Source organism: Epargyreus clarus, unplaced genomic scaffold (genome assembly GCF_041222505.1).
Source record: "Epargyreus clarus isolate Ecla_fem2 unplaced genomic scaffold, WU_Ecla_fem_2.2 ptg000007l, whole genome shotgun sequence".
NCBI classification, from domain to species: domain Eukaryota; kingdom Metazoa; phylum Arthropoda; class Insecta; order Lepidoptera; family Hesperiidae; genus Epargyreus; species Epargyreus clarus.
In genome coordinates, this window is record NW_027332215.1 from 7224096 (window position 1) to 7296184 (window position 72089).

The window sequence follows — 72089 nt, forward strand, 5'->3', positions numbered from 1 at the left end:
AAGTCACGAGATTATAGGTATTACGTTTGTGTGCCCGTTAAATGAAAGAAAGGAACGACTTGATGGAAGAAAGAAGAAGATGTAAAGAAAAGTAAAAATGATACAATTAATTATATCTATGTTTTAATAATTATTATAAAGTAAAGTTCATTGAAACCTGTTATAATTCAACATTCATTATCATCATAGTTTAGCATTATTCTTGAAGCACAATAACAACTTTAGATCAATATCTTCATTAATGTGTGCAGGATACTGTTGTGTCTGCACTACTGCCTACTCACCTCCTCGGAGATTTTTTATGCGCTCTTTTGCGCACATACTTAATCTTACGTTTTGATTCTTATTTTCTTGCAATACTGAGTTTGTATGGAATAAAAAAAATGTTGACTGGTATAAGGACCTGTACGGCACGGTTATATAATTGACAGTAAGGCATGAACAAAGTATATACAATTTGCAAATTAAAAACCTTAATATTTCTGGTATGCTTACTGTTAATTTTATACCTATGAAGTAGAGGTCTTGTCGTTGTAACGGGTTGCTTAAATCCAAACTATGTGATAGGTCAAAGCAGGGAAGTGGTAAATGGTCGTACAAAGTCCGTTCGGCGCTGACTCCGTAGCAGAATTGAATTTTCGTAGCATATTTTGGAATGATCTTTTTAAGCAACCGAGAGCAATGATACCACGAGAAAGTATGAAATTAAAGAAGCTAAGGGAGAGCGAGCCATACTCATATGTATTTTTGCATAGGTGCTTGTTATCGCTTATTTGCGGGCGGCTATGTCTGTCGTTTACAAAAACTTGTAAACAAAGTTGTAAAACTCGTACAAAGTTGTATATCGAAAATAAGTTGTCTGTATAACACAAGCTTTAGAGCCGCAATAAATTAACAGAAAAAATAGTTTCTTAGGAACTTTGAGAGTTCTCGCAAATAACAGAGTTTTTATATTTTTAAGGATTCGGTATCAGCCGATACCGAATCCGTGCAATGTGCGCACATACTCCTCCATATTTATTAAAGGCCCGATCATATCGCCCGAAAAAACGTCTGTAGTTTGCAGAGGCTCCGATTGTCAAACTGTTAATAACTTAACTCAGACATTCTGAAAGAGGCCTTGATGTATGTAAATATAAAAATATATTTGTCAAATAATAAGTAGGAGTATAAGAATTATATTATTATCAAGTAATGTAACTTGAATAAAAATTATTTAATTTGAATGTTAGTATTACCATATGTTGGAAGTAAAATAAATGATATATAAAAAAGCTAATTAAACTTTTTTTTAATAATTAATGTGAATAATTGTTATTATATAATTATAAAATTATTATTATTAACTTTCTTAAGAATGTTGCTATAATTTTTTTCACTTTTAAAAAACTAAAACTTTAAAACTTATCTATAATAAATATAAGTACCTAACTATTTATTGATTTAAAGTTTTAGTTAAAATAGGACCTATTTATTAAGATTTCAATTAAATTTTAGTTATAAGGTTTTAAATATATATATGTAAAATAAATTCTATACGACTACTACGCACTACAGTTAAATATAATTAATTATTATATTAATGTGAACAACGCCAACTAAAACCTTAAAATGTATCTTAAACAAATTTGCACACAAATGTTGTTATTTAAAGTTTTAGTTATTAAAATTTTTAGTCATTTGTTAAACAATAATAAAAAGTTTTTAAATGTTTATTTTGAACAAAAATGAAAAAAGTTCGTCTATACTTTTAAACGATGATAAAATAATGTTTTTTGTTTGGGAAAATTTGTAAAAAGTATTTTTATAGAATAATGCTTATATAAAATTTAATAAACACTACGATTAAACACTTGTATAAATCTAATACATCAGAAACAAGCTGTGTATAAACGTAAACATGTATAATTATTGTCTCAATTTAATAATTCAATTATTTGCATACACTTCTCAGTGGAATAATATATAGGTGTGTTTTGAAATTCAAGTTACGATATTTTGATTTCTCGTTTCATGCAAACTAGTTATTTTATGCAAAAGACATTGCCGATATCGTTGATTGAAATTATCAACAATAAAGTCACGTCGTCACATTAACAAAGAGTATAAAGACGTTATTAATTGCTTTAATGGCGAAAAAGAAAAGTAAGATTGTACGTTGGTAGGCGTGTGTCTATCAGAAAATTTTGCATAATATTTTTAAACGTGTTTAGTCTTCGAACGGGTACTCGGCTAGTACACACTATGTCATAAAATCTTCTTATTCTAATAGGCCCCTAATCTAAAATGGGACAGTAGCGGGTTGATGAAATAATGTCCTACACCAAGTGCATTTACTTAAATGTATTCTTTTACATAGGTATCTAAAGAAGATCGTATTGTAACTTTGCATGTTCAGTTACCAGGTTTATTTTAATGTAGGCGGAAAGATATCGGATATACCGAATAATTCCAAATGCAGCTATAATTATACTACAGAGATGGTTGCTCGCGATTTTCATCGAATATTGTAACAAAGAAAATCGTCCGTTGGTAATAAACGGAAAATATAATGGGAATGGGAATGATCATAACTGCATGATAGTTTTTGCCAAGTGGTGGCATTTTGCGGGCATTTTATAACATTTGCCTTTCCTTTTAAGGGAAAAACGTGAATATCTAGTTAATTCTATCACGATTGCTCGGTATCGCGATCGGTAAATATAAAACTAAATAAAAGGACCATGGATTATTTGACACTTATCGGGTACAATACATAGTATGTGTTATTAATACGTAGTATGTATTACACCTTGTACCTGATAACAATGTCAATAATAATTTATTGTTCTTATGATATTGTTCTCGTTTATAGTTTCTTTTGTCACGTATCTATGTTAAAAATAGGTCGCATAAATCAGATTTTCGAAATCTCCATCTTTAAGATCCTTTTTGGTTGCAAAGTTTTGAATTATTAGCTACGAAGACCAGTAAATATTTTATATTTTTTGACATCTATTATATTTTTAAATTTCTCATATAATACATTCTTTTATCTGAATGTCCGCCTACTTGGCTAATGTGAATCCACAAAGTATCTTAAGAATGGTCTGATCATAAAACACAAGGATGAAAAAGTTATATAAAACTCAACAAAATAATTATGAATATTGTATTCATTTTTAATCCTGTTATAAGTTATTGATTTCAGAAGGGCAGAAATTAGGCATATAATCTCCACTTATAACAACTTGTGATTCTTAAAATTTGAAAATCTTACATTCAACTTCATTTTTAATTTAATGATGTTTTGTTCTTCTGCTTTTCTGAAATAAGAATTTATTATTAGAATGAATGAATGAATAGAAAGAAATTTATCATAAAACATAATACAGAGTAAGTAAATTACTGTGTTTAGATATACTAAAATTTACGCTGAAAATGAGTTTTATATAACTTTATTCAAATGCATGAAGAGCGCTTCTTTGTTTTGTGTAGCAAGAAAACTTCAAAACAATCTGAGCTGCTCTGGACCAATGTGCTTGTGGCGAGAACTGTAAGTATCTAGTTTACATTATTCAGGGCCTCATGTACGAGATCGCTGTTGCAAAACATTGGCGTTAAGAGATAACCACGTAAGTATTATTATGTACAATTTTAAGTGTTGTACGAGTATTTGTAAATAAGGTCTAGTGTGCATTGGGAAAAGAAGGGATTTAAAATTTTAAACGTTTTACACAAATCTAAAAAAAAAATAAAGAATCAACAATAATTACGGAAAATTGTTTGGTGGCCAATATTATCTTAGTCGAGTTTTTAAAATATTTTTATGTAATTTATATTCATGCAATAACGGCGACTGACAAATAGTACAGGACTCTATGGCATCTCGTAATCTATTAAGAAAATTAATCTGAGAAATAAGACACAGTTTATTAAATGAGTATATTTTACGTACTCGTATATTTGTTCTGTTGCTGTTGTTAATTATAAGTATGTAATTTTTGAATCAATCTTAACTCTTTTTTTTTCAATTTCTAACGATATCCATCGCAAGGAAACACGAGAGGCTGCGCCACTCGCCACTTGAGAAGTGGAAATTTGACAACCATTAAATTGATATAAGTCTGCATTTGAGATTGAATTATCTACTGATGATAATATATTCCTGGGAATAGACATGTAAGTAAATCAAGGAGATATTGTGAACTATAATCATGTGATCTCCGATAAATATTTGTGTGGCAAAGGCTTCGTTTTTGGAACCGCAAGCTAAAATTGAATAGCTTTATTATTATGTATCTATTTGTAAACTATCACTTATAATATACATCTTTTATGTAAATATTGATGTTGAGTTGAAATCCGGTCAAGTACGAGTCGGACTGATCTACTGAGTGTTCGATGCCACACGATATATTTGTGCGGTGTATTTACTATAACATGTTTCATTTTCACGCTTGGTCCCTTTTTATTATTAGTTTTTTGCAATATTATCACATAGCTGAACTGTTTACGATATATAATAAAATAAATAAAAAACCCGACTGCAATAATATAAAAAATACACTTTAAAAGTAATTACCTTAAAGGCCTAAAATTTTATCCGGAAAGCAAATACAATATTTCATAGAGCTAGCTATAAAAATGCTAAAATAAAAGAATCCCCTTATTTACCTCTGTAAGAGTTGATTTCCCAAAAACGGCAACAAATTAACGGTTTCTCAAATGAACTTGCAAACTCTATTTTACTCCTTGAGGGGTTGGTTTTCCAAAAGCGATAAAATATGTTATTCTACCTATAAATGTATGACGAACAGACAAACAACGAAGGGGCTCGTTTTATTCCATTTGTTTATGGACACTAATCTTCTCCTACTCCTTGTAAATTATAAATATTGCTTCGCATATAGTCTGTAGGTTACAAAATATATAGATATCTATGTATTATTATTTCTGGTTACAATCGGATTTACCACACAATTATAATTTTATGTTAAAATTCTATTTATTGTTCTAGGTTAGATACGCATTGCTGGGACCATTCAGGAGAGTTTATCAAGAAAATATGGCTGCTTTATTTTTTTTTTTTAATTGGTGCGTATCTCCCCATAGAATTAAAAATTTAGAATCGTTATTTATTTATTTGCATGCTATTTTCACTAAATATTCCATTTACTTTTCTTATGTCTCCAGGTTAACTAAGAAATTGCTACGGTACTTTTGTGATTTTTATTAATACAGTGGTTATTATTTAAAAATACGACAAAATCGATGTAATAAAATTGACAATATTATTAAAACTTTGGAATTATAAAATATTTTTTTCCTCTTTAGGGCAAACGCTTGGTGCTACGACTGTGGGAGCCAATGTTGTCTAGATGCTGGAAACGAGTCACTGACGTGAAGACAAATCACAGGATGTTCAAGATATAGTCATAGGGCGTAGATCAGGAAACTGATGTTTTTTAAATTATTTTACGTTTTAAATTAGATTATTACATATCGGTAACAATACTAACAAAAACACTAGAGCACAAATATGGCAAAGATAGATAATTAAATTTGGTCTCAGAAATAGAAATGTGGTAATGAGAATCATTTAAATCAATTTACTCATTTACCATTATTTCATATGTATCATCAATAGATACAAGTTATTACAGCAAATTTTTTTGTTTGTCCTACAGGTAATCAGAGCACTCTTTTGGATTTTGCCTTAGATCGACGCCAATTTCCCTTAACATTTCCAATGTTGTCTTACCTCCTTCCAGCACTATTCGTAATGTTCGGAATCACTCAGAATTACCCAAAACGACAGCGGTAATTTCTTTACATTGCATACCCCTAACTCTATTATAATGTTGATATTGCTCTCACTTAAACTTCACATTAAACTATCAAACAAATTACTCCTTTTGCTCTTTCCTTTTTCAAAATTTATCATATGTACCACTGCGTGTGGGTTCCATGAACAAAAATTGCTATGTACCGTAACTGCATTCACACTTTTGTTTTGTCGCTTTAAGTCCTATGATATACATTTAGTATTAAACACATTGTAAATCAATCATTAGCATCCGCTAGAACATAATAATCATTGTACATACTCGTATATACATACAAACCTATACATTTCACATACGTACAATTCGTTATTATCGAATGCTTTAACAATAATTTCGCAGCCGAACATTATAAATACGTGCTACATTCACTTTACTCCCAGTTTATATATGCAATTTCAGTCAAACTTTTTGACTTCCAATTTTTAAGTCCCATTCCTTAAAAGGTAAAAGATTGTAAGTAATATTTTAAGTGCATGATGCATGTAGGTTTCTTTCCTGTAAAACCTATTTCAACGCTAGAGCTTCTTATAATCTATCTAGATGAACACTTACAATCAGATGGCTCGATAACACTCAATACATTTGACCGCTCAAAAATATCACAATTAAAGTGGTCATTAATTAGTTCTTACAATAAGTAAGTACTTTGAAGATACCATAAGAAATAGTTACAGCTTAAGGAATAGATAGGATAGAGACTAATAAATTAACAGATTCCCCTAAGGCTGATATATATACATCATGCTAGGCCTCAATTTTCATAGCTAGCATTACAAGTGCTCATTGCTTTAGTATAGGTAGGCAGCTTACGATCAGGCTGAAGCACCCCAGGTAGAGTTCCTTTACTTAGGACACATTTCTCCCACTGCTTTCATTAGTAAGTTTAGGTTAGGCCAGACTTCTTGCACTGCTTCCATTAGTCCATTTTTAGGATAGGTACGGACCAATTATTATCGGCTTCCCATCAGCTGATATGGTTCGGAGGTTACAGTTACAGTCAAAACTCTTTCTTGCTTCCATAGGTCAATATTTTAATCCTTTTTTCGAATATGTAGGCACTAATTAAAAACAGCTTACCCTGAGGCTGATGACGTTAGGTTAAATATGTACACTGCATCCATACGTTAATACTTCTTTTTTCGAATATGTAGGGACTAATTATTTATAATCAGCTTACCATCAAACTGAAGTTTTCTTGGTGATAGAGGTTATCTTTGCCTGGGGTGCAGAAGTATAGTGACACTGGACATATGTCTAGTGTTACTATACTTCTAGTTTCTTGACCCTTCTTAACAACCAATCATTGTAAGCTTAGCATTCATGTGAAGTATTGTCTTCTACTTGCCTGTGTGTTAACAGAAACTGCTTTCCATACGCCCTTATTTCTTGACCCTTCTTTAAAACAAGTAGATATCAGGTAACAGGTTACCATTAGCCTGAAGTAGTCTGGTTTCTTGCTTTCATTATAAATATTTACTGCTTCCGTGATTAGTTCGATTCCTCCATTTTCCACATGATAGGTAAAGCTAATAATACATGTAATTAAATAGTAGTCCCTTGCTTATTTTCAACTACATTAAAATGTTCCATTATGTTATAGGCCCTCATTTCGGTTCCCGTTTACAAGTTCGTCTTGACACCTAGGTATGTATAAAACGTTTATTAAAATTTCTGTTGCAATTTTCATTGATGTTATTACTGTTTATATACGTACGTATCTTAATCTTAACAATTTAAACCCATAAAAAGTGTGATTATTAATTGTAGCATCGTGGTCCAATTAATATGAACAAATGTTATATTCCAGTTAAACATTTGCATAGGCACTACTTAATAGTCATATTGTGTAAGTATGTAAATGGTAAAAAAAATTAATACAATACGGATTTTGGCAGTAATGTAAAAAAAAATATTTATCCTTAGCTGCATTTCTATTTCTGAGATCATACAATTTTTCTGTCTGTGTATTAATAAGAAGATATGTAGAAGATTTCTACAACTTCTACAACATGTCTTCTAAAATAGTTCTCGAAATAATATCTTTTCTTTTCTGATATGAGAGTAACGAAGACTATTTTGAAAAAATAATGTTTTGTGCATTATAAATATGTTTTGCATAGTGTAATATTTTTGATAAAATAGCAATATATACGTAGATATATGAATATTATTCTAGTACAATACATAATTCATATTTATTTACAATATGCAATGTATAGTTTTAAATATTATTGAATTTTTTTAATGATTAATAAGTATAATTGTAATCAAAATAAGACTGCCATATGAGTAAATAGTTAATTATATTTATTGTTACATAAGTTAGGTTTCTAGAAATGTTGTTGGTTATGATGTAGAATACGTAAATTTATTATTTTAACTGTATCTCTACATTGTGTGTAGGAAGTTGAATGTATCGAAGTTTATGCTCAGTAACATGTCTTAATATGTTTAATTAGAAAATATGAGTTTAGAGTTTCCTTAGCAGCATAGTTTAAAAGAATCCACTCTACGCTATGAACCACTTGAGGGCAGCTTGCTTCCACGAATTCCGCTGCTTTGGTACTACAGGAAGATGATGGTTCTGGAATCATTTTAGGCTCTGTTCTTTTGTACTATATTGCAAGAGTCATTATGTTTTCATTGAATTATTTGATTGCTTTGCCATTGAACCCTTGGTTATAGACATTCAACTATGTACCTCTTTGTGGCGGATTTCCCGCCAGCAGTAGAAAATAAGTTAGTATTATCAGCGAAAAATTGGTCGTTAAAGATATTTTTTTCGTCGTAAAATTTCTTTGGCTGGTTCATATTAGTCGATTTTCGTAATTAAGTGTGTCATCAAAAATTTGTGAATAATAAATACAATGCGTTCCAATTATTTACATCCCTAATCTTAAACTATCAGTATGGTTTCAGCAGTTATTCATCACATCAGCAACAAAAACTAAGAACAAAAATTATATCTATTAATTATATATATGACCGATATACTGAAACCGTACTGAAAGTGGAAAGATTACGACTTATGAACCTATGAGTATGTATATGTTTATGAAGTATTATGTGTGGTCGTAGATGAGTGAGCATGTGTTAGTGAGAGTACATATGTAGGCCAGAACAAAAAGGAATGCGTTGATGAGAAACTGTTGGTGTGTGAATCACAGAACAAGTGCGATCTGCAAGTTTGTACGAGTAAAATAAATGCATTTATGGACGTGTGGGTGAGTACGAGTGTGCATGCGTGGATGAGCATGTGTGTAATAGTGATCGTGGATGTGTGCGTGAGCACGAATACGCGTGCGTGGGTGAGCATGTGTGTAATAGTAATAGTGATGGTGGATGTGTGCGTAACCACAATTGCGCATGCGTGGATGAGCATGTGTGAAATAGTAATATTGATTGAGGATGCGTGGATGAGTACAAGTGCGCATGCTTAGATGAGCACGTTTGTAATAGTAATAGTGATTGTGGATGTGTGAGTGAGTACGAGTGCACATGCGTAGATGAGCATGTTTGTAATGGTAATTGCGGATGTGTGGGGTCGCACGAGTGCGTGTGCGTGAATGAGCATGTATACAATAGTAAAAGTCATTGTGGATGTGTGAGTGAGTACGACTGCGCATGCGTGGATGAGCATATGTGTAATAGTAATAGTGATTGTGGATGTGTGGGTGAGCACCAGTGCGCATGCGTGGAAGAGCTTGTGTGTAATTTTGATTGTGGTTGTGTGGATGAGCACGAGTGCGCGTGCGTAGATTAGCATGTGTGTAATAATAAAAGTGATTTGGATGTGAGCGTGACCACGAGTGCGCATGCGTTGATAAGCATGTGTGTAATTTTGATTGTGGTTGTGTGGATGAGCACGAGTGCGCGTGCGTAGATGAGCATGTGTGTAATAATAAAAGTGATTTGGATGTGAGCGTGACCACGAGTGCGCATGCGTTGATAAGCATGTGTGTAATTATGATTGTGGATGTGTGGGTGAGCACGAGTGCGCGTGCGTGGATGAGCATGTGTGTAATTATGATTGTAGTTATGTGGCTAAGCACGAGTGCGCATGCGTGGATTAGCATGGGTGTAATATTGATTGTGGATGTGTGAGTGAGTACGAGTGTGCATGCCTGGATGAACATATGTGTAATAGTAATACTGATTGTGGGTGTGTGGGTGAGCACCAGTGCGCATGCGTGGAAGAGCTTGTGTGTAATTTTGATTGTGGTTGTGTGGATGAGCACGAGTGCGCGTGCGTAGATGAGCATGTGTGTAATAATAAAAGTGATTTGGATGTGAGCGTGACCACGAGTGCGCATGCGTTGATAAGCATGTGTGTAATTATGATTGTGGATGTGTGGGTGAGCAAGAGTGCGCGTGCGTGGATGAGCATGTGTGTAATTATGATTGTAGTTGTGTGGCTAAGCACGAGTGCGCATGCGTGGATGAGCATGGGTGTAATATTGATTGTGGATGTGTGAGTGAGTACGAGTGTGCATGCCTGGATGAACATATGTGTAATAGTAATACTGATTGTGGGTGTGTGGGTGAGCACCAGTGCGCATGCGTGGATGAGCATGTGTGTAATTTTGATTGTGGTTGTGTGGGTAAGCACGAGTGCGCATGCGTGGATGCGCATGTGTGTAATAATAATAGTGATTGTGGATGTGTGAGTGACCACGAGTGCGCATGCGTGGATGCGCATGTGTGTAATAGTAATAGAGATTGTGGATGTGTGGGTGAGTACGAGTGCGCATGCGTGGATGCGCATGTGTGTAATAGTAATAGAGATTATGGATGTGTGGGTGTACACGAGTGCGCATGCGTGGATGAGCATGTGTGTAATAGTAATAGTGATTGTGGATGTATGAGTGTGCACGAGTGCGCATGCGTGGATGAGCATGTGTGTAATTGTTATAGTGATCGTGGATGTGTGGGTGTGCACGAGTGCGCATGCGTGGATGCGCATGTGTGTAATAGTAATAGTGATCGTGGATGTGTGGGTGAGTACGAGTGCGCATGCGTGGATGCGCATGTGTGTAATAGTAATAGTAATTGTGGATGTGTGGGTGAGTACGAGTGCGCATGCGTGGATGCGCATGTGTGTAATAGTAATAGTGATTGTGGATGTGGATGAGTACGAGTGCGCATGCGTGGATGCGCATGTATGTAATAGTAATAGTGATTGTGGATGTGTGGGTGAGTACGAGTGCGCATGCGTGAATGCACATTTGTGTAGTAGTAATAGTGATTGTGGATGTGTGGGTGAGTACGAGTGCGCATGCCTGGATGTGCAAGTGTGTAATAGTAATAGTGATTGTGGATGTGTTGGTGAGCACGAGTGCGCATGCGTAGATGAGCATGTGTGTTATAGTAATAGAGATTGTGGATGTGTGGGTGTGCACGAGTGCGCATGCGTGGATGAGCATGTGTGTAATAGTAATAGTGATTGTGGATGTGTGGGTGAGCACGAGTGCGCATGCGTGGATGAGCATGTGTGTTATAGTAATAGAGATTGTGGATGTGTGGGTGTGCACGAGTGCGCATGCGTGGATGCGCATGTGTGTAATAGTTATAGTGATCGTGGATGTGTGGGTGAGTACGAGTGCGCATGCGTGGATGCGCATGTGTGTAATAGTAATAGTGATTGTGGATGTGTGGGTGAGTACGAGTGCGCATGCGTGGATGCGCATGTGTGTAATAGTAATAGTGATTGTGGATGTGTAGGTGAGTACGAGTGCGCATGCGTGGATGCGCATGTGTGTAATAGTAATAGTGATTGTGGATGTGTGGGTGAGTACGAGTGCGCATGCCTGGATGTGCAAGTGTGTAATAGTAATAGTGATTGTGGATGTGTGGGTAAGTACGAGTGCGTTTGCCTGGATGAGCATGTACGTTGTTCAATAGGTGTACTTATTTAGATGTAATTTAATTGTATTTTAAAATGTTTGTTATATCTATGTTATATTTTGTTACAATAAACCTTAAAACCTCGGTATTTTTTTAATAAAAATCCTTAGCGTCACAAATAAACTCCTCGCGTAAATACTCGTAAAATAAAGTTAATTAACAGATAAGATTAGAAATCGCGTAAAAATAAATAATCACTTAAGACAAGATCATTAATAGAACTAGTTATAGTAGAACATTAGTTATGACGGTACTCTTATTCCATAACATCGAAGTAACAGTAGAAGTACCTATCTAGTAAAAGTGATTGATGCCAGATAAAATTGATATGCTATCTTAGGTCAGACATAGAACTCACAGTTGCCCTACTACCCCTGACTATAAGTAGCGGTGTATTCTATAAGAGTTTCTTCCTTATCTGATGGCACACTTCAGGTCAGAACAAGGTATCATTTCACACTTCTGTTATTAGGCAGAAGTTATAGCATAGGTGTGGTGGTGGGGCCTTAAGAGTGAAACCTCAGACTATGACAAGTGTGACCTGGACATTGGACATTGCTTGTCTGTATCTAAATCTATATACAAATGAAAATCGTAATATAGTGTTCACGAACATCATGTTCTAAAGTTTAATAAGCATTTGACTTAGAAATTTATGATTTTGCTAATTTTATGTACCTAATAAATATAACCTATACATATTTAAAACTTTAACGTATTACGAGTAAGTCCTATAATTATTATTTTAACTGACATCTGATTCTTCGATCCATCTGCGCATAGCGCAAGTGTGAATGCTAATGAGTACGTATACGCATGATGAATATATGTTTGTAATTGTATGCGTGTCATTGCAAACGATACGACATCGGCTACGTCATAATCCCAATCATGAAATTGTACCACATGCTGTGTCATTGGCCCTGTACATCTACGAGTATATGGTGTCGCAGCATCTTTGAAATATAGGCATTTGTAGAGACAAACACTCTAGTCATCGTCATCATCATCATCAACAATCCATTACTGTCCCACTGCTGGGCACGGGTCTCCTCTCATAATGAGAAGGATTAGGCCATAGTCCACCGCGCTGGCCAAGTGCGTATTGGTAGACTTCACATACCTTTGAGATTTTTTTTAAAATCTTTTAGGTATGCAGGTTTCTTCAAGATGTTTTCCTTCACCATTTAGCAAGTGATAATTAATTTCTAATACGCACATAACTTTGATAATTCAGAGGTGCCTGGGATTTGAACCTCGGACCTCTCGATCGAAAGGCCGAGTTTCTTAACCACTAGGCTATCACTGCTTCAACACTCTAGTAGACATAGATATACTTTATGCTTCACTTTTTCTTTTGTTCTCACATTCAATTTGTTACAATTTGTGTTAAGAGAGACAGCTTGAGTCCTCTGAGCGCGATGCCCCGGTCGGGCTCTGCCCTGGGGGGAGCACTTTGCGCTCCTCCCGCACACCTGTACCCCTAGTATGAGTTTTAAAATGTGCACTCACGAGATCGAGCCGAGAGCTCGGGTCGTTGGTCCGAATCCAATGCATTGGTAGTATAAGTTGTCGGAAATGCACAAACGAGCAATCGTAACTCGTTGACCAGGCGCTCGTTGACGATGAATATTTTGTCACCTTCATACGTACGCAAAAAAAGTGAGACAAATATAATCCGCCATTTTGACAATCTTGAGTTTTCATGAAACGTTTGAGGCCTTTTTTTCTTTTTACCGCGCTAAATATTGATCAACATCCTATAAACATAATGCCAAAGCAAATAATATGACATATATTTAAAGAAAATTTAAAAGATATATAAAGTACTTTATATAATTTACAAAAAAGAAATTAACGATGCTTTGCTATTAATATAAATATTTATTTTAAATTTATCACTACCATAAAGACAATAAACTTCTTTGTCGTTGGGATTGACAGTTTAACTGTCATGTATTGTTTATTTAAAAAAAATTAAAAACTTTTTAAGTGTCAGTGTTTATCATCTTTCAAAGTTTTTGTATACTTTTAAAATCAAAAACAGTAAAAAGTCTAAGAGAATATTATAACCACTACGTTTTAAAAAGATGCTACTCAATAAAAGTATAAAGTTGTACTTTGTTGAAGTTGAAGTTGTAGTTGTGTTGTGTAAGTTTAAATAATGCTGGAATTCATAAAATCGAGTACCGAGTAGAGAGGTGAGTACGATAATATTTTCTACGTATGTATATGTGAAACGTTTCTTTATACTTGCATTACATTAGCCCCACGTAATTATGCCTTTTGTTTTTAGACACGTCAGTTTAAATAAACCAGCTGCTGGCCCCGAATTTATAAGCCGGTGTGGAACATATTGGCGTTAAAATTGCATGTGCACTACTCACATTCAAAGATAACAAGTGGATTGTAAAAAGGTAAAAAATCAATCTATTTTTATTTATTTTATAAATATTTACATGTTGTTTACTTAATAAATAAATTTGAAACACAAATGATGTTGACTGAAACATTTCTTATTTTATTTAAACAGAGATGATAATATGTATTTGCATATCCTTCGATTCTGTTTATTGTTTCCTACAAATTTTTTTAACTGGTTTACGTTTTCCTTTTATAATGTTAATACATTTTAGTTGTATAAAAAAGAGTTATAAAATATGTTTTTAAAGTTTCAAAATTAAAATTTTAATTATACTGTATAGATTGACAGTTATATTAATACATAAGTCCCAATAGGGTATGCAAACAATATGTTACAATACATCAATCAGTTAGGAAGCAGTCAAATTCAGAGTAGTATATAAATTATTTGTTTTGTTGTTTATTTAATTATTCAAAATATTTCATCCTCATAAGTAGACTTTATAGTCTTCCTTGCCACAGTCATACACTAACAAACACTTATAATGTAATACTCCCTGGAATAAGCTTACTAATTATTTTATACTCTGTTTTAGTGGAACTTGTCATCCCCAACGGCATGCTGAAATTTTTGCCTTCAAAAGCTGCATCCAGAATTGCAACCCCACCAGTTGCAGTTCAAGGCATATCAGGCAGTTGTCTCCCACCTTTGGACTCACAAGGGAATTGTCACATTTGAAAAAGAGGATAGCATATAATGTATCTATACTAAATGTCTACGTCAAATATCATTCATAGAAATAATGTATTATAAATTATTATTAGCTACCTTGTAATACCGTCATTAATTATAAATGTTAACTTAAATATAATATTAATGGAATTAATACTTTAAATGAATACTTTAAAAGTAATATAATGTTAATATTATATTTTGCCAATTTAAATATCTTCCATTTGCACAAACTAAAACACGATCAAACTTAGAACATTATATAAGTATTGAAGTTAATGTAGATTTGTGAAATAGCAATAGAGATAGGTCAGCTTCTAACATTTCCCCAAATTGATTTATTATCTAATAGTTTATTTTATAAAAATTATAGAAAAGGATTTGGAACTTACTTGATAACATATTATTTTTTCTTTTAATAATTTACTTTTCTGTTAATAATAATACATTTTTTTTTATTTGTTACTTATATTATTTAAATAGTGTATTTTATAATGTTGATATTTTCTATAATGTTATTAATAATTTATTTTGTTACTCACTAATTTATTCATATTGCATCACTTTGTGATACAATCTTTTTTAAATTATCAATGTATTTATTTCATTAAATATTGCAGTAATGATTTGTTACAATATTTAAAATTTAATAGTATAAGTTTATTGTACTTGTAATTTTCACTTTTACTACAATTTTTTTATTTGCGATTATGTTTATTAATCTTTCCTATTTTTTAATGACATAATATTTACTCACATTTAATTGTTGATACTAATAATTGTATAATATACATTTGTTGTAAATTGTTAATTGTAAATTTGATTTTGAATTTATCATTTTATAATCTAGTATTTCATTATTAGCATTAATTCTTTTTGATGTATTAGTGTTTACTTTGTTGGTACAACTTTTAAATAACTAATAAAAATAAAATAAATTTGTATGTTTTTTATGTTAATTCTTTTGTTAATAATAATAAAGTTGTGAGTAAACAGTTACTGTTGCATATTAATGTAAAACAGTCTTCAGTCACCTCTAAACACATACTTTGATACTAACTATAAATTGTATTAATATATTGCATTGTACCTGCAACTTGTATTATAATAAGACATAGTTTTAATAAAAGATTAATTCAATCTATAGCCTAACAAGAAAATAAATTAATTAAAAAACAAGAACTTGCATTTTTTATTACAATTTATTAAATATTTTTATTACAAAATTTACAATAATATATATTTTATCTTTTTAAGGATAATTGTTTACTAATAGATATTGCAACAAAATATGACGATAATGTGTCAGTATTTTATGGAATGTACCATGGCAGTTTCATAATTTGGGGGAAAGGATTCGAAATTAAAGTAGAATATTATTCTTAATTATTATTTTATTTAAAGGTGTCTGAGTCTGAATTGAATTGAACTATAAGTCCTATACAAATACACATGGACTTAACACTAGAAATGCATTAATGATCTTCATATTTCGATGGAATTTGCCAAAAATTGTAAACTGATTCTTTCTATAGGTAGATGTAAAATGGTAGCTGTATTATTCAAGGGGGCACTCTGCCATGTAGTAGACATCCTGGACACAACAGGGAAGGCTCATCAGATGCCCATTATACCTACACTTCATAGCTGCATTATCTGAAAAATAAAATATAGATATAATACTTATTTAACATTGATTTTATGAATTTCAAACAAACAAACTTTCAAACAAATGTATCATCAAATTCCACTTCACTTAATTTGTTGTTGAATGCTAGTATTCTACTTAAATAATATATTTTGGTCTGTTTTTACTAATTACTTTAAATTCAAAGACAATGGTCACCAATTGTACCTTAGGTTATTTTCCAATGTTGTATTTGTTACTTTTAATTTGGTCAACAGTTTTGTATTCTATTGTAACGGCTTCAAGGAAATCAAATGTTAATTTTTAAATTATACTGAGTAGTTAGATAAATCAAGGAATTATAAATAGAAATATAAACTAGTAGCCTTTAAAACTTTTGTAACTTGAAGGCTTAGTCTTCTTTGATAGGCGAGTAATTAGGGACCCAAATAACACTCTGGTAGTATGGTAACATGGAACATATCCAAGTCATTGCACTTTGTAATAAATAAATTACCATTTAATATATAACACCCATGATAATGTACCTAACGTATTACTTATAATTTATCTTTACTTGCCTTAGTCACTAGCGTCATCCTTGGTAAGCTTTTGAGGTTGGTAGTTTCCACGGCACAAAAGTAGTAGTTTCCCTCTATAAGAAGCACAATAATCAAACTTCTTTGAATGCCTGGCTTGCTTGAATTTGGTTGTAATCCGGGTAATATGACATAAGTTTAGTACGATGCACTAAATCGTTCACTTTCACGACAGTGAGCGTATACACAGCCTCCTTTATAATTCTCGAAGCATAATATGATCTTACAACATAATTTTTCAACACAATTTATTAAATTTATTTAGTTTTTTTTCAATCAAAACACAACTCACGGTTTAAAAGCTACCGAGTTCAACACTTGCTCGTAAACGACGTCCGAGTCGAAAATGACGTCATTTTGCTTTGTAAGAAATGTCAAATGTGCAACTTGTACTACCATACCACTCTTTATCGACCGTTTACGAGTTCGCCTTACTCGGTCAAGCGAGTCCGAGCTCGTAAACGGTTGAAATATAAAACTCATACTGCCATATTTTAGTTCCAACAAATTCCGCTAGAGGCGCTGCTAGGAGATGTATGGGCGAGCTCGTTAACGAGCAGCGAGTCGCGGAAACGTTAAAAACTCATACTAAGGGTACTGGTGTTTACGACGGCATGCGACCACACATGCCGCCGTTCTTCCCGGGGTTGCTCTCCGGACGGTTCGAGCTCCCACTCTTGCCGCCGGCAACCCCGGAAGCCCCCTTTTAGTCGCCTCTTACGACAGGCAGGGGATACCGTAGCCCTATTCTAGACCCGGAACTACAGGGACAAAAGCCGATATACCTACGAATAATTAACAATGAATTAAAAAACCTAATTAAAAACGGTAGTCCTTCATTTAATAAACACAATAGTTAAGAGTCAAACCTCAGTCAACAATAATTAAGAGTCAAACCTCTGTCATAATGTACCGTCGTTGTCGAAAATGGAAAAATAATTTGAGATGTCGTGTTGTCGGTGCCGGTGGCATGCCGTGTCGTGACGTCTCAATGATGAAGCGTCTTAAACCTGCATAGATACATACTTAGTACATACTACACCTGTAAATGCGTCTGTTTACTAATGTGTTTGTGTAAGCGAGAGAGTGTGGACTGTGTGTGCATGTGTAATATCCGGCTGTAAATTTCACTTGTAACGTACTAGTGAGTGCAAATCCGGATTGGGTGTCGTTTATCCGTAACAATTCCAAAACCGGTTCATTCGATTCATTTCGACTTTATAATACGTGATAATAAATATTATCTTAAAACTGAGAGTCAATGATCAGATATTCAAATTAAATTCTCATTTTTTCAGTTGGGTCATATAGATCTCTTTTTAAACATCAACATTCTGCACGATGCACAATATCCATATCAATTTGTAAACGTAGATATTAGAACACGAGGGTCTTGATTCCCGATGACATACACACGTAACGGAGTTGGTCGCGTTATTTTCTGAACTGAGATCCCATTGCTCGATTTCGATGTTGATGGGGTTTAATCTAAATGTAATAATTTAATACACATTGGCAAGATTGCCTATGGAAATACGGCTTCAAGTTATTAAAATTAAAAATGTAATTATTAAAAAATATATATATAAAAACACTTGGTAATCGAGCAGTGGACTCACAGACTATTGTCTATGTGGAATGACTTTTTATACCTCACTGTTGATATTTCGATGTTTTTAAATTGTCCGTTTCTAGGAAGTTCCATTTTCGGTTCCGATAATAATCGGTTCCACTCACTAGCCTGTATGTTTAGGTATGTGAGTGCCAGAAGTACTTGCTTACTTGCTCGATTGTACTCGTGTGAGTGTGTAAGTACAAGTGAAGCAGGTGTAAGCACACGATAAATCTATGTGTGCTAGTATTTGTGAGCATGTTCGTACACAACTTCATTAGCTCGTGTGAGTACTAGGGATTAGGCATAACCAAATTTGCATAAGTGATAATGATAAAATGGTGAAATTTATTTTATGTTACATTTAACAGTTTCGTACTCTTGGTATTGCGTCGCATTGTCAGCCCTGAGGAATTGAAATCCAAAATTTTATGGAAGTTCTGCTCAGAAACTTAAGTACTTAATCCCTCCGCAGATCCCTTACTCTTACACATGATATTAGGATTTCGGAGTTGGTACTGAAAAGTTTGGAAAATCCAAAAGTGCACGACTCATAATGCTCATTTAATTATGAAATATAAAAAAAAAAAAAAAACTTAAGTCGTTCAAAAATAATTGCCGAAAAAACAGCTGTAGTAGGAAGAAGGTACTGCACAAGCGCCCCTGGTGGAATAAATGTACATAATATCTATAGATATACAGTCTTGTAGTTTTCGTTTTTTATTAATTGCAATTAAACGACACTGAATTAATTAATCATTCGCATTCAGTGACTTACAATCGTCGATTAGAATTAAAAAAAAATAACTCAAATGATGGATTTTTTCACAAGTTACAGTGTTTTCAGGTTTCACACATGACGGACAGGAAATTTTTTTGACCTATTTTGGTGTTTTTTTCCAATTCTATTGCAGTAAATCAATTTTTAAAAAGTATGGAATTAATCTCCATTAAATTATCTCGACAATAGTATGCAAAATATCTTGATTCCGTGAACTATCAAGGCTATAATAATAAAAATAGCCGCCAAAATGAAGCGAAAAAAATTTTTCGATCGTAAAGCACTCTCTGATGCTTCGCATCATGAGTCGTGCAAAAGCAACATAGGTACATGTTGATACTTTCCATGCACAATATATATATATCTATACTAGTAATCGTTTTTCAAGAACTTGGTTCCGTCGAAGCTGAATAATGTTAAGATGACACACGGCAATTTTAGATGGCTTATTTTATTTATCATTTTTTTGTATATATTTTGTAAATAAGTCCATTTTTAGTTTATGTCGTTAAATAAAAATATAAATAAAAAAGTGCTACCATAAGACTACTAAATTAATAGTACATTACGATACGCGTGGCCAAAGTAATAATAGGCTACTTATGCCACAAGTGTCGTATACTATTTTATAGCTCGTGTGACATAAACCCGCTTATACTTGGCAGGTTATATGAAAAAATATGATAATTATTTTGAAATTTATAAATGATTGAAACTAAAAATTATGAATTAAAAAACCAATAAAAATGTGACACCAAAACCATTGAAATTTGATGTGAAGAAGTGTTGATTTAGAAAATTTAGTAATTTGTATCTAGTAGATTTTTGTGTTAACAAGTTTTCAGTTGGCCTATTCTTTTATTCGTGACGAGCTTTTGCCTGCGGCTTCGCTCGCGTTACGATTTTCATCCCCTATTTTAGCCCCTTGGGGGTAGAATTGATCAAAATCCTTTCTTAGCGGATGCCTACGTCATAACATCTACCTGCATGCCAAATTTCAGCCCGACCCTTCCAGTCGTTTGGGCTGTGCGTTGATAGATCACTATGTCAGTCAGTCACCTTTGAGTTATATTTATTTAGATAAAGGCAAATCCTACACCACAATAAGTCAAAATCCATCAAGCCATTTAGGCTATATGCCATTGGTCTAGATGCCACTAATTATTTTAAGATTTGTATGTTACATACATGTTACATACAAATCTTAAAATAATTAGTGGCATCTCCACCTAAACGTATTAAAGAAACATCATAAGCAATCACATAATATATACTAGTGATACAGTACAAAATCGATTATCCGGACCTCAGTTATACAGATTATTTGTATTGCCAAACGTGAACAAGTCACTTTGTAATAACCACAGATTAGCTACGTTGTGTGTGATATGTGCATTTAAATTCCAGAAAGCAGCCAAATCGCAACTAGAAAGTTATAATACAAACCAAAAACCCGATTGCTTAAAAATATAGCCTATGTTATCCCTGCAATTTAGATGAATACAACAACAAATCATATGTCAATATTAGTGAAGTCGTTTAGGTTTGACAAACAATGAAAAATACATACGTACAAACATACGGTCAAAAACATTGCCTTCCTCAATCGGATCAAATAGCTTTTCTTCATAAATGCAATTATCCAAATTTTCGATAATCCGAATGCCGTACGACAACAAATAGTTCGCTTTATAAGTTTTTACGGGAGTAGTATTATGGCTAATTTTGTTAATGATTCCTAATTTAAATATGTCCTACTTTGGTGTGTAGCGAAAATACACAGTCAAAACAAACAATAAAATTCGATACAGCTCAACAGTTAGTCTTACATTGATGCTATTGCTTAGAATATACAAAATGGCAAAAATATTTATAAATACATGCAAAATAAAATATTATCATAATTATTGCTTTAAAGAAAATAATCCTTACTCACTTTTAATTTTCAAATGACATTTAAAAGTATGAAACGTTCATAGCGATTATTTTTTACAACTGTGAGGGTAGTGTACTGATATTAATACAGTGTAAAAATGGGCTACTTTGGACACGGAAAAACGTGGCTAAAATGCGGGTTTAGGTCACAGAGTGCTATAAAAGCTTTTATTCCTTTTTGGGTACCACCAGGTGGAACACCAGATGGATCGAAATATTAGCATTTGTAAGGAGGTATATTAAAGGGAATTTCTTTTGTATTCCGAAAATTCTATAATAGTTCTTTGGAAAGTATTTTTTTTAATTTATTTTAACAAGTTTTTTCATTTAAGGTATCTTCATACCCAGACATACATCAGTTATGTATTTATAATAAGAAAAGAAGATATTATAGTAATAATGTAAACATATTTTAACGAAAAAAGAAGACATGACAAAAAGAGCCACTGGCGTAAGCTAACAATTAAAATGACTTACTTTGTAAGTTTTGCTTAACAAATGCTCTCCCTCTGCATTTTTATAATGACACTACTCAAAATTATTATTGTTTTATTTGTTAATGCTCTATAAAATAAAATGAATAAAATAGAATAAATGTTTAAAAAAGTTATAGACACCTTCAGCTGTAATCTGCAAAGTACACAAAAAAAGTATATTTTTAGAAATTCATAGACCTGGCGGAGGCTCTTACCCTTATCTGATCGGAATAATATTTTACACACTTTCGCTCCATCCTATATACATTCTGGCCGTAGCATGTTGCCCATAAACAAGATTCCGCCGATTTTGATTGCTACTATCACTGATTTTATCTAATCCATTAAAACTATAACAATTATGTTATCAAATTAAATTGATTCCCAGGGACAAATTATATTAATTGAATCGGGTTTAGATATGCTAGAATTACTTGGTATTATAAGAAATCGAGGTTGTCTAGATATCCAGGTTTACAAATCTATTCGCTTAAGATATCGTTTGATTTGCTTATGGGCAAATCTGGCCGGTTGCGACACGACACTGCTTAGGATTCGGCTCGTGGCACGTTGTAAACACCGGTAAAATTTTATATACGAGTAAGAAGACTGAAACACGTTTTCTTTTTATCTCCAAATAGATCTTTATTTCCCAATCGGAAAAAAAATTAGGAACTCATGGGACAAAACGTGCTTGGGGACAACCAAAAACTTCTTTTGTGAGTTATTTTTAAAGAAGAGTTCGAAGCCCCGCTACGGCCCCATTGTTACGAGCTACGGCCCGTGACTTGCTAAATATAGGCGACAAATAAATGCTAGCTTTTTTTTATGATATCGGTAAAAACAGTTTGATGACCTTTAAAGATTTCGCCATCAAGGAAAAACAATTACAAAGTTGAAAATATCGTAAGGAAATAAATATCCTTTAAAAACATTTCTGGTGTCAATTTCACTATGACTACTACGCACGAAATTTACCAAATTTCGACTCCTTTGTTCTAGTAGTTTCGGAGAACAGTGACAGATGGACGAACAGTCACATGAGAGATGCTATAAGAGCTCCGTTTTTGCTTTTTCGTACGGAACCCTAAAAAGAGGTAGGTAATAAAAAGATTTATAAATTTTTAAATCAAACATTTTTTTAAGCTATTGCATAGCTTTTATCGCGGGCTTTGAGCGCGGCGACCGAATCGAGAAATTCCGTAACGAAAATTCCTAACACCTTAATTCGTCAACTTGAAAACAGATGGCAGTAATACACATTTTTTTATAATCCGTGCGGAAATCTTAAAATTGCGTGAAGTATATTTTATAGAGCTATGAAAACGCTCAGAAGGAATTCCAGAAATACGTTGGTGATGTGATAATACTAAAATTATTTAATAATAAAAAGTGCTCTGAGTGCCCATGTAAATTTTATCACGCGTTGGAACACCTACAATCAGTCTAAGATTGGAAATTATAGCCGTTGTTGTCAGTTCAATATCCACAATTTTTGAAGAACATGATTCGATATTATATATACAAAAAGAGGAAAATACGACGTAAAGAATTCAATCGAGTGCTCTGGTTGCTTCAGATAATTTTCGGAATCTTCGGTCAAACTATATCCAGTTTTAAAATTCGTTATTGTTTCAAAGTGTGTGCAGACAATTTAAAGTGCGTTTTGTAACTATTTCCCAAGAAAACAGTTTGTTTTATTTTGTACATATTTATTAATTACCTACTATTTATATTATAAATAAAACTAAGAAATAGTTTAAGAAATAGTTATAATTATGGAGTGTTTTATTATTTGTACAGTATTTTTTTTTGTAGTATTTGTTTATTTTTACGTTAATAAATGCCTAATGATTCGTTATTACGGTGCTCTATTTGTGCTGACAATAAATATTACAAAGGACAAAGAGGCTTAAGGATACATTGCAGCCGATTTCATATCCCACGAATTGATCCCATTAATACCACCTCTGTTTCAAATTTCTTAAGTAATTCAGATGGGGCTCGTAATAACGAACCATTATATCTGAGACTTTCAAATCTAAAACATAATGTACGGGTGGTCAAGCGAATCCCTAAAGGAGCGCGCTCGACCGTGGCCGTGTCACTTACCGAGCGTGTGGCCAAAGTAGTTGCAGAAAATAGCTTTAATGCTTGGGAAGACCTATTGCTATTTCCATACAAAATTTACATTTAAGCAATAGACAACAAAAGCAATCACTATGTAGTTTAATAAAATATAATACTATTCAAAATGTTCTTCCCATTCTTAACATCCCTACAAATAACCAAAACAATATTCCTATTCGAAACAATATTTTAAAATTAATAGAAAATAAAATCTCCGACGGAGATGTGAAAGGCGCTGCAAAAAATCTTTTTTCTAATGATACTATGGTCTACGCTCACCTGAAACGCTTGGGGCACTTCGCGAGAAGTATCCCACACAAGCATCCTCGCAGTTACCTTACCCTTCGTACAATCCGCAGCATGAATTTTTGAGAGTCAGCGAGGAAGCCACCAAGTTCGCTATCCGTTCATTTTCGAACGGATCTGCTGGTGGTTTAGACGGCCTTACTCCACAGCATTTGAAGGATTTAACTGATCCCTTTTTAGGCGAAGCAGGTGTAAATTTGGAAGGAGCTCACTGCTCTCATTAATTTAATGTTAGCAGGAAGAGTTCCTCCCGAAATTACACCTGTACTTTATGGAGCCAACCTCGTTGCTCTTAAAATAAAAAGGATGGAGGCATTAGGCCTATCGCTGTAGGTTGTACTCTACGAAGATTGGCTTCGAAGTTGTGTTGTCGTAATTATAACGAGCCATTGGCTAGTCTTTTTAAGCCTCGGCAGCTCGGCTTCGGAGTCAAGGGTGGCTGCGAAGCAGCAGTACACGCTGCTCGTAGTTTTTGAATAGAAATAAATATGAGCTTTTCTTAAAAATATATGTCAAAAATGCATTCAATTCCGTAGATAGGGGGGCCCTACTTACAGACCCCCTCAAAATTATTATTCGGCGATAATGTTATAGAATCGTGTGTGGGATGTCAGCAAGGCGACCCTCTTGGCCCATTAATTTTTAGTTTGGCTATACAACCAATAATCACAGAACTAAATTCTGAATTTAATGTATGGTACCTAGATGATGGTTCTTTGGGTGGAACTGAATCAACTGCATTGGAGGACCTAAAAATAATAATACAGCGTTTTAATCACATTGGTTTGAGTCTAAATTTTAACAAATGTGAAATCTTTTTTTCGCAACAAATATCTGTTGAACATTGTCATAATATTTATGATCAGTTCAATTCAATATGCCCTAATATATCCATTTAAGAAAAAGAATATTTAACACTATTAGGTGCTCCAATATTTGATGATGCATTTGTTCCCATTATAAATTCTAAATTACATCACTTTGAAAACATTTCGGAACGACTTTTTGATTTAAAACCTCACATGGCTCTGTACATTTTGCGCCTTTGCTTATTCGCTCCAAAATTCATGCATTTACTCCGTTGTTGTCCATTTTGGAAATTACCATCGGTCACTAATATTTTAGATACTTTATTACAAAACTGCTTATCCAAAATTTTAAATTTAAAATTTGATGATCGTTCCTGGATGCAGGCAACTCTTCCAGTTAGGTTTGGTGGCACAGGTGTCCGCACGACGGAAGGTTTAGCACTTCCGGCTTTCTTGGCCTCTTGTCATAGTACGCTCGCCCTCATCACTGAAATATTAAACACTAATTTAAATGATGTTCGGGTGGCGTACATGTCAGAGGCCGGGGGGGTCTGGAGTGATCGTGATGTGTACGTTATGTATCTCTGTACGCGGCATCTTGACGTTCAGTAATAAACTAGCATTCGTGTGAGCAGTGCAGTGTGTTTCATTCAAATATACCTCACTGGCGACGACGTAGTTGTACCCGCGTTTAAAAAATAAAAATTGCAATGGCTTTTCTAGGAAATTTAACGATATTTGATCATAAAACTGGCGAATGGTCAATATTCAAAGGCAGATTATCGCAATTTATCAAGATAAATAAAGTCGAAGAGGATAATAAATGCGGAATTCTTCTTACGCATCTAAGCGACGAGACGTACCGTTTACTGCGTAATCTCGCATATCCAGAAGAGTTGGACTCGCAAAGCTACACGAATCTTGTGAAATTACTCGACGGCCACTTCAGACAGAAACAGGCCTCCTTTGTGGACAAAGCAAATTTTCACGGGGCGATGAGAGGGTCAGGCGAAACTTTGGGCGAATGGGTGGCGCGATTAAGAGGTCTTGCAAGCTACTGCGACTTTGGTGCTGCTTTAGAAACCAATCTACGGGACCGTTTTGTCCTCGGCCTGGGCCCGGATCCCGAGCGCGACAAGTTATTCGAACAGAACCCGGCGACGCTTACATTGTCGAGGGCTATAGAATTGGCGGAGCAAGTGGCTTGTGTAAAGGAGGCGAAGGTGATGTTTTCTAATAATGAAGTTGGTGTGGTTAAGGAAGAGCCAATATTTCGTGCTGGATTCCAAGGTCAACCGAGCCGCGGTGGATTAGCAAGGCGGTTCGACAGCGGCGGGAGCAGCGTTGACATTGCGGGGCGCCGTGATCAGCTGGGTAACGGTGCCCGGTGCTCAGTATGTGGATTGAAGAACCATAATAGTGAAAAGTGCCGCTATAAGGAATATAGGTGTCAAAGATGTGGTGTAAAAGGGCATTTAAAGAAGGTGTGCGGTAATGTGGTAAAGCGTTCGTATATTAACCACATCGCCACGGATCCAGACGGCGAGGTGACAACGGACAAACCGTGCGAGGAATGTCAAAATTTTAATTTAAGGTATGTGTCGAATAGGCCTTTCGAAATAGAATTAATGTTAGGAAATAATAAAATTACTATGGAAATTGATTCTGGTTCTGGTAGTAACGTCATTTCAGATAGGTTATACAAAGATAAATTTTCTAACTTGCCTTTAAAGTATTGTAATTTAAAAATGTGTTTATATAACGGGCATAAAATCACCCCCTTAGGTTATTTCATCGTAGAAGCTACTTACAATAATATTAAGAAATTTTTAAAAATATTTGTTGTTAAAGATGGGGGACCGCCATTACTAGGGAGGGATTTCATGTCCGCCTTTGATTTAATTATTACAACTGGTAATTATTCTTTGTCTAATGTTACGGAAATCAATACCATATTAGAAAACTATCCCGATTTGTGGCGTGATGAATTGGGGTCTTTTAATAAATTTAAAATTACACTGCAATTAAAGCAAAATTCGGTTCCAAAGTTTTTTAAAGCACGAACTGTACCCTTTGCCCTAAAAGATAAGGTTGAAAAGGAGCTAGATAGGCTAGTAGGCTTAGGTATTTTAATTCCTGTTAATTACTCTGTATACGCTACCCCTATAGTGCCAGTATTGAAAGATAACGGTCAAGTGAAAATTGCAGGAGATTTTTCTGTCACCTTAAATAAAGACCTTCTGATTGAGAAATACCCCTTGCCTCGAATTGAAGAGGTCTTCGCCAAAATTGGAGGGGGCGAACGATATAGTAAAATAGATTTAAAAAATGCTTACAATCAATTTATTTTAGATGAACCCTCGCAGGATCTTACTACAATAAATACTCATAAGGGTTTGTTTAAATATACAAGATTAGTATATGGGTTGGCTAACGCCCCAGCAATATTTCAAAAATCTATGGAAACACTTCTCTCAGGGATAGAAGGGGTAAGCGTTTGGCTCGATGATATATGTATAACGGGACCAGATAAATTATCTCACATTAAAAGATTAGAGGAAGTTCTTAATCGATTAAACGAAGCTGGGTTACGTTTGTAGAGGGAAAAGTGCGATTTTTTTCAGGAAAGCGTAAGGTACTTAGGATACATTATAAGTAAGACGGGCTTGAAGACTTGTCCCGAAAAAGTTCAAGCGATACTTGAAGCACCCGAGCCCCGCAACGTTATTGAAGTAAAGAGGTTCTTAGGTGTAGTTAATTATTATAGGAGTTTTATTCCTAACGCATCATCCGTATTGAGCCCTCTTCACGAATTATTGCGAAACAATGCATCGTGGGAGTGGGGCGAAAGACAGCGGCGTAGCGTAGCAGCTATTCGTCGTGAATTGGCATCAGAGCGTGTGCTCGCGCATTTCGAGCCCGACGCGCAGTTAGTTCTAGCGGTAGACGCGGGTCCCGGCGGTCTCGGGGCCGTGTTATCGCAACGAGACGATGAAGGGCGCGATCGCCCTCTAGCTTATGCCTCTCGTTCACTCTCGGCCAGTGAACGGAATTACAGTCAGATTCAAAAGGAGGCGACCGCGATCATATTCGGAGTGAGGCGTTTTCACCAATATCTTTATGGCCGTAAAGATCCGTTTATATTAAAAACAGACCACAGACCCTTAGTGTCTATATTTAATACTAAGACGGGGATACCGGTTACTACCGCACTTAGACTTCAGCGATACGCAATTATTTTATCCGCTTATAATTACGTTGTGCATTATGTACCTAGCGATGACAATTGCGTAGCAGACTATTTTTCTCGCGCGCCGGTAGAATGCACACGTGCGTCGGATAGCATCGAAGATAATTTAGATACCTACTACGTTCTTAAATTTATGAGTGAAGTGGCCCCGGCGACTACAATTACTGACATAGAAGGAATAACCCAAAACGATAATGTACTAAAGACGGTCATAAAATATATGTGTCGTGGTTGGCCCCGTAAAATTAATTGTAAATCGATATTACCATATTTTCAATGTAAATCAGATTTACAGTACGAAAACGGCTGCTTATTTAGGGGTCATAGAATAGTTATTCCGGAGGCTTTGAGAAAAAAAATGCTACATGAATTACACGATTCTCATTTAGGTATTATAAAAAGTAAGTGTAACGCGCGAAGCAGAATGTGGTGGCCGGGCATCGATATCGATATTGAAAGATGGATAGGTTCTTGTTCTACTTGTGTGAGCGTTCGCACAGCGCCGCCGCGTGAGCCGCCCGCGCCGTGGCCCGCCGCGACCGCGCCGTGGCAGCGCGTTCACATAGATTATATGACGGTGGGGCAAAGGGTATTTTTGGTGGTTATCGACTCATATACAAAATGGTTGGAATGCTTGCACATGCATAATGGCACATCTAGTAAGGCTTTAGTGTCACGATTAAAAATTATTTTTTCTATTTTTGGGATACCAGAAGTTCTAGTGTCCGACAATGACGTAAAAATTAACTCTATTGAATTTAAAAATTTCTGTGCCTGTAACGGTATTAAATATATGACGTCTCCTATTTATCACCCGCCGAGCAACGGTCAAGCTGAAAACGCTGTCCGGATATGTAAGAAAATGTTAAAATGTATTTTAAAAGATACTTTATCATTAAATCAAATGAATGAAGAGTTGTTAGGATATTTATTTAATTATAGAAATACCGTGCATTGTACCACAGGTGAAACACCTGCCAAGTTAATGTTTGGACGAATGCTCCGCTCACGTCTCGATTTAATTTTACCATCTAATAAAATTACAAATAACTTACCAATATCAGGAAACAGGAAATTTGAATCTGGCAATGTTGTTTGGATCCGTTGGTACAGTGGACGGAAGGAAACTTGGAAATTAGGTTCAATAAGTGAAAAGATAGGAAATAGAATGTATAAAATCTTTATAAAAGACTTGGATGTTTATATTATTAGACATGTCGATCAGATATTGAAATATACGGGTTATAATTTACATTGTAACGTAAAAGATATTAATAGTGACGTGCCTCATCAGTTCCGTTCTCCGCCGGCGTATGATACAGATTTAAGTCCTCCAGCGACACCAAATGAAGTTCCGTCAGCCTTAATTAATGAGACTACTGCCGAGCATACCACGGAAACTGGAATTAGTGAGGCACCGTCGGCATCATTGGCTGAAAATGCTCCAGATTGTGATGATGGAGAAGAATGGGGTGACTGTGAGGGTGTAGAAAACGAGCCGAAAACCTGTGCGACCGCGGACACACAGACACGCGAGTCTTTACCGTCCTTGACATCATGCATTCCAAGGGAGCCAACTTCTAGTACTAACAACCGCGCTGATATCTCACCAGCACCGTCACCGTCACTTACACGTGTCAAGCGGCCCCGGAAGCCGGTAGATTATAAAAAATATTTTAAGTAATGTAGCTGTTAGTTAACGTGTACAATTTATTGTTATTCAAATAAGTTATCATTTTGTCACCAGGTACCAAACAAATTAAGTGTGGAGGAATGATGTGTACGTTATGTATCTCTGTACGCGGCATCTTGACGTTCAGTAATAAACTAGCATTCGTGTGAGCAGTGCAGTGTGTTTCATTCAAATATACCTCAGATCGTTTTCTATCTGAGGACACCTCTATGTCAGAAAAGACCAAACAATCAGTTTGGGACACACCGGGTCTTAAATCTGTTTTTGCCTGCCTTCTGGAAAGATGTCCGGACAACACTGATAGGGCCCGGTTATTAGCTGTTGCCCAAAGCGATTCAGGGCATTGGTTACACGCACTCCCGTCCAACAATATTGGCACCGTGCTGGATCCATTAACTTTGCGTATTTCCGTAGGTCTCCGGCTCGGTGCCAGAATTTGCGAGCCTCATTTTTGTCCGTGTGGGCAGGAGGTGGACACGTTGGGTCGGCATGGCTTGTCCTGTACCAGGAGTGCCGGCAGGTTGTATCGTCACGGGACTCTGAACAGTTTGATTCGTCGGGCACTTGCTACCGTCTCTATACCTGCGACGTTAGAACCTCCAGGCCTTTTTAGAGACGATGGCAAGAGACCCGATGGAATCACTCTAGTTCCATGGAGTCTCGGACGACCCCTGGTATGGGATGCTACATGCGTAGACACCTTGGCCCCATCGCACGTAAGCAACACATCTGTGTGTGCGGGGGCCGCAGCCGACCATGCCCAGACTCTCAAGCGCCGTAAATATAATAATTTATTAGACAATTATTTGTTTGCGGCGCTTGCAATAGAGACAATGGGTCCATGGTCATCTGACATGAAAAAAATTATGTCAGATATGTCGACCAAGCTTGTAAGTGCTTCCGGTGACCAAAAAGCTGGCGGCTACTTTGCTCGAAGGCTAAGCCTTGCCGTTCAACAAGGAAACGCCGCCAGCGTTTTGGGAACCATGCCTCACACGGCAATTTCAGATGGTTTATTTTATTGATGATTTTATCTTTTTTACTCTTGATTGTATATATTGTTAATTAGAATTAATTTGTATATATTTTAGCTTTAATATTTTCTTGTTATTTAGTTATAATTTTATTATCCTTGACTCAATAAATATGTATTATTGTTAAACCTAAACGTAAGATATAATGGAACATTACTAATTAAGTAATAAAAATCTTTGATGTACAGAGTTTGCAAAACAAACATTGAATTTATATTTCATGAAAGAAATTTTAAGGTCACCAATTTGATTCACGCGTTTCCACCACAGAAAAAGACCCTTTAATAAAAAAATGGTTATTTGAAAAAAAATGATCAGGGTTGAAGAGTTGAAGGTCCAATTCAACTCTTCAACCCTGATCATCATATCCTCCATCATATATCTCTGCCTATAAATCTTATTACATATTCGTAAGCTCCAAATGCCTAACTTGTGTAGTTGAGACAGGAGGCACCTCTGCATTATCAGGGTTGTAGAGTTGAAGGTCAAGTTTTCCATCATATATCTCTACTTAAGGATCTTATTACATATTCGTAAGCTCCAAATGTGTAACTTGTATAGTTTAGGCAAGAGGCAATTCTGCATCACCAGGGTTGAAGAGTTGAAGGTCTAATTTTTCGTCATATGTATTTACTTAAGGACTTTGTCACGTAAGCTCCAAATACTTAACTTGTATGGTTGAGGCAGGAGGCACCTCTGCATTATCAGGATTGAAGAGTTGAAGGTCGAATTTTACCTAATATATCTCTGCCTATCAACTTTATTAAATATTCGTAAGCTCCAAATGCCTAACTTGTATGATTGAGGCACGAGGCACCTCTACATTATCAGGGTTGAAGAATTGCAGGTCAAGTTTTCCATCATATATCTCTGCTTATCAACTTCATTAAATATTTGTAAGCTCCTAATGCCTAACTTGTATGGTTTAGGCAAGAGGCACTTCTGCATCACGAGGGTTGAAGAGTTGAAGGTCGAATTTTCCATCATATCATTTTAATCTAGATATTCAATGTCTATTTTAAGTTTTATGAGAATTGGGTGGCCATGAGGTAAGTTATCATAAAATATGTAATAAACAGGGGTAGTAATGATGAGTTCCACCCCATAACTCAAAGTTGTAATCATCAGACCATACCAATGTCAAGGTAGGAGAGTACCGCAATAAAATACTCTTTCATATTAAAAAAAGAAAATTGAGGGAATACTTAAGCAATACTCGAGTTATTCAAGTTTAAAAGAAATCAGGTTGTTCTGAATTTCCGGGAAAACTGGCAATTTTATTTTTATTTCCTCGAAATGGGACACTTTGTGAAATCAGTCGCATACAATGGTATTTGAGTCATGTCGATCTGTCGCGGCATCGCGAAAAAATCGCTGGACATACATAAAAAAATACGCGACGAATAGATAACCTTTGGGAAGTCGGTTAAAATAGTGAAAAACTAATTTTGACTCCGAAAACCTACCTCTAATCAACTTGTATTTTTTTCCCAGTAATTGGGCTGTATTTTAAACCTTTGCAAGTTATTATTTTTTTTGCAAGTTATATAACCGTAAAAATAAACCTAAATATTCAATGGTTTAAAAGATAGGATAAGAAAAACGTTGTATGAAAATGTCTGTGTTTAAGAATCCACCTATAAATCATCAAGCCATTACTGTACCACCACTGGGCAAGGACCTCCTCTCAGAATGAGAAGGATTAGGCCATAGTCCACCGCGCTGTCCAAGTGCGTATTGGTAGACTTCACAATTTCACATGCCTGTGAAAACTTTTTTTTTATAATTTTTCAGGTATGCAGGTAGTTTCACGATGTTTTCCTTAAGCAAGTGATAATTACGAGTAATTTCAAATAATATTATTCTAAGAATCCATCTATACGTGAGGATTTTGTCCCATTGCTGGGAACATAGACTTAGAAATTTTTCGCTATGACATCCTATATCTATGGCTGGGAAAGACTCCCGTAGCATGAGAAATATTCACTAGTCAAAATTACCAAATATCTCCTATTTGGTAATTTTACGTTTGGTATTTTTGGAACGCCTAAATTAATCAAAAAAGATGTATGTAAGTTTCTACACCCATCATTATCCTTTTATATAAAACGTTATAGGCACACAAACTGTAGTATACTAATATCTAGAATCAACGAAGAAAGTTAATCAATCTCATGTCTGTCTCAAGTATCGAACTCGGAACCCTTTTATCCGCTTGCAAGACCTGTATGGTTATGTTACATGTCCACAAGACCTTTTCGTTCCTGATATATAAAAAATATTATTATCTATTTTTTTAAAGAAAGAAAGAAGTATATGAAACTACTTAAAATGACAAAATATTTTCGCCTTTGTTGGTATAAATCAACTATGGGAGAGCATTCAACAGGGAGGCAGTAATCAATAGCAGACGAGTTCACCCCACGGGCTTATAGACTGTGGGTAGTTATGGCGTGCGTCTGGCAACACAGCATCTACGGCTGTGAGGGTAAGCCCTCTGATGGTACACACACAGTATTATTAGATATCCCACCCGTCGAACTCGCGGCCATCAACACCCAGAGATGGGGTTTCTTTACCTGTTATCGATCACAGCTGCCCTAAACGAGCTTATTGTATAGGTAGTTCATCCTACGTGTACCGTACGTCTGTCGCCATGGCAGCCGCCGTCTGCGAGGGGTGGCTGGGATCAAATCTGTCTGTGTTTATTATTAACTCTGCTTTCAAAAGTTTGTTTATGCTCCTATGAAATACCTGTAAGTAAGTGGAAAGAATTTAGGTGGCTAATTTTATATAATCATATAATATGGTCGAAGGCATATAACATTTACTTTTGCAACACCGAACAGTATATAAATCAGATAAACCACGGACTACCCGCAGCAAAAAAATTAGCAAATTCTTCCGCAGCCCTAGAGAAATTTACATATCTCATCTCACTTCAAGCGACAGCGAAAATGGTCTACGATCGATCTGAATTAGGAATGACTTTTAGTCATCCCTTTAATACATGAAAAGTATTTTAAGTCAAATTTAGTAAGTATGTTAAAAATCTATCGCGAAAAGGTTGGCTATTAAACTCCCGCCTGACCAGAGAACTAGGGAAGGGTCGTGGTATGTGTTGTCGTGTACCGTCGTACGGGCCATACGGTGTAGCGAGCATCTAGCTCACTCTAGCTGGGCGGATTCCGACGAGGCTAAACGCTAAGAGGACTCTGGTTGCATTCCTTAGGAGATTCTGGAGTCCTCTACGCAGCGCCAAGGATGGCTATTAGGGGGGTTTTAGTGCGGTAAGAATTCCATATAACCCTGCGTCGCTCCCACGGCACCGGGTGCCCTTTGAAGGTTTCCCCATCGTTAATAAAAAAAAGTAGGTTGGCTAGTCATGATTATTAATCACAAATTAAACAGTGGTTATTAAGAGAAGATATGAAAAATATATTTTCTTAAAAGTGAGGTTGTCCCCGATTTGAATGTTCTGCTATAAAAGCGGAACTACAAAGTTTATGTTTCATGCCTTTATACAAATGCATACAAAAATAAATAACACCTTCCATGGCACTAGAAAATGATAATTTTAAATTTCAAGTGGCATCGAAGTCAGCCATACATTTGGCTTTAAAAAAATCATGCATTTTATTGATAAATACAAATACGAGGAGGGAAACACTTGCTGTTGAATTCAATTTTATTAACGTCATTTTGGTTGTTGTTTAGGGTGACCGCGATACCATGTTTTCTATTTTATTTGTTCTTCCACCCTTCCGTTTGGGCTGGAAGTACTCCTTGAGGATTGAGAACTTGAATGTCAAATTTTATATAATGTGTCTCTACTTAAAAACCTTTTTATACATAATATAAGCACCAATTTCAAAAAGTACTCACATTTGTATTTTTTTTTCAAAATGAACTCTTTCGGTACCTAGCTAGGGATTTTATTAAAAAACGACAGAAATCAAAACTAAAATCCTTCGTAACTCCTTTCATAATTTTTCGGTAATCCTTATAGTTTCGAATTTGGCCCTGGAGGCCGATTTGGAAAATTCACCCTGTATTTATATATTTTGTAATCTAGCATTAATTACCTTTGTGTATCCTACTCGATATGTTTGGTAAACTTTTTTAAACGTGTAATTATTTCATGCCAAAAATCCCACAATTATTTTCATCAAACAGCTATCTGGGTACAAGTTACGCGAGAAAAAGTAACCAATCCTTGGCAGTCGGATGAAAAGATATCCACGTATTGAGAACATCCACTTTTTATAGAGATGGTTAAAAACGTATTAAGGGCAACAGCGGTGCGAGGTCCATAACAAATGAAGGACGGCTAAAATTGCGCGTTATGTCGCTAGCCCAAATCTGACTGAATACTCAACGGAAACAACTAACTTACCTTTCAGATTTTGATATTGATCGGACTTAAAAAACACACAATTACTAAACACCACTTTCAAGCAGACATGCATTATATTTAGTAGTATCTTTCACGTGTAATTGTAATCAACAAACTTGCTTGGGGTTTCGATTCTATTGAAATCCCGTTTTATTACAATCTATACTCTACGGATATTAAAATAAAGTGTATTTTGCCGGTAAAATAAAGCAATACGATTTGTCAAAGGAAATTGAACGATCACTGTATAGATTTATGAATTACTTTACTGATACAGAGTAACTGTTTTACCTGGTTAGTGCACACGGCTCTATTATTCAGCCTCCCTACATGCCAAATAATTACGTTCAATCCTGCACCCCTTGACAAACCCCTTTGTGAAGGATACGGGTGGACATTGGGCAGCTAGGCATGGAAATAATTACAACATGCATGCAACACAAATGCAGCAGTAGTTCAACTTGGCACAAAAGGAAATAATTCATTTTTAGGGTTTCGTACCCAAAGCTAAATACGGAACCCTATTAGGGGATTACCCTAAAAGGGGATCTAGAGGTGGCATCAGAGTTTGAGAATTTCTTTACTAATATGCCTATTTTAACAACTAAAACTCTGAAATCATCTCCTATTTCCGCTGAAAACATACTTAAACAAAGTGTAAATAATGAATGTAGCACAGGATTTGAATTTTCAGTTGTTAATGCGAATGATATTATTAATGAATGTCGCTCTAAATGGTGAGACTTTGCAATCTGTCAATGAAACTGTTTTCTTGGGGATAACCATTGATTCTAAACTCCAGTGGGGTCCTCACATCTCTGATTTGTCCAGCAGACTTAGTACTGCAGCTTTTGCAGTCAGAAGAATTAGACAGTTAGCAGACATCCCCACTGCCAGGCTTGTCTATTTCAGTTACTTTCACAGCATTATGTCCTATGGCATTCTGCTGTGGGGTAGTGCTGCTGACATAGACTCTATATTTACTATTCAAAAAAGAGCAATAAGGTTAATATATAGTCTGCGACGTGGTGAGTCCCTGAGAGAACTGTTTCCCACTATTAACATATTGACGGTACATAGTCAATACATCTATGAAAATATTATGTATACAGGGTGAATTTTTAAAACGGGCCTTCAGGGCCAAATCCGAAACTATAAGGATTAGCGAAAAATGCTGAAAGGAGTTACGAGGCCGATTTTGATAAAAACTACAACTGCATCATTACTTTTTTAAAATATCTTTTTCCCTAGCCAGGAATCGAACGAGTTCATTTTGAAAAAAAATGCACCCTCTATATTATTCCACTATTTGATAGTGTCGCTTATAAGGATCAAATTCTGGGAAGTAATGTTATGTGACAAATTGAAGGAAAAGGAACATTTTGAAGTAAATACGTATTTTTCCATACATTAGCATACTAATTCTTAAGATTTATACATAGAAAATGATTTATGTATAATTCTTTAGAAATAGACATAAGTCATACCATTGAAGAATTTGTTGCTTAATCAACTAACTATTCGATGTTATGACTATGACATACGGCTTAGTATGAGAAAGTAATAGTTTGTCAAATAAGTTACCGCCGTTTTTAGGATTTATTTATTAATGAAAATAGATAACTGATTAAATAGTAAATTCTTATTGTTTGGTGTTTACAACTTCGTTTCAACGTTAAATATGATTTTCTATATCTCTTTTTTTAGTAATCACTCGGATTTGACTCTAAAAAGAAATTCTCGCAAATTGTCAACTTTACATCTGTATTAAACGAAACTCCGCCCATACCAAGTAAATCTATTATAATGGTCCTAAAAATAACCTTAGCTAAGTCGGACATAAAAATATAAATTATTGGAAAAAAACGTCCATTTCGAATGATTAGAAACATTTAGCCAAAAAAAATGTTAATACACGAAATTTTTAAATTAATGAATGGCGGGAACTTAACTGCCAAATTAATATGAAAAAATATGTATTTTCTTAAAATTGAGGCTTTTCCTTTAGTTTGTCAATTATCATTACTTTCCAGATTTTGATCCTTATAAGCAACACTATCAAATAGTGGAATAATATAGAGGGTGCATTTTTTTTCAAAATGAACTCGTTCGATTCCTGGCTAGGGAAAAAGATATTTTAAAAAAGTAATGATGCAGTTGTAGTTTTTATCAAAATCGGCCTCGTAACTCCTTTCAGCATTTTTCGCTAATCCTTATAGTTTCGGATTTGGCCCTGAAGGCCCGTTTTAAAAATTCACCCTGTATAAGAAAACATACCGATATGTTTGAAAAAATAGTAACCACCATAACTTTAATACTAGTGCTCTGTAAAGAACCTATTTTGAATAAAAAAAATGATTTGATTTGATTTGATTTGATTTGAATGCCTTCAATATTCTTGATTCAAAGAAAACTGCAGATCTATGGGGGCTCTCCGTCAAAGCCGTTTCATCCATTATCAATCTTATTGCACCGCACCGCACTTAGCTTCTGTGTTCAATGCTTGTGTTCCTTATGGTGTTTTTCCTGACCTTATGAAACAAAGTAGAGTTATTCCCTTGTTTAAATCGGGAAGTATAGTAAGGTCGCGTTCCGATCCGTTAGTAGTTTAAGAAAAATATTGTACCTGACAATTTGTAAGTGCCGTCGTTGGCTTATACAAAATAAATATATTTCATTTCATTTCGTTTCGTTTCGTTTCGTCTCGTCTCGTTTCGTTTCGTTTCATTTCATATTATTACTAAGACTCCATTGTCTGTCCGTCTGTCCTTCTGTCACTGTCTTTTAAACCATAATAGACACTTACATATTATGTAACAAATACTAAAACTTTCAAGTAAATGGGGGTCGCCACGCAAGAAATCCCTATTTTTCGGCGTTTTTTGCTGTATCTATTGAACCGTAATTGGTAGACAGTTCAGACTTTCACAATTCATTCATAGTCTTGGCACGCATTCTCAACCACAGAAGATTCTTTTAGTCGCTTCTTACGACATGCCGGGCCATCTTGGTTCTACTCTGGTTCCGAAACTACCTTACCATAGGTACCTAGGATCATAGACCACGTACCCTTATCATTTCAAGATCTAATCAAAAATGTGACCCTTCTGTGATATTCGAATTGCACGATCATTTATTAACAGAAATTCTATAGCCTTGCAATTTTAATAACCCTTCCACCCACTGACCACCCGATCAGGGTGGATAGGAGGGAGTGTCTGTATTGCATTCAGACTTAAATCAATATTAGGATTCCTGAATCCTTCTACGAAACCGTAGCATACAATTTAAATACTTTGCTTCAAAATATTATGCCCTTTTTATGGGAATTATTTTAAAAGTTAAGTTTGACATAGCTTTGATTGGTGGATAACCCATTACTGTTATATCGCTGGGCACTGGTCTACTTACAATTAGAATAGGGGCGGTTAGGTTACAGTCAACCGTGTTGATACATTTACGTTGCATGATCAATCTGTAACCTATGAAGATGTTAAAAAAACTATGTACTTATATCACTCCAGAAATACATTTTTCTCTTAATGTCTTAAATACAAAATTATTATCGAAAGTATTTAGCATTTTAACATTACTTGTGTAACAAATTTACAGATTTCAAACACAATTTCCATATTATTTATCATACGCTTATTTTTCTGATAGTTTTAAGCATATAAAATTATGTTATAAATAGTTTTTTTTGTACGGAACCCGAGTTAATATTCGCAGTGTCCGAATCAGATATACATATTTGATACGAGCCCATGCGTGAAATAATTGAGTACAAAGCAAGCGTCGAGTCCCCATAGCCTTTGATGTGAGGGATACCGGATAATTGAAACATCCCTTTGATAGACGGACTAATTAAACGATGCATTCATATCAAGTTTCTAGACAGCCTTTTGTTCATTCTAGGCATTTATGTTTATTATGTATATTAACTTACTTTGTTAAAATTAAAGGGAGGTTTGTTTATGTAGTACATAATAGATTAGTCGCTAGAAATACCTTCGGAGATTATGGATTCATGATTAATTTTCAATAATCGTTTTATGGTGTGAAACTTGTATATAACTGTAGATTAGATTCAGCGTTAAACTTAATATTACTACCGTAATATTTCATTAGTATCTCATCTATTTTTGACCCTTTATTTCTGGGATAAAAATAGGGCTATGGTATCACGAGTTTGTCGTAAGAGGTGACTAAAAGTCGGTTTCCCGGGACGCAAGCGGCAAGAGAGGGAGCTTGAGCCGCTCTGCCAGTGACACAAACCCGGTGCCCGGGAAAACATCAGACGACAGTCGTACACATCAGATGGTGTGGCTTGCTTGAAGCTTATCTGGACGGAACCCGACGAGGCAAGGTGCAAAAGGTTGCATACCTTTATAAATCCCAGAGTTCTCAATTACAACACAAGATGGCACCGGAGGAGTGCTGTAAGAATCTCACGCAACCCCGTGTCGCTCCCACGACAAGGGTATCTTTAAAAGGTTTCCTCCTCATCAGCATAAATAGCGAATCTATTTTATTGTTTCCTTTTATTGATACTTATGAGCTGTTCATTTTAAAAACAAAACAATAACTTTAATTGCGTCATTGTTGGCGTTTCAATGTCGGCTGCAGTTATTGCTTTGTAACTCAATGGGACTGTTGGATTACACCGAGGGTGCTTAATGACAAAAGGGTAGCGAAAGAGGGTTCGACTTCGCTACCCAAAGGCCTTGAAAGTTTCACTGCCAATGTCAATTCGAGGAGAATGTACGCGAAGAAGTTCAGACTATGTGATTTATGGGATTGCGTAACAATGTATTATATCCAAGAACTGTCCGTAGGGCAGGTCAGTATTCAGTGTGTTTGTTCTCTGTTCCTTTATATCAATAAGTCAAAAGTTGTAACAATTAATACTAAAATACATGAATATTAATGTAGGTGGTTGTACAAGCGACCGCCATTTTTGGGCGTTTTTCGCTTTGTCTATTGAACCGTAATCGGTAGACAGTTCTGCCGTCGCAATTACAAAAGGCACAACTAACATTTTGCAAATGTTGAGAAAATCGAGATTAAAATATTTTTTGAATTTTGTTAAAAAAATACGTTTAAAGCTTTTTTGTTCTGAATTGTGTAAAAGTTAAAAGTTGCGTTTATTAAATATGCATACAACGAAAGTTATATAATATTTTTAATTTTAATGGATATACTTAATAATTAGCATATTTATTTTTAACTTAAAATAAAAATTAACATTAAAAGAGCCATATTACGTTTAAAAGGCACATATAACCAAATATGCATTTTAATTGTAAAAAATTGGGTAAAAATTGTAAATGTTACGATGAAAAGGCACTTTTACTCGATTGTGCCCTTTCACTGTAAATAATTAGAATAAATACATATAGTAAATATTAGAATTACTTCGTAATATTTATATTTCATACTTTTTGATGTGTATTTTATAATGTCCCTGCAGTGGTATTGTATAATATATAATATGCTGATAATGTATAATTGTTAGAAATAAATAATAGGGGTAAATAGAAAGGACACACATAGCTGCCTGTTGTGACTTTTCTTTATAAATTAATTGCTAAAGTGTTGGTGGAAAAAAATAAGCACATTGCCACATAAGCCTTTTATATTTAACGTACGTCAGTTATGCCTGTTGAATTAAATATATTAAAAATGAAAAGGTGCAATAACAGTCATATCAAACAATATGCCCTTTATTGTAATAAAACTTTTAAGTTTATAATTCGCCAAGTACGAGTCGAACTCGCACATGGAGGCTTCCGTACTACCAAATGTTCATTATTTTAATTCATATTATGATTTTCAACAATACTTAGTCATATGAAACTACAATAGATGGCGTTGGGGTGATGATGAATGATACGTATATTTTCAACTATACTTAGTTATATAACACACAAATAGATGGCGTTGGGGTGACAATGGGACGACGATTATACGTAATCAAAGTATAATTAAATTAAAATAAGTATATTAAAATATGTTCTATGGTTCTTATTTGTATTTATTATAATACCAGTTATAGTAGTAAACGTATTATAAAAATTTCAACCGTCTTCCTAGTACCTACAGTTTAACAGTTAGATCGAAAAATGCCGAAAAAAATCGGTTTGTTGTATGGAGGCCCCCTTTAATATTCAACTTTATTTTATTTTTAGTATTTGTTGTTATAGCTGCCACCGTTATGCCTCCTCTGTCAAAATTTCATGTGTCTATCTATTACGATTTAAGCGGTAGAGCCCTGTGACAGACGGACAGACGGACAGACGGACAGACGGACAGACGGACAGACTGACAGACTGACAGACGGACAGACAGCGAAGTCTTAGTAATAGGGTTCCGTTTTTACCCTTTGGGTACGGAACCCTAAAAATGATGCAGTTGTGCCGTTGTGCCCTTTAAGCTTATGCTATCTCTGTTAATTTTGTAGCTAAAAATTTACCAAACTATGTCAGTTGTGCCTTTTTTCGGTAACACGGCAGAGTTAATATTTTAACAATGCATTATCTTCTATGGTTGGTATATAACAAATACTAAATAAGATTAAAAATTAAATGAATATTTGAAGCGGACCCCTCCGTGTGCGAGTTCGACTCGCACTTGGCCAATTATTTAATTTAAGCACTGTGGTAAAATAACTAGTAATTATTTTTTAATAAAAAAAAATCCCTCTAAAATTATTACTTCATTGAAAATTGATCGATATCTACATACCTATCACGTACCCTATGTCACTACCACAATTTAGACTATATTAAATTAAAAACGTGAAGCCGTTTTAGCTGTAGAGCCAAAGAAGGCATACGTAGTTACATAGAGTTAAGTCGATCACGGTATCACTCTTCTGGATTGAAGGATGGGATAAGGAAGATACATTTACACAAGCTATTTAAAATTCCCTACGTAGGCATTAAGTTATGGACTTTGAATGAATGTATGAATGTAGGAAATCAATAACCAACATTATAATTATAATGGTTCATTAAACTTGTCCATAGGTATTGCAAATGGACATCCATTTGCAGGCAGATAAACTGTTTGCAAGTAATGTTTTTTAAAAACCTCCTAACAAAGAAAATGTTTCAAACACGATGTCTAGTCTTGATCTAGATTTTGAAGTTCCGCATTTGTAAAAAATATTTTTATATTTTACTTTATACCTACCTAGTAATTGGTAGATTCGAATTAGTGAGAATATACCCTTCCGTCTTTTAGACCCAACCTATTTTATATCAAAGATAATATGTTAAAAATAAGTCGCAAGTGAGTTGGCTAAAATATTCTGGCCAGACTATGATTTTTTATAAGAAATTGTTACTTTGATAATGTATGAAAACGAATAGAAATATAAAGTATTAAAAATGAGTGTTTTACTTTAGTTTGACATACATAATGATTGGGTTGTGTTAAATCCTTTAAGCGATACTATCGTAATAATACAAACTGCATTATTGAAAAAAAATAGTCTATAAAAGTATATATATTAATTAAGTATATATATCATAAAACAAAGTTGACATTATAATTCCATTGATTTTTTAACTCACAAGTCGCCGTAACTGAATACAATTTTCAACGTACATTTCAGTGGTCGTGTGGCCTAATGGATAAGGCGTCGGACTTCGGATCCGAAGATTGCAGGTTCGAGTCCTGTCACGATCGTTTCTTTAGATGCTGGCTTTTTTTTACATATTTTTTTCTAGTAATTTCGTAACATAATTTAATGTACCTACTTTTTCTTTATTTACCATTATAATAACAAAACATTTTTTTTTAATTTTTTTCAGCAATTTGTTGTTACCCATTTTTTACTTATTTAATATCCGAAAACTCATAAATAATAATAATTTGAGAGTATTTCCACCATCTTTAAAACAAGTAGAGTTTTAAGTATACGTAGTGTAATTGTTTAAGCTTAAAAGACACCCCCGCATCATCGGGGTTGAAGAGTTCAAGGTAACATTGTTCATCACATGTCTCTACTTAACAACCTCATTTCACATACGTAAACAGTAAATGGCTAACTTATATGATTTAGGTTGGAGGCACCTCTGCATCTTCAGAGTTTTGTAGTTGAAGGTAACATTTTTCATCATATACCAACCTTATTACACATATATAAGCATCAGTGGATTACTTATAGGGCTTAGGCTGGAGGCACCTGTTCGGATAAATTGATCAATGCAATTGAGTCATTCTTTTTCCCTAAAGAGTCTAATTCTTAAAAAAACGATGTTTTTGTTAGTGCATGTTACGTCAAATATGACTAGAGTAGTGAAGTGATAACACAATCGTTTTTAATATATAATTAGGTTAGGTTTCGCCCGTAACTTCTCATGAAGATTAGGTTATAAGTTATCGCACTCGTAATATGGCTATATACAAATGTAAAATAAAATAAATAATAATGAAACGATTTCATTATAAATCAATGATAGCTTAGTGGTTGACCACTGACCAACCCAAGCCTGCTCCGGGCGTGGGTTGTATTGGTAGTGGTATGAGGTCTACCTGGGGGCAGTCTGCTTCCCCACCCTACACTCACAGGAGGGTGGAGGTACTCTGTAAGCTGGTCGGCTGATCGTACGACATCTCCTCAACCCCCACAACACAACTGCAACTACCACACGTTGCCCCTACTAAAGTTTTACTATATCGGAATTCATTATTCGAGTTCGAGTATTTGTGTTTTACATTAGCAATAAAAAAAGTTTACTACTGAATTCATTTGCAAAGTGTAGGATGATTTGGACCAAATATAAGTGTTTGTTAACTACATTTCATATTATATGTTGTTAAAAAAAATATAGGAGTGTTAACGATGACCAATAAAGATACCAGCTACTACTACACTACACTTTCCTGTATTTGTCTACAAACCATCGCAAATAGTGGAAAAAAAATCACATTTTAAATTTTTTATTTTCACATCAAATGCCTATCTTGGAACGTTTCCCGACTGTTTCTACCTTTCTACCTTGTAGTCGTAGTCTTCGAAGGTAAAGCTGCTCATACAGTAATCCTTCCTTTAATTGTACACGATAGGGAACACATTGGGCTGCTTATCATATAAGCTGAAGATGGAAATATGGATTAAAATTCATTTTAGAATTCACCCCGACGTCCGAACCCTAAACGGTCATAGTGCACGTTTTTTTAGATTATCTATTTTTGAATATTAAAATTTTGTACCGTGAGTTATTAGTGAAAACCTTTAGTAGCTAAAGGCGGTGGCAGTTACGGCTATTTTTAATTAAACAAGTTAATTTTCATCATGCGACCACGTCCACAGAAACGCATGTCCGGTCACGCCCTGCTATGTGTGAGACAAATCATATGTCCTTGTTGCACCTTCGCTTCCATCCATATGGATATTGATTTATCAGAATAGCACTTCCTGGGGTTGCACCCCACCGAGGGGTGCAAGGTTACCTAGGAAACGAGCCCGGGCAGAGCTCGGCTAGTGTACCTAGAAAGATCGATACGCGGAAACTAATAATAATATCCTGTCTGATAAGCTGACCATATTACAACAATAACAAAGGACTTTAATAAATAATTAAGTAATTGTATGTAATTTATTATAATAAAGATAAGATAAAAATTGTCTCGTGTAGTGTCGAATTCGCATAGCACACCTTTTTCCCAAATGAACGTAATTAAGGTATAATTAAAAGCAATGATAGATACATTTTCTTTGATCATTGCAAATAAAAGTGTTTGGACGCATTTCACAGCATAAGATATCATCATGAGAAGACATCCTGAATGTTTTTTTATAACGTCACGTGTTATGTTTTAAGAGACAATCCATGTTCAATATAAGATAGTTACGTTTCTATAATAAAGAATATATCTGAATAATAAAGAAAAGTCATCAGTAAAGTATCTGAAAATGTTATTAAACGTTGCAACATTTTATTCTTGACAAATTAAAAATAAACAAGTTATTTACGTGAAATATACAATATACGTAAAATATTTATTTTACGTATATCTGAATATTTCAGCAGGTATTCAACCCTCTATGAATTGACAACAAGCTTTTAAGTATTATATTATCCCGGTAAAACACATTAAATTTTTTTTCATGAAATGTTTTATCCATTTAAAAAATCCAGTCCAATCCTTAAAACACGGAAAGCATATGCAGCGTATTCTGTGCGCAGAATTATCTAGATTCATCATATGAACTATATATGCAATTACTTGCATCCCTTTCTTGATGTGATTTATATTAATTCAAACTTTATTACGCCAACCGAAGGTCGTGTTTTACGGCTTTCGAATGCACTGACTGCTCACACCCACGCCGTGTTGCCTGGTAATTGTCTAGGCTTCATCCCCCTCGGGTATATAAAGGCTCCTAGCTTCCCCAAGCGCCAGTTCAGACCGAACCGCCCTTCGAGGGCGGTCATACCAGCTGCGACGCGCCTAGAAATATTCCTTTGTCAGGGATAATTTCTGTTCAAAGTGAATCTGAACTCGCGATGTATACGGACATTTATCAAAAGTGATTTTTCTAAATTCAGTGATTCCATTAACATCAACTTTAAAGTAATTTGAAATAAACTGTAATTATTTGGACGCTTTAATTTTTTCTCGATTCAGTGACTAGTGCCTGAAGAATTCGGACAAGGGTGAGTAAAATTGTATTTTATTTGAAAATCCATATTTAGATGTCCTACAAACTACAAACATCGAGATTCACCGCAGAATGCAGGATGACGGGAGTTGGCGAGTATTGGTAACTTTTTAATTTTATTTCTTAAAAAATTAGGTCGAAGACTCGGAGGAGACTGGTGATACTGCATAAAATCCTATTTTGATGACAATGTATTTTAAATTGTGATGGTGTCTTTACAAAAAATCTAGATTGGTGTTTAAATTATTTTCCGGAGACATTTAAAAATGTTGATCTAAATATTCTTACACTTTTAATTCCACATTTAGATGTCCTACAAACTACAAATATAGAGATTCACCGGAGAATACAGGATGATGGGAGTTGGCGAGTATGGGTAATTTTTAAAGACTGGTGATAGTAATACTGTTTAAATTTCGATTTTGACGACTATGTATTTTATACTGAGATGATGTCTTTATAAAAAATCTTGATGGGTGTTTAAATTATTTTCCGGAGGTATTTTAAAATGTCGATTCAAATATACTTTCACTTACATGGGGTATCTGCCATCCCAACAGGAAGTTGATCAGAGTTGCGGATGATAGAGAAAACTGTGAATTTACGTACGAACATTAGCATTTTATATAATATATTTAGATTGAGAGAAGAACCAATGTCAAGGAAATTAGACATTAATTCTCGTTGTCATTATAAAAAGTGAAACGAATAAAAACATAAATTACAAAAAGATTTCGTACCATTAGAATCGTGACAAAAATGTTACAGCTGAATCGTTTCACAATTTTTGCTTCAAAATCTTATCTATAATTAAAATTCCTAAATGATTTCTGCGACGCAAATGTCGCGGCTTCCGTATGGAAACTATTTTTAAACAAAACGCCAAAAGGTTTGGTGTGTGTTGGAAAACGCAATTTTTTACATTGCGATTGGCAGCCCCGCTAACTTCCGGTGCCGCACCGCTATTATGTCGGCTCTGCAATACACATTTTCATATTTTCTGAAAAGTTGACATTCTTACATTAAGTAAATTAAATAGGTGGTGTAGATTTTTTCAAATTTATGAATTTTCATGGATATGATGAGAAATTTGACATAGGGATCAAGCCTACGTCAGGCGTGATCACAGCATGAAATGGGTGGGGAGGGGGGAGGGGGGTTGTAAGTCATTACATTGATCTCATTTCTCTTATGTGTTATAAAATGTATATGAAATTATGATGGTTACTTATTGCATAGATAATATACATAATTCTACAAGGCTATTTCAATTTGACATGTATGCATTTGTTTTATTGTATTTGTATGTATGGAAGGGTGGGGGAGAGGGTGGGGGAGAGGGTGGGCCTTGCCATGATGACCCATCATATCTACCCCCACCCCCATCTCACCCCCACCCCCTTTGCACCTCCCCAAGTCCGGGGATTACGCTAGGCTGAGAAGGATGTAGGATACCGGAGTATTCCAGGGTCTAAAGGAATGCCGATCTAAGGTATTTCAGACCCAAGGGCGTACAGGACTTTGAATCAGATTCATCAACATCCAGGTGCAAGACTGATCTAGACCTTGATGCTGATCCAAATGGAATTGTCTTCTGGACTCTAATCCTCATCTTGATCCAAGGGTGTGATGGACCTTTAACCAGATTCACCAAGATCCAGGTGCAAGACTGATTCAGACTTTGATGCTGATCCAAATGGAAAAGTCTACTGGACTCTGATGCTGATCTAGATCCAAGACTGTGCTGAACCGTAAACCACGTTCACCAACATGCAGGTGCAAGACTGATCCAACCTTGATGCTGATCCAAATGGAAGGGTCTACTGGACTCTGATGCTGATCTAGATCCAAGACTGTGCTGGACCATGAACCAGGTGCAAGACTGATCCAGACCTTGATGCTGATCCAAATGGAAGGGTCTATTGAACTCTGATGCTGATCTAGATCCAAGACTGTGCTGGACCATGAACCAGGTGCAAGACTGATCCAGACCTTGATGCTGATCCAAATGGAAGGGTCTATTGAACTCTGATGCTGATCTAGATCCAAGACTGTGCTGGACCATGAACCAGGTGCAAGACTGATCCAGACCTTGATGCTGATCCAAATGGAAGGGTCTATTGAACTCTGATGCTGATCTAGATCCAAGACTGTGCTGGACCATGAACCAGGTGCAAGACTGATCCAGACCTTGATGCTGATCCAAATGGAAGGGTCTATTGAACTCTGATGCTGATCTAGATCCAAGACTGTGCTGGACCATGAACCAGGTGCAAGACTGATCCAGACCTTGATGCTGATCCAAATGGAAGGGTCTATTGAACTCTGATGCTGATCTAGATCCAAGACTGTGCTGGACCATGAACCAGGTGCAAGACTGATCCAGACCTTGATGCTGATCCAAATGGAAGGGTCTATTGAACTCTGATGCTGATTTAGATCCAAGACTGTGCTGGACCATGAAACAGGTGCAAGACTGATCCAGACCTAATGCTGATCTAAATAGAAGGATCTACAGGCCTCTGAAGCTGGTCTAGATCAAAGGGTTGCTGGACCTTGAACCAGGTTCACCGACATCTAGGTGCAAGACTGATCCAGACCTTGATGCTGCTTGAAATGGAAGGGTCTACTGGACTCAAACTCCGATCTAGATCCAAGGTTGTGATGGACGTTTAACCAGATTCACCAAGATTCAGGTGCAAGACTGATCCAGACCTTGATGCTGATCGAAATGGAAGGGTCTACTGGACTCTAACCCTGATGTAGATCCAAGGGTTGCTGGATCTTGAACCAGGTTCACCGACATTCAGGTTCAAGACTGATCCAGACCTTGAAGCTGATCGAAACGCAAGAGTCTACTGGACTTTAAAACTGATCTTGATCTGAGGGTGTGATGGACCTTTAACCAGATTCACCAAGATCCCGGTGCAAGACTCATCCAGACTTTGACGCTGTTCCAAAAGGAAAGGTCTACTGAACTCTGATGCTGATCTAGATCCAAGACTGTCTGGACCGTAAACCAGGTTTACTGACATGCAGGTGCAAGACTGATCCAGACCTTAATGCTGATTCAAATGGAAGGGTCTATTGAACTCTGATGCTGATCTAGATCCAAGGGAGTGATGGACGTTTAACCAGATTCACCAAGATCCAGGTGCAAGACTGATCCAGACCTTGATGCTGATCGAAATGGAAGGGTCTACTGAACTCTGATGCTGATCTAGATCCAAGACTGTCTGGACCGTAAACCAGGTTTACTGACATGCAGGTGCAAGACTGATCCAGACCTTGATGTTGATCCAAATAGAACGGTCTATTGAACTCTGATGCTGATCTAGATCCAAGGGAGTGATGGACGTTTAACCAGATTCACCAAGATCCAGGTGCAAGACTGATCCAGACCTTGATGCTGATTCAAATGGAAGGGTCTACAGGCCTCTGATGCTGATCTAGATCCAAGACTGTGCTGGACTATGAACCAGGTGCAAGACTGATCCAGACCTTGATGCTGATCCAAATGGAAGGGTCTACTGAACTCTGATGCTGATCTAGATCCAAAACTGTGCTGGACCATGAACCAGGTGCAAGACTGATCCAGACCTTGATGCTGATCTAAATGGAAGGGTCTACTGGACTCTGATGCTGATCTAGATCCAAGACTGTGCTGGACCTTGAACCAGGTCCAAGACTGATCCAGACCTTGATGCTGAACCAAATGGAAGGGTCTACTGGACTCTAATGCTGATCTAGATCCAAGACTGTGCTGGACTATGAACCAGGTGCAAGACTGATCCAGACCTTGATGCTGATCCAAATGGAAGGGTCTACTGAACTCTGATGCTGATCTAGATCCAAAACTGTGCTGGACCATGAACCAGGTGCAAGACTGATCCAGACCTTGATGCTGATCCAAATGGAAGGGTCTATTGAACTCTGATGCTGATCTAGATCCAAGACTGTGCTGGACCATGAACCAGGTGCAAGACTGATCCAGACCTTGATGCTGATCCAAATGGAAGGGTCTATTGAACTCTGATGCTGATCTAGATCCAAGACTGTGCTGGACCATGAACCAGGTGCAAGACTGATCCAGACCTTGATGCTGATCCAAATGGAAGGGTCTATTGAACTCTGATGCTGATCTAGATCCAAGACTGTGCTGGACCATGAACCAGGTGCAAGACTGATCCAGACCTTGATGCTGATCCAAATGGAAGGGTCTATTGAACTCTGATGCTGATCTAGATCCAAGACTGTGCTGGACCATGAAACAGGTGCAAGACTGATCCAGACCTAATGCTGATCTAAATAGAAGGATCTACAGGCCTCTGAAGCTGGTCTAGATCTAAGGGTTGCTGGACCTTGAACCAGGTTCACCGACATCTAGGTGCAAGACTGATCCAGACCTTGATGCTGCTTGAAATGGAAGGGTCTACTGGACTCAAACTCCGATCTAGATCCAAGGTTGTGATGGACGTTTAACCAGATTCACCAAGATCCAGGTGCAAGACTGATCCAGACCTTGATGCTGATCGAAATGGAAGGGTCTACTGGACTCTAACCCTGATGTAGATCCAAGGGTTGCTGGATCTTGAACCAGGTTCACCGACATTCAGGTTCAAGACTGATCCAGACCTTGAAGCTGATCGAAACGCAAGAGTCTACTGGACTTTAAAACTGATCTTGATCTGAGGGTGTGATGGACCTTTAACCAGATTCACCAAGATCCCGGTGCAAGACTCATCCAGACTTTGACGCTGTTCCAAAAGGAAAGGTCTACTGAACTCTGATGCTGATCTAGATCCAAGACTGTCTGGACCGTAAACCAGGTTTACTGACATGCAGGTGCAAGACTGATCCAGACCTTAATGCTGATTCAAATGGAAGGGTCTATTGAACTCTGATGCTGATCTAGATCCAAGGGAGTGATGGACGTTTAACCAGATTCACCAAGATCCAGGTGCAAGACTGATCCAGACCTTGATGCTGATCGAAATGGAAGGGTCTACTGAACTCTGATGCTGATCTAGATCCAAGACTGTCTGGACCGTAAACCAGGTTTACTGACATGCAGGTGCAAGACTGATCCAGACCTTGATGCTGCTTCAAATGGAAGGATCTACAGGCCTCTGATGCTGATCTAGATCCAAGGGTTGCTGGATCTTGAACCAGGTTCACCGACATCCAGATGCAAGACTGATCCAGACCTTGATGTTGATCGAAATGGAATTGTCTTCTGGTCTCTAGCCCTCATCTTGATCCAAGGGTGTGATGGACCTTTAACCAGATTCACCAAGATCCAGGTGCAAGACTGATTCAGACTTTGATGCTGATACAAATGGAAAAGTCTACTAGACTCTGATGCTGATCTAGATCCAAGACTGTGCTGAACCGTAAACCACGTTCACCAACATGCAGGTGCAAGACTGATCCAGACCTTGATGCTGATTCAAATGGAAGGGTCTACAGGCCCCTGATGCTGATCTAGAACTAAGGGTTGCTGGATCTTGAACCACGTTCACCGACATCTAGGTGCAAGACTGATCCAGACCTTGATGCTGCTTGAAATGGAAGGGTCTACTGGACTCAAACTCCGATCTAGATCCAAGGTTGTGATGGACCTTTAACCAGATTCACCAAGATCCAGGTGCAAGACTGATCCAGACCTTGATGCTGCTTGAAATGGAAGGGTCTACTGGACTCAAACTCCGATCTAGATCCAAGGTTGTGATGGACCTTTAACCAGATTCACCAAGATCCAGCTGCAAGACTAATCCAGACCTTGATGCTGATCGAAATGGAAGGGTCTAATGGACTCTAACGCCTGATGTAGATGCAAGGGATGCTGGATCTTGAACCAGGTTCACCGACATTCAGGTTCAAGACTGATCCAGACCTTGATGCTGATCGAAATGGAAGAGTCTACTGAACATTAAAACTGATCTTTATCCAAGGGTGTGATGGACCTTTAACCAGATTCACCAAGATCTGCAAGACTCATCCAGACTTTGACGCTGTTCCAAAAGAAAGGTCTACTGGACTCTGATGCTGATCTAGATCCAATACTATCTGGACCGTAAACCAGGTTTACTGACATGCAGGTGCAAGACTGACCTTGATGCTGATTCAAATGGAAGGGTCTACAGGCCTCTGATGCTGATCTAGATCCAAGACTGTGCTGAACCGTAAACCACGTTCACCAACATGCAGGTGCAAGACTGATCCAGACCTTGATGCTAATTCAAATGGAAGGGTCTACAGGCCTCTGATGCTGATCTAGATCCAACGGTTGCATGATCTTGAACCAGGTTCACCAACATCCAGGCGCAAGACTGATCCAGACCTTGATGCTGATCCAAATGGAAGGGTCTATTGAACTCTAATGCTGATCTAGATCCAAGACTGTGATGGACCATGAACCAGGTGCAAGACTGATCCAGACCTAATGCTGATCCAAATAGAAGAATCTTCTGGCCTCTGATGCTGGTCTAGATCTAAGGGTTGGTGGACCTTGAACCAGGTTCACCGACATCCAGATGCAAGACTGATCCAGACCTTGATGTTGATCCAAATAGAAGGAATTACTGGACTCTCATCCTGATCTAGATCCAAGGGTGTGCTTGACTATTGACCTGATTCAGCAACATCTACTTAGGTACAATAATAATTCAGACCATAATACTGATCTAAATAAAAGAATTTATTGGATCCTGATCAGATTATTATCTATTCAGGTGCAAGGACAACGTAAATTCTGACTCTGATTCACAAGTATAACTGGACCTTAAACTGGATTCAGACACATCTAGGTGCTGAAATGATCCAGAAATTGATACTTATTCCAAAGATAATCGTAAACTATTCAAATTCAAGAAATTATTGAAAAATCTGTAGATTTGGGAAACTTATTTCCAATTCATTCATTCTGATCTACTTATTTCTGACTTAATTATGAGGACGATAATACTTCTATCCAGATCTAGACTCTGAGTCTGTATTACATTCCGGGTACTAGACCTTAAATTCCGATCTTTATTATCCTAATCAATATAAATGTTTCTAAATTATACAATACATATTCACAATATACATACGCAATATACATGTATTCTATAAATATAAATATTGTTATGATAATTATAGCAAATTTGATACACTTATTTTATTAATAACCAGTTATCTCTTTTGTCCATAGGTCCGTGATTCTTCAAGCAGAAGTTAGTTGATTTGAAATGCATTTTGTACTTGGAATAATAAAAATCGATCCTGACAGTGCCTGCGATACCGATAGCGATGACGATAGCGACGACGATAGCGACGACGATAGCGATTTCGACGGTGATATCGACACCGATACCGATGAAGTAAGTAGTTCCCGGCTGGGACGATATATGACTCTTGAGGAAATTGAAGAAGAAATACGATACAAACTTCAACTCTACTTCGAAATAAACAAACTTATCAGTGAACTACTCGCTGAAATGTATTCCACCCCGCCCTATTACTACAAGTGTACTACTCCTAACTGGAGTTTCGCTCGGAAACGCCGCTGTGTTTTTCCGTACTCTGATGATGATGACGGTGGGCAACGTGCTGAATCGAATACTTTCAGCTTTGAATGGTATAAAGAAGCATACCAGCGTGGCTATCAAAGATCAACCCTTCAATAAAAATGCATGATGATAAAACGTTTCAAAGGGATGATTCTCGCTCAGGGTTATCGACGACCTGTAACAACACTTCGTGGTAGTTTTTCTACTGTATACATCTATTGTCTCGATACAGGGAAGACACGTCCATAACGCACGGTGACAGGTACGGCTCACCTCTCACTAGACCCTGAGAATCATCTTCACCCGACTACTTTGGCAGTTTTGAAAGGACTACGCTATTGCCCCGTTTGGATTTTGAACTATTTGATAAATTAATAGAAAAACTTATGACAGCATCAGAGGAGAATATGTGAATTAGAAGAAATTGTACGTTAAGTACGTTGTGCCAAATATTACAAAATGTAAGACCTTTTTAAATTAATATGCTTTATATTCATAGCTGTATGATTTTAAATTCAAATTATATTTTTTATGACTACAAAAATATATAGGACTATTTTTTTTCTCTACAGGATTGGACACTTCGGATGAAATTTGGATGGAATCCTCCTTCACGGGTAAGTCAGCAACTAATTTAAATTTCAGTCTAAGTAATTAACCGACATTGAATAATAATATGTGTAGATACCTGATGCTACGTACTTATAATGAGACATAAAATTCAAACTAAATTAAGCATCACCTGACGTTGAGTCACACCAATACAGTATGCTGATCATAAAAAAATATGACAATGTAATCATGATGATACATCGTGATTTCATTAAATGGAGTGGTTTAGTGAGATATTTAAGTATTTTTTGCAATGCAATATCGAATTTTCTTTTGCATATTGCCAATAATTATTGCATATTTTCGCAATTACGCCAATGTATGAAGTTAAGAAATTTAACTGCACTATATATGCGATTCTCGTTTTCAAAAAGAAATCAAGGCAAAGCTTTCATATGGCGTCGTACTTATTAAATTAACTCTATTAAGACTGCTTGATATAATGTGCGATTTTACTTACATGACTTAAATGGCTGCCGCGATTGAATTTGCCTAAAGCATAACCACCATAAACCATTGCATTGCAATTACTATTGTTTGCATTCTGTTTTCCAAAATTCACAGGCTCTTAGCGTTTATTCATCACATTCTTCAGAGATTGTCTGCGAATGCTATGCGAAGCACACATTTAATATTATAATTATGACACCTGCGCTTTATCGAATGTGGTCCTTAAATTGTAAACCATATCTTATATATCAAATTCTCGTGTCACAATGTTAGTTACCGTACTCCTCCGAAACGGCTTTACCGATTTTCACCAAATTTTATATGCATATTCAGTAGGTCTGATAATTGGCTACTATCTATTTTTCGTACCCCTAAGTGATAAGGGTTGCTCACCCTTAACATTATTTTATTCATATGGCAACACAACGTTTGCCGGGTCAACTAGTATCATGTAAAATTTGTCTACAGACTGAACGCTTCATTCAGCGCCCACTGTCAACTCATCGGTTTGCAGTCTCCGAGGAGCAGCATAACAGTAAGATAGAATAAGGCAAGAAATATTGCAGATCAAAACAGTCTCCTTGCAAAGTTAACCGAATTCGAAATACGGAGTTCAATAGATGTGTGTGTAATCTGCAATGTTTCTTTACATACATTAGGGTGAGTTGCATCATATAATTTCAACATTTACAAAAACCTAACCAATCGTCAAATCTATGTTTATAATTTTTTTTAGTTGCACCATTTTCGATGAGGTTGAAATTACATCATAACTAACACTTAACATTAACCGCTCGATGTCGATCGGTTAAAGTTATAGTATATGTCAACTTCCGTATCTGTCAACGTCGCCTAAAATTGTGCTGATAGCGACACAAATAACATCAATGAAAAATAAAATGTTGTAGCACAAAATAATTACATTCCATCGCTACCGTGAAAGTTATTGATATATTTAACTTTAACGCAAACTTTAAACGGGCTTTCGATGCAACCCACCTTAAATTAAAATCTTCATAGATATACATTTTTAATACCCTACAGAAGTATTAATCATTTATTATATGACAACATACGGTCAACAAACTTTAAAAAAATATCTGACAGAAGATTTCGACAACTGGAATTAAGAATTACCTAAGAGCAGAATAATAATTTTCAGGTCAAACTATTTCACTATTCGATTGCTCACATTTTTGTCAGAAGATTTTCTAGTAATTTTATCAGATAATATATAATAGATTATTGCATACGCTTACTTAATATGGTATTAAAATACTTTTGTGTCTAGTATACTTATGTGTCTAATATAATAGTGTTGTAGGCGTCAACTTCCTAATTTAAATTTGTATTCTTCGAACGTCTTAAGATAACATTACTTATGTCTATGTAAAATGGAGACATAGCATAGTAGTTAGGTACACACATAAATAACAATATTTAGAATTAACTTTGATGATAACTAATTTATCTTCTAGGTTACATCAGCCCATTTAATCAGTAATTCGTGGGTAATTACACTTTTGAAGTATCAACTTCTCTACATAAATATACGTATGTAGTTTAAAAGTTCACTAAGTACTAATATTAATAAAGTAGTTGAATAAAATACATGCAAAACACCAAATAGTAGTTGTATGAGGTTAGGGTCTATTTGTAATGTATAATATTGTCACGTGGACCCATCTCATTAGTCATAGATAGGTTATAGTGGGTTTAGACACATGGTAGCGCATCAGCCAAGTTATCAAAAAAAAGTAACTGGCGACATATCACCGTGTGTTATGTTATTAACTTTTTCCACAAAAATGTTTTTGATAAATCATTTATGGTCTAGGTCACATTTATTCATTTAATCTGTTTTTGTAGCGTAATGGCATTTTCGAAGTAGATATTTGTACCTATCTACCCATCTAGTCTTAGGATTTTATTCTTCAGTAAGTACTAATATTTAAAAAGTACTTGGATAAATATAGCCCAACACCCCAAGTTGTAGTCGTATGAGTTTAGGGTCTATGTGTAATGTACAATCTTGTCACACGGACCCATCTCATTAGTCATAGGTCATAGTAGTCATATTAGGTATTTAGACACGCGGTACAATATCCGCCAAGTTCTAAAAAATGCAACTGGCGACATACCATCGTGTGTTATGTGATTAAGTTTTTCCACAAAAATATTATTGATAAAAAAAATCGTCTAGACCACATCTGTCCATTCAATCAGTATTTATTTGGAAATTGCCATATTTTAAGATTTTATTATTGAGTAAGTCCTTATATTTAAAAAAAAGCAGTTAAATAAAGTATTATACAAAAAATAAAACACCAAATAGTAGTTGTATGAGGCTAGGGTCTATGTGTAATGTATAATCTTGTCACACGGACCCACCTCATTAGTTATATTAGATATCTAGAAAGTAATTGCAATTCTTGGGTAGTTGCATTTGTGAATTAGATATGTGTACTTATCTATTCATGTAGTTTTAGCAGTTAAATAAAGTATTATACAGAAAATAAAACACCAAATTGTAGTTGTATGAGGTTAGGGTCTATGTGTAATGTATAATCTTGTCACATGAACCCATCTCATTAGTTATATTAGATATCTAGAAAGTAATTGCAATTCTTGGGTAGTTGCATTTTGAATTAGATATGTGTACTTATCTATTCATGTAGTTTTAGGATATTAGTCTCCAGTAAGTACTAATATTAAATACTGCTTGGATAAGTATCATACAAAACACCAATCTGTAGTTGTATGAGTTTAGGGTCTATGTTCAATGTATAGTGTTGTCACGTGGACCCATCTCATTAGTCATAGGTTATAGTAGGTTTAGGCACATGGTAGCGTATCAGCCAAGTAATTGGCGGCACATCACCCTGTGTTATGTTATTAACTTTTTCCACAAAAATGTTTTTGATAAATCATTTATGGTCTAGATCACATATATTCATTTAATCTGGTGTTGTAGCGTAATGGCATTTTCGAAGTAGATATTTGTACCTATCTATCCATCTATTTTTAGGATTTTATTCTTCAGTAAGTACTAATATTTTAAAAGTACTTGGATAAATATAGCCCAACACCCCAAGTTGTAGTCGTATGCGTTTAGAGTCTATGTGTAATGTACAATCTTGTCACACGGACCCATCTCATTAGTCATAGGTCATAGTAGTTATATTAGGTATTTAGACACGCGGTACAATATCCGCCAAGTTCTAAAAAATGCAACTGGCGACATACCATCGTGTGTTATGTGATTAAGTTTTTCCACAAAAATGTTATTGATAAAAAAAACTCGTCTAGACCACATCTGTCCATTCAATCAGTATTTATTTGGAAATTGCCATATTTTAAGATTTTATTATTGAGTAAGTCCTTATATTTTAAAAAAAACAGTTAAATAAAGTATTATACAGAAAATAAAACACCAAATAGTAGCTGTATGAGGTTAGGGTCTATGTGTAATGTATAATCTTGTCACATGAACCCATCTCATTAGTTATATTAGATATCTAGAAAGTAAATGCAATTCTTGGGTAGTTGCATTTTGAATTAGATATGTGTACGATAAGTAAGGGTCTATTCATGTAGTTTTAGGATATTAGTCTCCAGTAAGTACTAATATTAAATACTGCTTGGATAAGTATCATTCAAAACACCAATCTGTAGTTGTATGAGGTTAGGGTCTATGTGTAATGTATAATCTTGTCACATGAACCCATCTCATTAGTTATATTAGATATCTAGAAAGTAAATGCAATTCTTGGGTAGTTGCATTTTGAATTAGATATGTGTACTTATCTGTTCATGTAGTTTTAGGATATTATTCTCCAGTAAGTACTAATATTAAATACTGCTTGGATAAGTATCATACAAAACACCAATCTGTAGTTGTATGAGTTTAGGGTCTATGTTCAATGTATAGTGTTGTCACGTGGACCCATCTCATTAGTCATAGGTTATAGTAGGTTTGGCACATGGTAGCGTATCAGCCAAGTAATTGGCGGCACATCACCCTGTGTTATGTTATTAACTTTTTCCACAAAAATGTTTTTGATAAATCATTTATGGTCTAGATCACATATATTCATTTAATCTGGTGTTGTAGCGTAATGGCATTTTCGAAGTAGATATTTGTACCTATCTATCCATCTATTTTTAGGATTTTATTATTCAGTAAGTACTAACATTTAAAAAGTACTTGGATAAATATAGCCCAACACCCCAAGTTGTAGTCGTATGAGTTTAGGGTCTATGTGTAATGTACAATCTTGTCACACGGACCCATCTCATTAGTCATAGGTCATAGTAGTCATATTAGGTATTTAGACACGCGGTACAATATCCGCCAAGTTCTAAAAAATGCAACTGGCGACATACCATCGTGTGTTATGTGATTAATCCACATCCACATCCATCCATCCACAAAAATATTATTGATAAAAAAAATTCGTCTAGACCATATCTGTCCATTCCATCAGTATTTATTTGGAAATTGCCAAATTTTAAGATTTTATTATTGAGTAAGTCCTTATATTTAAAAAAAAGCAGTTAAATAAAGTATTATACAAAAAATAAAACACCAAATAGTAGTTGTATGAGGCTAGGGTCTATGTGTAATGTATAATCTTGTCACACGGACCCATCTCATTAGTTATATTAGATATCTAGAAAGTAATTGCAATTCTAGGGTAGTTGCATTTTTGAATTAGATGTGTGTACTTATCTATTTATGTAGTTTTAGGATATTATTCTCCAGTAAGTACTAATATTAAATACTACTTGAATAAGTATCACACAAAACACCAATCTGTAGTTGTATGAGTTTAGGGTCTATGTTTAATGTATAATATTGTCACACGGACCCATCTCATTAGTCATAGGTCATAGTAGTCATTGTAGGTATCTATACACGCGGTAGAATATCCGCCAAGTTCTAAAAAACGCAACTGGCGACATACCATCGTGTGTTATGTCATTAAATAATTCCACAAAAATGTTCTTGATAATAAAAAATTAGACCACATTTGTCCATTCAATCAGTATTTATTGGGAAATTGCAAATTTTAAGATTGTATTCTTGAGCAAGTCCTTATATTAAAAAAAAAGCAGTTAAATAAAGTATCATACAAAAAATAAAGCACCAAATTGTAGTTGTATGAGGTTAGGGTCTATGTGTAATATATAATCTTGTCACACGGACCCATCTCATTAGTTATATTAGATATCTAGAAAGTAATTGCAATTTTTGGGTAATTGCATTTTTGAAGTATATGTGTGTACCTATCTATTCATGTATGTATGCCATTTTCGAAGTAGATATTTGTACCTATCTACCCATCTAGCTTTAGGATTTTATTCTCTAGTAAGTACTAATATTAAATACTATTTGAAAAAGTATCGCACAAAACACCAATCTGTAGTAGTATGAGTTTAGGGTCTATGTTTAATGTATAATACTGTCATGCGACCCGTCTCATTAGTCATAATAGTCATAGTAGGTAGCAAGACGCGCGGTAGCGTATCGGCCAAGTTCTCCAAAAAATGACGACACAGCACCATGTGTTATGTCATTTTTAAATACATAATTTATATATATGTGTGTGTCTATGTACATTTAAAAGTATTCACGTAAATAAGCATTTTATCTCGTATATACTATACAAGTCCCCTTTGTGTAGTAACGTAATTTGTAAGAATTCTCGATCTCTGCCATTCTGGCTAGCCCTACTATCAGGGTTTTCAAAATATTTGTAGTAGAAATTTATATGATATATTTCTTCACTATACTATGAAGCTTAAGACTGTTAATTTGCAGCTGGTAAACGGCAAGTTGTACTATAAATGAGCTTTTTACTTAAAATAGTAAAATAATTTCTGTAGAGAAAACTTCTCCATTCCTGTTACTAACATATATATATATATCAGTATATGAACGTACTATATTAATTATATTTAATCTTCTGCGAGATAACGGGTCTCCAATTAGTGAGGCGGGTTTTAGCCACGGCACTGCCTAAGTGCAGATTGGCTGACAATTCTTTTTAGTAAGAATTATATTTAGTATTTGGATAAATCCAATACACTAATAATCATACATTAGGTTAGTTAGGTAGGTAGGATATGGTGGAGTCTCGAAACCTGATTCTTAATCACCCATTTTATATTATATACATATACAAAGATACCTGTCGCTTAGTTTAATAAAAAGTTCCGGTTACTATTAATATTTCCTATTTTAATACTCTTTAATGGTTCTATTATCTTGTCTTGTCTATTGTAATATATATGTAGATAAAAAATAATACAGTACATTTCTTATTATTCAAATGTATCAAAGTAAAACAGAAATCTATATTGATTTTTGGCAAATTCATCTACCGTTAAACAATTTTTTGTCCTGTTTCGACGCTGAACCTAACCTAACATGAATTTTGAAAGACAACTATGATATTCATATAAATCAGACTTTAAGGAAGTGTCGTATTTAATTTCTTAACTGGGGTAGATCATAATTATTCAAGTCCTTCTTTGCCTTGTGACTTGCTTCATTTCATGACCACTTTAGATTTTTTTAGATACTGTTTTTTTAACGACCCACTTGACATTAAATAATCTTTCTGTCGCGAAGTGGGTTCCGGGTTCGATTCCCGGACGGACGGATATCAAAATCTGCTATCTGTTCTGGACTTGGACGTTTGGGTATTTGTCTTTATGTGCGTGTATGGCTCCACAGGGAAACCTAGAGTGGGCCAATGAGTGTGTAGTGTTTTATTTCTTATATATTTTATTTAGTCAGTAGAAGTAGAGTCAAGTAAACAAGGCGAAGATAAGACTGTATTATGTACAGTTCTTATGTAGATGAATTGATAAATCATAAGATACTCCTAATTATTCCGAGAATTTTTCAAAAAGTATGAAACTTTCTCAAAATCCGACTTTTTTCTAAAGTTATATATATTTCATATATTCTTGAGGATCGTTAAAGCAATAAGTGAATAATAAATTGAAAAGTAATCGCCGCGTGGTTTCCGGCTTAGAATAGACCACCCCAAGTCTACCCGTGGGTGTCGTATGAGGCGACTAAGGGTTTACAGTCGTTACGACGACCAGTGACATCTACCATACATCCATCAAAACCTGCTGACTCTATAGTATAGTTCCAAAAATCTATGAACTAATATCATATCATAAGATACATCCATCATATGCCATGCATTTTTCCAAACGTCTTCCTAAATTATCTTTCCATCTCTCTATACTACCTCTACTATATTTCTATCTTCCTATATTTCTAACTATCTTTCTATCTAACTATCCATCTTGACTATACATTTAACATATATCCAAATTATCATCTTGGTACTTTCATACATAGTATGGTTACAAAAAATGACAACCAGTGACATCTATCATACATCCATCAGAACCTACTGACTCTATAGCTTAGTTCAAAAAATCTATGAACTAATATCATGTCATAAGATACATACATCATATGTCATGCATTTTTCTAAACATCTCTCTAATTTCTCCATCTTTCTATGCTAACTCTACTACTAAACTATCTTTATCTAAACTATCCATCTTAGCTATTTTCGAGACACGATTTAAATTTTCATCCATCTAAATTTAGAGTCACTACACATTTGTCACATACCTCTATCATATTACATCATGTCATAAAATACATATTTTGTCTCATGTCGTCCTTCTTTCCATATTTCATGCTTTCGTAAAGGTTATTAAACAATACGTGAACAATGAATTAAAAGCAATCGCCGCGTGGTTTCCGGCTTAGAATAGACCACCCCAAGTCTACCCGTGGGTGTCGTATGAGGCGACTAAGGGTCTACAGTCGTTACGACGACCAGTAACATCTACCATACATCCATCAAAACCTGCTGACTCTATAGTATAGTTCCAAAAATCTATGAACTAATATCATATCATAAGATACATCCATCATATGCCATGCATTTTCCAAACGTCTTCCTAAATTATCTTTCCATCTCTCTATACTACCTCTACTATATTTCTATCTTCCTATATTTCTAACTATCTTTCTATCTAACTATCCATCTTGACTATACATTTAACATATATCCAAATGATCATCTTGGTACTTTCATACATAGTATGGTTACAAAAAATGACAACCAGTGACATCTATCATACATCCATCAGAACCTACTGACTCTATAGCTTAGTTCAAAAAATCTATGAACTAATATCATGTCATAAGATACATACATCATATGTCATGCAATTTTCTAATATATCTGTCCATGTTTCTAAAGTATCTCTACTACTAAACTATCTTGCTATCTAAACTATCCATCTTAATCAAATAATAAATTTTATGTTGATCATAAAGATTCATGAAAATATGTCATGTCGTAAAATACATTTATCATAGTCATTTCGTACAATTTATTTATTCCGACTTAGAATAAACCACCCCGAATCTACCCGTGCGTGTCGTATGAGGCGACTAATGGTTTACAGTCGTTACGACGACCAGTAACATCTATCATACATATTACTAAATTTCCATCCATCAAAACCGGCTGACTATATAGTTTGTTTCCAAGAATCTATGAACTAATATCATGTTAAGATACGTCCATCATATGTCGTGCATTTTTCCAAACATCTTCCTAAATTATCTTTCCATCTCTCTATACTACCTCTACTATCTTTCTATCTTCCTATATTTCGAATATGTTTCTATTTTAACTACGAAATTATACACTGGTCATAAATATTCATGAACTTATGTCATGTCATAAAATTCACGTAATATATGTCATGCATTTCATATCAATCAAACTTTCTGTATTGTCCTTCATCTAAATTGAGTGATTACAGCTTCATTAAATCTATAAGTAAACAATAAATTCAAAGCAATCACCGCGTGGTTTCCGGCTTAGAATAGACCACCCCAAGTCTACCCGTGGGTGTCGTATGAGGCGACTTAGGGTTTACAGTAGTTACGACGACCAGTGACATCTACCATACATTTATCAAAACCTGCTGACTCTATATTATAGTTCCAAAAATCTATGAACTAATATCATGTCATAAGATACATACATCATATGTCATGCATTTTTCTAAAATATCTGTCCATCTTTCTAAACTATCTCTACTACTAAACTATCTTTATCTAAACTATCCATCTTAGCTATTTTCGAGACACGATTTAAATTTTCATCCATCTAAATTTAGAGTCACTACACATTTGTCACATACCTCTATCATCTTACATCATGTCATAAAATACATATTTTGTCTCATGTCGTCCTTCTTTCCATATTTCATACTTTCGTAAAGGTTATTAAACAATACGTGAACAATGAATTAAAAGCAATCGCCGAGTGGTTTCCGGCTTAGAATAGACCACCCCAAGTCTATCCGTGGGTGTCGTATGAGGCGACTTAGGGTTTACAGTCGTTACGACGACCAGTGACATCTACCATACATCCATCAAAACGTGCTGACTCTATAGTGTAGTTCCAAAAATTTATGAACTAATATCATATCATAAGATACATCCATCATATGCCATGCGTTTTTCCAAACGTCTTCTTAAATTATCTTTCCATCTCTTGATACTACCTCTACTATATTTCTATCTTCCTATATTTCTAACTATCTTTCTATCTAACTATTCATGTTGACTATACATTTAACATATATCCAAATTATCATCTTGGTACTTTCATACATAGTATGTTTACAAAAAATGACAACCAGTGACATCTATCATACATCCATCAGAAGCTACTGACTCTATAGTTTAGTTCAAAAAATCTATGAACTAATATCATGTCATAAGATACATACATCATATGTCATGCAATTTTCTAATATATCTGTCCATGTTTCTAAAGTATCTCTACTACTAAACTATCTTGCTATCTAAACTATCCATCTTAATCAAATAATAAATTTTATGTTGATCATAAAGATTCATGAAAATATGTCATGTCGTAAAATACATTTATCATAGTCACGTCGTACAATTTATTTATTCCGACTTAGAATAAACCACCCCGAGTCTACCCGTGCGTGTCGTATGAGGCGACTAATGGTTTACAGTCGTTACGACGACCAGTAACATCTATCATACATATTACTAAATTTCCATCCATCAAAACCGGCTGACTATATAGTTTGTTTCCAAAAATCTATGAACTAATATCATGTTAAGATACGTCCATCATATGTCGTGCATTTTTCCAAACATCTTCCTAAATTATCTTTCCATCTCTCTATACTACCTCTACTATCTTTCTATCTTCCTATATTTCGAATATGTTTCTATCTTAACTACGAAATTATACACTGATCATAAATATTCATGAACTTATGTCATGTCATAAAATTCACGTAATATATGTCATGCATTTAATATCAATCAAACTTTCTGTATTGTCCTTCATCTTAATTGAGTGATTACAGCTTCATTAAATCTATAAGTAAACAATAAATTTAAAGCAATCGCCGCGTGGTTTCCGGCTTAGAATAGACCACCCCAAGTCTACCCGTGGGTGTCGTATGAGGCGACTAAGGGTTTACAGTCGTTACGACGACCAGTAACATCTACCATACATCCATCAAAACCTGCTGACTCTATAGTATAGTTCCAATAATCTATGAACTAACATCATTTCATAAGATACGTCCATCCTATGTCGTGCATTTTTCCAAACGTCTTCGTAAATTATCTTTCCATCTAAACTGGTCGACTCTATGCCTTGATCACAAAGACTTACGAAGTTTCTTCATGTCATAAAGTGGTAGAGTCAGTACGTTTTGATCAGGGAGGTACCACCACCACCCCCAATTATAAACGAATATTGCGTTTCGGTGAAGGGGTGTGGATGTCGGCTGACTTACATATGAGGTGAATATCTTAGTCCTAAGAAGTGGCAACGCATCTGTGATCCGTTGCCGATAGAACTTGTTCTATCAGGAGTTGGTGACACATATCTTTGGGCCGCAGCGAGCGTTTACCATCCGGTGGGCTGCAAGATCGTTTCCTTCTTCAATCTTGTAAAAATATGTACGTCAGGCGTTTTTACATTCTTTCATCTTTCTAACTTATCAGCCATCTAGACTTGGTCATCACATCACTTCACATGTTGTAACTTGTTAACGTAACGATGCTTATCCACTTTTTCTGGTTATATCATTTATGGTGTTAATAAGTTTAACTGATTTTAATCTTTAATTTATCTTTATTTATTTAATTAAACGAATTTCAGATAAGACAAGAAAATAGAATCATTTTTTAATAATATCGTCCGTTACTATAGTTGGATTTTGTCCTCTGACATGGATAGGGTAACGATCTCTTTCTCTGCCTTGTTTGTTATTTATTTTTTGTTAAATATATAATTGAATACGATAACATCGAAACATTGCTCCAGAAGTGAATGTAAACGTTACTTCAAATGTCAAAGGTTGCCAAACTTTTCGTGATGCCACTCAAGAGGTACCACTGCTACATTTATTTTTTTCTTATAACAGCAATGTCACGTGTAGTATTGTTATGTACCGCTTTGTAAGGTTGAAGAAGTAAAGGAGCAGTCAACCTGGTAGTAAGTGGTCACTTCCGCCCATGGATATCTGTAACCAACTCCATATATAGCAGGTTCTACCTGCAGCCTTTCACAGATGAATTGCCATTTCTGAGGACTCAGGTGGTCGCCACTTATATATGTGAACCGACATCCACACTCATTTACCGAAACGCAAAAATTATTTGCGCTTGAAGTAATAGTGTGGGTATATTTATCCTTATATGTCTACACTTGTGTGTGAGACTTGTACACTTAGGTACATGCAAACGTAGTCCTCGGGAGTAGCAACGTATCTATGGCCAATCAGCTAAAAATCCAATATTACTTTGGATAATTATAAAAGCGCATGAAAAATTTGTTCTAATCTAGTTAGTGTTGTAATTTTATTTAAGAACCTTCAACTTATTTAATAATTACTCGGTTAAAAGTAGAACAAAGGATAATAGTACGAATTACGTTTTATTTTTTTTGACTTTCCTTATGAGGGTTTTCTTTAAAGGTAGAGAAAGAGGGACAGTATTTGGTACCGTACCATATCATTTATCACATATTTCTAATCTTATTATAACAAAAATACCGAAAATAAAAATATTTTTTGATTCACTAGACAAAATCTACTCTCGAATACTATTTTCATTGAGTATTATTTTTTAAATCTTTTATTACTTTAATGGCTAATATTAAGACTAGAATAAGTATATGTTAATCACAAGAAATAATGTATGTCGATTGGCACATTATAATCATGGGTTTATATGCACACCGATCATTACGTCACATCTTCATAATGTCACGTTAACATTTTACAAAAATCGCAGTCGTTCAGAGTACTTAAGGTACTTTGAAGATTATAACTAAGTAATGCTTACTATCCTTATTTAAATTTCTGTCCTTCATTTAGTTAATCTGAGCTCCTCGAGCGTACCACCCTGCCTGGTGAAGTATAAAGCACTAAACAAAAAGTACCAACAACAAATAGCACCTTTAGAAATACAATGAAAAAAGCGCAGCATGCACTCGACACAAATGCATTTGAATCAGGAGTGCTAATTCTAAATTAAATCTACTTCCATCTAGAGCAAACGGTAATTACACGAGAGTCGATGTTGCATTGAATAGTCTGGCATTTTTAAAACTGGTTTTGTCATAGATCAGTTTGACGAATTTTACACCGAAGTACTTCTAAAGGGGCGAAACCTGTAACATCTATACATTGACTTAAGAACAAATGGTCGTTTAGTTTAGTAATATATCAAAAAGCGTGCGTGCACTTTGTGCGCAGGTAAGTTATAGTTCTTTAGTGTGTTTAATGAAAAATAATAAAGAGTGCATCAATGTAAAAAATATATTACAAAACAACATGTAATAAACGAAGTATTCTACGAAGCTTACAATATTGACTACTGAATTGTATGGTGCCGATGTTATTTTTCTCAAACGCTTCAAAAGAAATATATCTAACTTCAAAAAGTCCCAAAAAACATGTAAAAATATAAATTACGTGTTACATAAGCAGCCATGAATAGGCTTCTTGATTAGATATGTCATAAAATAACAGTCATAACCGTTAATGCTATGTCCGCACGAATACCCAACCTAAGCAAACCGTCACAGGTTTGTAAGCGTTTGTGGTCCACCTTTTGATTCTCCAAATCAAACCAAACGTTTGTAGAGGTTTGGACGCGACATAAATCACGTTAATTAAAAAATACTCATAAACCCAATTTTAAGCAATAAATTATAAAATTGCACACCATAACTTTCTCACTCTTGAAGTGAATTTTCTACAAAATCACAAGAAACTTTCCCTTTCGTCATAACCCTTTGCTCTTTCAAATGACAGGTAGTCTGCTATTCTATCCTTTCTCCTATTTTAAGTGCTATTCAGGCACTTTTCAGTGCAGATGCGAAACACATTAGTTACTAGGTCAATGTATATCTTGGTCACCTTTTGCTAGTGCCTCATCGAAGGATGTTAAAGCTCGAGCGCGTATTACGTTTAATTTGACATCGTAATGTGGAGTTACGCTCGATTCACATGGCATTATATTGCATGTTTTTGTGTAACGTATATCTTATCCAAAAAATAACAGGTTCCATGTTGGGGCGCGCCATTTACACTTAATTAATCAAGTCATCCAAACCAACAGAGTATGTGTAAAATTCAGTTGCAAGATTTGACCCTTGCATACATACGAACTAAAAAAGTAAGTGTACTACACTAAAACTTACTCCGTTAAATACGTTAATCGAATACTCCTTGGAAGAAATCCAGTCCAATAATATATTCATTTTACAGTGGCGTGTCATATTACGAAGTCTCGTTCACAGCCTTCGATGCCACAATATTTTATTCGAACAGACACATTCAGTACAATTCCATGCGAATCTAGCCTTAGGGCATACTTATTTTATGTTACCCGAGATGTACATCGTTTCACCTCCCTTTACAAATACTCAATTATTTTTCTGAAATAAAAAGGAAATCATAATAAACATAATGCCATAAAAAACAGATATACAGACAGACTAAAATGAGCAATAAATCCTTTCGGAGTGGGTGTCTACATCTTAACAGAAACCTCAATTTCACAGTAGTCAGGATCCTTTCATAAATATAGATGTATCATATTTAAGTATGCCCAACTCCACATTTCAATATTACTTACTTAAAACTTTTGAAGACTTTGTTTTGAGGCCTTTGTCAAGTCTATCATTCTTCTTTTCTTCTCATGTGCATCAATCATACATTTAGTATAAGCGTTTATCTTATTGATGTCGTGCGTATTGTACTGCTCATGTTCGAGCATAGATGTTTACACATTAATATAAGTAACCTATGAACTAAAAGAACATTAAATTGAACTTCTATCACATGTTCATGAAAATGGTGTCTCAGTAAAATTTCGTCACACGAACCTCTGCTAAAAACCAAACAAATAATTTAGTACTGTACTTTAAAAGTAATCTAGAATTATTGTAAAAACAAAAAACCGACTGTTTAAAAGTCTTGCAGCCTTTAGGAAGTAGTATTAGTTAGGAGTTTTAGTTATATAGTTATTAGTTTAGCCCACAACTTTGACGAATCCAAAGACTCTTTATTTGGGCGCAGATGTGTCAAAGAATGACACATAAGCCCGAAAGACATTACCATCCGCAGTCGGGCAATTAAAAGTTTAAATAAAGCAGTGAATAAAAATTAATTTCAAAACGTATACTTTGTTGGTATTATAGCTACACCTACCGAATGAAAAATGGCTTTTAAGGTATCTAAAATGAACAGAATCGTAAAGCACTGTAAATTTTGTGTTACCTTGAATGTTTGCTCAAAATGTCAATTAACTAAGTAGGACAATTTTCATCTGTAAATCGTATGACTTTCTTTAGTCTCAGTCCAAAACTGAAATAGATGTAGCCTCTCGGTTACTGTATTGAAGCATAAAAAGTTTTAGTAAAAGTTTTGTGCTTTAATACAATGTTCTGTGACGCAGTCTTCCTTTTTTGGTCTGAGGTTTAAAATCAAAATAACTAAAAAACTGCAACTCTACATTTTTCTGGACTACCTAAGTTAATTACGAGTGGGTCAGTATCCAACAATTATATATACATATATGTGTCAATTAAACCATCTTATTCATTACCACACTTCTGTAAAATCTAGGCAAAGGGTAATTAGTGGCTCGACTGAAGAGACAGTACGATCACACCAATTCCCATCAGACTCCTGTTGATGAATAACAACTCATTAGTGGTAGCGTCCCTTTTGGGACCGACTTTAAAACACTTGGCCTATTTAGTTTTCAAAAGTTCATAGCAGCGACTACTTCGCTTTAAATGATGCGTAATCATTCGCTATAAATCATTAATATTAATTACCTAAAGAATTAAACAAATGCAAACTTGTTAAAAAAAAACAAATTTATTTTCTTCCGGGGAAAACTCATCAGTGCTAGGGTTGGAGTTTACCGTCGATAGCGGGCTGGGGCTGTCGACTTCTTTTTCTGTCATGCCTACCATTTCTCACTAACTTCAAAGTGGCTCTCTTGAATCTATTAAATCTACCATCTAGTGTGAATGTGTATGTATAACAGAAAAAGGGCGGTTTTATTTTTAAGTTGTTTTTCCTTTCCTCTGAGACAATTCCGCTGTGTTCTATAAATGATTATAGGCTTCAATATCAAAATAAAGTTTTACTGCAAAAGGTTGATCATCCCTCTTCGTTATGATTTTCGATATCAGCTGAATTTTGCTATAACTTATGTCCATGATACCAGCGATACCAATGTCGGATTTACGGCAGGAAGGTGTCAGATTATATTTGGGTTGGTTATAGGTGAACCTGCACATACCACTTAAGAAGTGATGAATTGTAGGCTCGCTTGATGCTCCATTCGCATACACCCCTCATCAATCTTCACCATTTTTTTATCTAACACAGTCACAAATATGATATTTTATGGCGGTAAGTGTCATATTTAGAACCGTGGTAAACAAAATTGGTCAAAAACAGACAGCGGATGAAGTTGCGACTAAAGATAACCCTATGAACAAACTGTTACACGTGTTAATGTGTATCTTTTTTATTCATTTCTTTCTAGAACCACGGAATTATTTATTTATGCGTACCGTGTCATTATATTATTTATTTTGTATTATTCATTATACCTGATATAATGGATGATTGTGTTTTTACTTTTATATCTGTTTAAATTTTTTTAGACTACTTCTTATTAATTTATAAGGTTTTAATTAACAGATTTTCAATTAATTTTATTTTCCATGGTTGCTAGAAAGTTTGTCGTTTTCACATATACATAGGGGATACTATTTTTGTATTTTTACATTTTTTAAATGTTGTAGGATAGCTTTTCATATACCTCCTTCCCCTAGGACCAGGGGTTACACATTTTACACGTAATAACAAGAATCAGCGCTGAAACATCTGTCAAGTTATCGATCAATGAAGTATGGTTTTTAACGTCTTATGATTATTGTGATATTTACTCTTGCTGTACATAAACTAAAGTAAACGCTGTCTTTTATGTACAACATAAGTAGACTATAGAATATATTTTTTCAATTGCTAAGGACGTGTAAATAAGATAGAATGTAGGTTAGAATTAATATTTAGGGATGTAAATACATATATCTTAATAATTAGTATGGAAATTCTGATAACGTAGTAATGTAAATAAAACTTTGAATAGATGCTACTTTGATTTTCGATTTTGATTAGCATTTTTCTGGTAGTTATTAGTGTTAGTCGTCGTTGTCGTCGTCGGCCGAGCGATGACGTCAACGTTAGTAAAGGTCCTTTTATATTTCATAAGCTCCCCATGTAAATATTGCTTAAAATAGATTAGTAGTAGGTTTAGCGTCCTTTTAATAAAAACGATCCATTTAAAATTATAAGTGCTGTAAATAATAACTTAAAGGATTAGGTTTAGGATCATATTTATTCAACTTTCGATTTGGAATATTAGGTTAGTATCTTGTACATTCGCATTCGTGTATTGTATGTTAACTGAAAAAAAATATCGGAATAGGTTGGCTGATTTAATATATCTAAGACGATTATATTTAAGAACATTTAGATAGTAAATTTAGTTAGAACAATTTAGTTTATTTAAATAGAGAATTTAGGTAGGTTGTACATACTTATTAATCCAAGCGCCTGCGTTGGCAATAATCAAAACAACAGATTACTTGGTTAGTTAGGATAATT

The 72089-nt window shown here is 35.2% G+C and overlaps 1 protein-coding gene, 2 long non-coding RNA genes and 1 other non-coding gene across 4 annotated transcripts; 3 read left to right on the forward strand and 1 right to left on the reverse strand.

Moving 5' to 3' along the window:
- The first annotated feature begins 13717 nt into the window (after nt 1–13717).
- LOC140743318 (uncharacterized) lies at nt 13718–15511 on the forward strand. Its single transcript, XR_012102442.1, has 3 exons — nt 13718–13933; nt 14029–14149; nt 14693–15511. It is a non-coding gene; the product is annotated as an uncharacterized LOC140743318 (long non-coding RNA).
- A 694-nt stretch (nt 15512–16205) lies between these two features.
- LOC140743316 (uncharacterized) lies at nt 16206–17651 on the reverse strand. Its single transcript, XR_012102440.1, has 2 exons — nt 17038–17651; nt 16206–16485 (listed from the first exon to the last, which is right to left on the reverse strand). It is a non-coding gene; the product is annotated as an uncharacterized LOC140743316 (long non-coding RNA).
- An 8021-nt stretch (nt 17652–25672) lies between these two features.
- On the forward strand, nt 25673–30201 carry LOC140743313 (uncharacterized). Its single transcript, XM_073074482.1, has 2 exons — nt 25673–26698; nt 30102–30201. The coding sequence occupies exons 1-2, from the start codon at nt 25815–25817 to the stop codon at nt 30115–30117; spliced, it is 900 nt and encodes a 299-aa protein (XP_072930583.1). The 5' UTR covers nt 25673–25814; the 3' UTR covers nt 30118–30201.
- Nucleotides 30202–43096: 12895 nt separating this feature from the next.
- On the forward strand, nt 43097–43169 carry TRNAR-UCG (transfer RNA arginine (anticodon UCG)). The gene has a single exon. It is a non-coding gene; the product is annotated as a tRNA-Arg (tRNA).
- The last annotated feature ends 28920 nt before the right edge of the window (nt 43170–72089 follow it).

What these genes read in the sequence shown, in the direction of transcription:
- LOC140743313 (XM_073074482.1), top strand. Translation starts at nt 25,815, where the DNA reads ATGGCTTTTCTAGGAAATTTAACGATATTTGATCATAAAACTGGCGAA.